This window comes from Acipenser ruthenus, chromosome 5, assembly GCF_902713425.1.
Source record: "Acipenser ruthenus chromosome 5, fAciRut3.2 maternal haplotype, whole genome shotgun sequence".
Taxonomy (NCBI): Eukaryota; Metazoa; Chordata; class Actinopteri; order Acipenseriformes; family Acipenseridae; genus Acipenser; species Acipenser ruthenus.
Genome location: NC_081193.1, coordinates 60,597,954 through 60,670,042, shown reverse-complemented (window position 1 = coordinate 60,670,042; position 72,089 = coordinate 60,597,954). Strand labels below are relative to the sequence as shown.

Sequence of the window (72,089 nt, the reverse complement as noted above, 5' to 3'; positions counted from 1 at the left end):
GCAATTGTCTGGGTCGTTAAAATATATTTTTTAATTTGAAAGTAAAAATAAATGAAAGCATGACAATCTTTATGTACAAAAATCTTCACTAATATACAATTGAACTGTTGAGTATTTATTTTTGTTTCATACAGTATTAAATGTCAGTGTTTATATCTGATAGTGAAAAATAAATAAATAAATAAATATCAAGATAAAGAAATAAATGTCTATGTATTGATTTATGTATTCATTTATTTCAATATTTATTAATGTATTTATTTATTTAGGTTTTACTTTTACCAAATATATACTCTATCCTTCTGCATAGCTAATTCTCAGAATTAACGTTCCTTTTTGTCCAGTGGGGACCACAAATAGCGGTACTCTCATCAACCAATGTCGAGAGGAAAACATACTTCCTTGCACCAATAGGGACCACGATAAGTGTTACACTGACAGGAAACCAACCTTTTTCAGAGATCAAGATCAGAATTTCAGAATGATGCGATGACTCGAAAAAATCAGAAATGTAAAAAAATAACAAAGGGGCAGTTTACAATCAAAAACTGAAAAGTGTGACAACAGATCTCTTGCGCTTTTTTGGTCATGACAGTTCTGCTTCCACGTTTACATGAGAGTTTATTTTAGAGAGAGAATTTAGTCGTCCAAATGCAAACAACCTTAAATAATAAAATAATGGGAGGGTTTATTTAAATATCACCAAACGCGCTGAAAAGAGATGCTGCGCGATAAAGGATATCATTCAAATAATGCATAGGGGTTACATGAGGCTTTACGCGCTAGGCAGAGATGAAGAGAAGGTTACTCCCATCTGTCTAGAATGCAAAGGGCTTGCAGTTAAAATGGTTCATTCTGCCAAGAAGAAAATAATAGTTATTACTATTATTGTTTAGAATTAGTTGTTCTAGAAATGGTAGAAGTAGCATGTGTACAAAAACCGACAGCACTCACCAATTCCCATTACTGCTTTTCTTATGCTTCTTAGGCTACTGATGTCCTTTCACACACCCATATATATTAGTCTTAGCCAACTGCGTAACTGTTAATGTGCTAAACAAAATGATTATGCGTTCAATAATCACAAATATGCGTTAATGTGGAACAAATATATTAAAAACAACTCATGATGTGTTGGTTTCAAACACAGGTACTTTGTTGAAATATTAAAATTAATTATGCAGAAAATGTGGAAACTTACACAAATGCTGTTAATATAATAGATACATAATTTGTGTGTATTTGCTAATTAGTTATAAGGGTATATAAAATCATAGGTCTACTTACAACGTAGTTGCGACAAAAATGGATGGACGCAGACAAACACTGACTAGATTAAGTCTTGTATGGGAAGAACTCCTTCAGGCCCATGCAATGGGTTTGCAGGAAAGGAATCATGCATCTATTGCTTTTTTATTTAGAGGTTTCTTTCCAGCAGACACCCTCATCCACTTCGTCCCTATGTACAGACCTTTATTTGTGCGTTGGCAGGAAAGACGAATGCGGGCGCATCATTGTCCCTCTGTTTGGTGGGAGAAGGTTGTGCTTCACGAGTCTTTCTCTGACGAACACTGGATTGAAATATTTTGGGTCATCCGACCTACCTTTGACCAACTGGTGGAACGTGTACTGGTGGACATGGAGCCGTTACCAATACATGTCTGTACACCTGTGCCGCATTGCTCTGTACAAACTTCTCGGACTGCTGATTCGGCAGGACTGCGCACAGCAGAACGGGTGCTCACCTCAACGGAAGCTGGGGTAGGCACTTGCAGTTCTCTTGTTATTGTGCGCAGAAATTCGGCGTGCAACGCAACCACCTCTTGGTGCTGTTGATCAGCGTGGTCCAGCCTTTCCAAGAGGTGACTGTATTGCCGATCCTGCCTGGCAGCGGTGCATGCAATCAGACGGTACATCCTTCTGTATTCCAGGCGCATCAGACAATGCTCCTGGACCAGCAGCTACAGCAGCTACAGTGTTCAAACCATCTTTATTTTAAAGAAATACTGTTTTGAATTGCTTCACAGCTTTTGTTTTACATGTGAATCTTAAGAATAATATGTGAAAAACAAAACATATCGCATATGCGCACACACAGCCTGACATGCGTAAAATGGCTTGATATCCCTAACCATTTGTTTTTTCACAAATTATTATTAGGATTCACATGTAAAACAGAAGCTGTGAAACAATTCACAACTGGTCTTCTTTAAATTAAAGTTGTTTTGAAAATGCTAGCTGCTGTGGTTCGGGATATCAAGCACTTTTAATTGACGCTGGGACGATGGTGTGTATATGCGATATGTTATTGTATTCACAATTATTCTTAGGCTTCACAGGTAAAATAGACTGTGAAACAATTAAATTAAAGTTGGTTTGGGCGCTGTAGCTGTTGTAGTTGAGGAGATAAAGCCATTTTACGTGTCAGTTAGGCTGTGTGCATATATGCGGTATGTTATTGTTTTTCACAATTTAGTTGTTTGATTCACATGTAAAGGAGGGCTTGTGAAACAATTCACAATTGGTCTTCTTCACATTAAAGTTGGTTTGGACGCTCTAGCTACTGTGGTTGGGGAGATAAAGCCCTTTTACCCGTGGCTGAGGCTAAGTGTGCGTATGTGCGGTATGTTATTATTTTCCAGAAATTATTCTTAGGATTCACATGTAAAACAGAGACTGTGAAACAATTCACAATTGGACAATTCACAGTTGGTCTAATTTAAATTAAAGTTGGTTTGAGCACTCTAGCTTCTGTGGTTGGCGAGATACAGCCATTTTCATTCATGTCGGGTTAGCTTGAGTCGAATATCAAACGAATATCAAACGTCAAGCTATCTTTACCGCGGTAGCATATTTGAGTTTAGAAAAGTAAATGATGACTGGCGCAATTACCATATTGTATTGTTGGGGCTGGTATTTCACAGGACGTCTGGGAGGATGAGGATTCCAGCAAATGGTCTGATGCCACTGCCACTGGCCGGTCACCCATTAACCAGTGCATTTCCTCCCAGAACCGAAATTGGGACCTCGAGCTTTGACCGGAGGACTGCAGGCGTTTTCTCTCCTGCAGGTACAGATATTTCAGTTTCTTGAATTTATCTTGTATCTGCAGGAGCGTTCTATTTATACCAAGTTCAGCCAGAGCACCAGTAATACTGGTGAAAATGGTGGCATTTCTTTGGTGAGGTCGATCCAGTTCATCCATAACCCCCAGGTCCACAATAATTTGGAGGAGGGAACGAGTTTTCTCATCCGTCCAGCGGACCTGGTGTTGCGTGCTGTCAGAAGGGTTGGAAGCTTGAAACATCCTGCGGGAAAAAAGCTACCTTATTCGTAGTATTATTATTATGATAATAATGCTGGTCATAACGATCTAGTAGTTCTCATGCATCGTTCATAATACACTGAAATGAATAAATAATGGTATAAATCAACATCTCTATATACAATTTATATATAATTTAGCCGCGACCCTCATCAGGAGAAGCGGATTGATAATAATGGATGGATGGATGGATATTAACTGATTTGTATTAGTAAGACTGGGATAAGGAAAATCTTACTTACGCTACAGAGGACGACAGAAAGACCGTATCTCAGAGAACAGCGTTCTTTTACATAGTGGAAGTGGAGGAGGTATCGTGTTATTTCACGAAAGTCTATCATTAAGTATTTTGCACGACTGTCGAGTTTGTTGCTAGGCCACTTAGCGAGCACTTTACCATGCTTTACCAAAGCGTAATGACACTTAAGTCACACACTTTTTTGCCGTGCACTTTTGGAATGAGCACAATCATGCATCATTTGCGCGTGACACGTCATGAATCCACTATAGTAGCGCGATTAAAACTTGCATGTAAACACCGCCAAAGTCCCCAGAATTCTCAGCTGGCTGACTTCAACTTTCAAAATACTGCTTGTTTTCTAAACTAATCGTGTAGCACTGACAGTATAACACAACACGCTTGCAAACTGCATGTTATAGTTTCATCAAATCCCACGCATGCTTGACCTTTTTTTATATTTATATTATATAAAAATATATATTTCAATTTTAAAACAGAAATAAATCATTTAATATAAATGATATAGACGTGTTCCCTAGTATATTTCCATGTTGACAAAACAAGTTAATTGTCATTAAACTTGGATGTCCTGTAATATATGTAAGTGTGGATAAAAGTGCCTGGGGTCTGCAAAAATCTTCAAAAAAAAAAAAAAAAAAATTGGGAGAAAAAGAAGATTTTTTATCTTACTTTGGCGACTTATTTCTCTTACTGTATGACAGGTATTGACTTTTTTTCTACATTTCACCTAAGAGTGTTGGGAACTACAAATTAAAAGTGAAATGGTGCTTTTGGCTGATTTACTTTTGTCACGCCAATACCCTGAAAACACGTAAACTATCCTTGCTCTATAGAGAGTCTCTTGCAGTTCTTGCTGATAACTTGCCGCGAGGAACTACTGTTCCTCTCAATTGCTCTAAACAGTGATGGATCTAAATGCTGTTGAATGAATCATTAGCATAGGAAATGAAAATACTATTTAGCAACCAGGTTTTCCAAAGAACATAAAAAAACTTAGGACATTTTCTTTCCTTTTTACAAATATTGTAGATATTTAGGTGAATTCACTAGTGTATTTAATATTATGTTTTCCATTTATTATTATTATTATTATTATTATTATTATTATTATTATTATTATTATTATTATTATTATTATTTATGTACAAGCTTGTAAATAACATATATTATTACAGTTAAAAGACAATAGATTAAATTGTGACACATGCATAGCACTTTACTGTGTCCTCAGTTACTGTACTTCAAACAATTAAAGATAAATACAGCATAGGAATTTAACTGCAATGACCTACATGCTTTCAACCAGCCTTCAACCCTTAAATAGACACACAGTGCACGAAAAAATTGAGCAGCAGCTGTATAAGCATCTTTCACTAAAGTAGGTTTTTTTTTTGCATTCTAAGATTTCAATTTGTTTTATCTCTTAAGCTCCACACCCCCCAACTATTCCTCCCAAGAGCCTTAACCTTGGGGTTAATATTCAGGAAGGATATTATTTATAGGATTTTTTTCCCCAGAGATTTTTTTTAGCAGTTTCCCAACTTCTAATTGCTTCTAAACTAACATGGTTGTTCCTGGAGCTCTGACCTGAAGAAACCTACAGATATATATTCCATTATCAAAAATATATGTTAAGGAACCATATCATAAACGTGCAGAGTTTTCCCGAATATTAATTATTTTTGTCAGTGGGATAGCATGACAAAAAACACATTTTGAATTTTACAGAGAGAAAAAGATATACATATTAAATGCTACGTACTTTTAATTACAATGGTGTCTTAAATAGCTTATTGACTTAAATGTATACATACATTTAATGATGCAAAACGTATAAGCGGAATGGGTGCAGCTCAGCAGTTCTATTGTGAGGTTCCTTTAACAGCCCGGTCAACATTGTAACTACATCACAGAACACATCAGTAAGCTGAATACATCTTCCTTTGCTTGTAAACTACTGACATTCATGCAGTGGCTTTCCCTTTCTAGGTAAATCCATTGAAATCTTCTGAAAAGGCAGAAAAGGCAATGTGGAGGGTCTCCTGGAAGACTGTTGACTGCCCTCTCTACCCATGATATTAGTCAAGACTCCTTTCCAGCTTAAAGCAGCCCTTTGAGATAGTGGGATCATAAGAAAATAATTTAGCAAAAGGAAGTAGTGGTTTGTGAGTCAGCATACATGAGTAATTTTGTTCCAGTGAGCATCAACTGTTGTTCTTACTCATTTGGACATCTGTTACTACATCACAGAACACGTCAGTTAAGATTTTTCTGTGTGTGGGGAACAGCTAGTTGTTTTAGCCACCATGAAGTGAAACTAGGTGATGTGTATACACATTGTCTCTCCCCCCCCCGCCCCCCTCCCCCTTTTTTATGTAGGTTTGAATTCAGAAGTGAAGAGAAGGAAAGTCTGTTTTCTGGTAAGCATTATTTAAACATCTATTATCTCTCATCTAATGTCTGAATTATTTTTCCTTTTTTTGTAGAAATAGCTTTTTGAGAATTTTGATGGTACAATATTTGAGTTTAGTTTGTGCAGATACAGACAATTGCGTTCAAATGACTTCTGATTCTAGATGGCTGAAATTCCGCAGCGCTTTGAAATATTTTGTAATTGGCTGCAACATCGATAGTATCTGGAAGGGATGTCCACATTGTCTAGGTCTTACTGGCACTGTATCAGGGGGACACTTGTGACACATTCCTGACACGTAATCTAAGAAATAGTGTAAAATGTTTGGTCAGCAGATGCAGTGTATAGAGGCAGAAAAATAAATGTATGTACTGTACCCTAATATAAAGCTCTTAGAATCGTTTTGTTTTGTTAAATAGTGCTTAAATTAATATATAATATTTTATGGAGACAAACATTTATAACTAGCTGATAAACAACTACATATTATTAATCATTAAGTTTTCTAAAATTACTTTTTTGCCCTTTTATTTGGAATATAAATTCAACCTTTTTTGTTCAAGCTATATATAAGATTTTAAGTTATTACATAGCTTTTTTTGCAGTAGCAAGGCATCTATGAATGTTTAAACAGCTGTGATTTAATTACAAGCTTTAAAAAGTTTCTATATGTCTTCAGGAATCACTTCCTTTTTAAGGGTGTTCATCTTTAAAGAATACATTTCAAATATGTATATGGATTTTTTTTTTTTTCAGCAGTAATCTATGAACCTATGCCTATATCCCAGTAGCAACATTTGAGAAATCAATATAAAGTCGATATTACAACTTATAAGTCAAGATTTGGCCATTTACTCTAGGCAGGCATATTAATTGATCGCTCCTAATGTTGGGAGTCTCAGTAAAACTACATTTCACTCTCAGTTGAACAGAGTTACTGGTTTGGCAAGTGCCTTTGTGGTCTGCTTCATTGTATACCATAAATGTAATTCTTAAAATGTTATACAATAACATTTTAAGCCATTGAGTCATTAATTATAAGACAAGGCCTTAGAAAGATGATGAAAGGAGTCGTATTAATACAGAATCACTTTCATAAAAATGCCAGAGCAAGTGTAAAAGTATGGTTAACCCAGTTACAGTAAATGTTGACAGTTTTAGAAGGGCTACTTTACACTGCAAAACATTTTAGTAGTATTTTTCTGTGGAAATTAAGCGTGGTTTAGCCCGTCCTAAAGCTGCTACATCTTCTCGGTGCAGTCAGTAAAGGTTTGCGTGTGTGGGCCACTTTGATTAAAATGAGTCAGCACAGTCTACACATGTCCTGTTACTAGGCAGAAAAAAAATCTGCTATCAGTTTGGGCTCATCATTGCTACCCTCTTGTCAAAAAGAAAAAAAAAAAAACTTTCAACATGTGTTTTTAGATTTGAGAGGAAGTCTGCTAATCTGTTAGAAAAGAGATAGTAGGCTGGTATAATTTGCAATATAATTTTACAGCAGTCTTTAGATATTAGAAATAATTATACTGTGCATGTTATTGCCAGTTTTTTCAGTTAGTTCTTAATTTATTTACAATAGCTTTGGCAGACTAGTTTACTGTAAATGTTAGAAGAAACGTGTTTTACAGTAAATCTTAGTATTCTCAACCTAGTGTTTTTTTCAGTAGATACAGACGTGAACAAATATGAAAATCCCAGTATTGATATGATTATGGACTGATGGATGGAGAAAACATGGAGGTAAAAAAAAATGTTTGAAAGGTGATACTTTTTCTTTAAGAAGTTGGATTTTTTTTGTTTACTGTATGTTATCTGTGGATTGCTCCTGGATAAATGTGGCTAAAATTTAAAAATGTTGTAAGCTGTCATTTCAGTGATTTATTTTAGTTGCTGTGGGGTTTAGATTTATACCAACTCTTATACCAAAATATATTTTCTTCTTTGCATTATCAGAGCTGATGTCTTATAAGAAAGCTTTCCTACTGCTGAAACTAAATGGTGATGATTACTGTATACCTGAGGTTAACAACAAATATGAACTCAGAACTTTCTATGTGCAAGAAAACATTTAAATTGGACTGTAATATTCATTTAATGTAGTATTTAAAATGTAATTTTCCAAATGAAGTTCCATGGCTTCCATGGAATGGCATCTGCTCATTGAGATTTGGTACATTTTGATTATAATTAGGCCCATTGCGACGATAGTCTATAGGTACATTTACTTGCACACAACAATTTTGGTTTCTGAAAATGAATTCTGAATTCGTAACACATCGGGATATGATATAGGGATTTATATGAAAACAACACCTGTTTTGTCATGTAAACAGACTTTGCAATGCAAATAACTACAGATGTCTGGTTGTATAAATCCCACTGCCACAGGAGAAGATTATATTCACATGAAGCATTTATCAAAACTGACCAAATTCATTAGAAAGATAACAATCGTTAGGAGTTAACCACAGTCAAGTGTTGCCACTTTATAAATCCAGATTTTCTTTACATTTAAGGCTACAGTAGAATAATTTACTAACATTTGCCATTACTAACTACTGCCATTAAACTTTATGAATAGGGCCCATAATGCTCTGACGTTATTTTTAAAGCATTCTAAGTAGTGTTTAAAAAATGACTTAGTTCAAATCTTTATGCAATTGTGGTTTGCAATGAAACATTTTACAACATACAAAATAACAAATAAAATGTTCAATAGTCATTGTGGGAGGTCAATAATTGTAATCCTAACCAGTTAATTCATAAACTAAGAGATTCAGAATACATAAATTATAACATTATCTGAAAAAGCATGCCATTACCTTTTATGAAATGAGAGAATCACATTTTGATCAGCACAGTTGGTCTGGGCATTTAGGTGTTCATGTGCGGCTAGTTGGAGCCTGTGTGCGTGATGTGTGCGCTTATCTGTGTCATCATTCATGACAATGAGGAGGATTACTGGTAGTGGGAAGGGGTTGTTTTCTGTTGTTGAATGAAGATATAGTACCGAAAGATATGGTACAGCATTGTTATTATTATTATTATTATAAATGTAACCCATCCTTGCTTACCAAAGGGAGTATACAGCAGTGGAGCTGCAAGCACATACCTGCATGTCCCTGAACGTCCTATTTTTGTATTATCCTGGGAACCGCAACTCCACCTGTGTTGAAATTTGATATGGGCATTTCTTAGCACAAGTTATTGTTGGTATCAATGTCAGGATGATGAAGATCACCCTCTGATTTGTTAAGGTAATGAAGGCCATAACCACTCAGCCTAATTAATTACATTGTTCATGAACATTTATAACAAGATGCTGTTACGACAGCATGTAGTTCAAGTTGATCAACCAGGGCCGGCGACAGGTTTTTGTGGGCCCCAGGCAGTGGACCTCCACTAATAAATACAGTAGTAAAATGAAATGAATACCTGTAGCACACTTTTTCTTTTTACTTTAGCCTACCGGTAACACAAAATATATCATGCTGCTGCGTTTTGCACATTACTGTACAATGTGAAAATAGTAAAAAATTATTTTTAACTGTATCAGTACTTGCATCATCTTGTACTTGCACTTAACTGCTCCACACTTTACTGTATTCTACTACTGCTTATACTTGCTGTATCTTGTACTTGATTTAACTCTTACAGGTAACCGTATTGAAATCGTTCTTATCCATTTATTGTACTTACTACTTGCTCTTAATGGAATTTACTCTTATAACTAAATACTTAAGTTGAACTGCTATTAGTTGTAGTCACTCTCAAACGTAATATGTATTTTCTCTCATTTGAAATTTCTCACTTACTACTGATTTTATTGTATCTATAACTGCTATTATCTGTAATGTGATATTTTGCAACACCTTTAAGTTGCCCTGGATAAGGATGTCTGCTAGAAAATAAATAATAAATAATAATTAAATCTAAATGATTTTAGCACATTTTTCTTTTACTGTAGCCTACTTGGTACACAATTAACAGAAAATAGAACACACACTTTACAGAAATAATAATTTTTAAATGTACATATAGTGCTTATTGCAGGTTTTTTTATTTTCTTTTTTGTGGTCTTTTCCTTTCCGATTTTGAGATCCAGATTTGTGTGTCTTTTTATTTGGAGGTTCGGCAGGTTTCATTTTTGATGGTTTAAAATTGTACAATTATAAAAGGTGTTTAGGCGTTATGATAATAGCAGACGTTGATAGTGAGGCTCTCGACAAAACGCTTGTCAAACAAAGGTCTTGATTGTTGGAAAGTAAATCTGTCAATTATAGAATGTCTTTAATTGGCACATTTGTATAATTGTATGTCGAGATCAGCCAATAACTTTAGAAATTATGAAGATCTGGGGGAGGACGGATGGGGAGTGACAAGAAGTGGGACTAAGGGAAAAGGATGCAAGCAAGAAAAGAGAAAAGAAAAAAGGGGAGATCTGAAAATTTTCACTGTACTGCACAGAGTTTAGTGAAAACTAAATGTTTCTAGCCCTAAAGGCTGCTTGAGTAGGACAGCTGACACGGAAACAGTACAATTACTCATATTTGCCAATTTATTTCTGTATGTGTGTGGGCCCCCCTCTGGCGTCGTGGCCCGGGGTTGCCATATTGAAAGTGAATGCAGAGTATGTTATTGTCTTTGCAATTTCATTTCTACACAAGTACAGTTATTATACAGTAGCAATTCAATATCAAATTCTGAGATTCTATTTTATTGCTGATTACTACTGCAAATCTAGTCCCTTTTCTGCCTAAGAAACTGCATCTTCTCTCTTTGATTTCCACTTTCCATCTTCCATTTCTATCTCTATGCTATTCTCCAATGTCCAGTCTGCAAACCAGGCCCTTCCTGTATGAAAACATTACATATCACAATATTTATATTTATTAAGTGGTTACTTCATAGAATCAATTTTTTCAAAACATTTTGGGCCTCATTCACTAAACAGTGGTAACGTGTTTTGCATGCAGTAATCCCCTTTACTTCATGCTTCGTACACCTGCTGTATTCACTAATCAGTGGCAGGCAACCTAGCTTGTGGAAAATAGCATGTGGAAAAAGTACCGTGTCCGAGTCATTTAAATATAATGAATAATGTTAATCTTTGGAAATGTATGCAAATCACGTCACAAAATACCACAAGGGAGGCATCTGATATGCAAACCATATTCACTTAAGGGCGCTAACTTTACTAGGTGTCTCAGTGTGTGTTAAAAGTACCGCTTATTGAAAACAGGCAGTGTCACAGAACCAGCAGAAGAGCTGCACAGGAGAGAGAGAGAAGAAGAGTCAGGGAGAGAGTATTTCGGACCAGGCAGACGTTACTAGGGCTGTATGAGGAGGAGGTAATAACTAGATACAGACTGAGCACAGATCATACTAGCCTGATAAGTAGGGCCCCCGAAAATTCACTATATCATGAATCACAGAAATCGTGTATTTGACTGCCTACCGTGAAAAACATGCATTTTATTTTCCTTTCAGTATTTTACATTACTCTCCACCTCCCCTGTTCACTTCAGCAGCGCTGTAGTAGCTGTACACAGTCCGGTGTCAATGCCTTGCATTTGGTTACTAAGGCAATGGGGTCAAACAAATACCGGCTTCATGATTGGTGAATTCCTCATACTGTACAATAACATTCGAGACAGAGGCGGGAAGCTTAAAATGGTTGTTTAGATATTGTTGGTTTATTAGCTTGCAGTGTATGATTAACATTAAAAATGCAGACAGCTGACAAATCAAACAAGGCTAAATTCATTTCAACAGATCGTGTTCAGAGCTATGAAAAGGGGACGTTGCATGCAGATGGTGGGATTCTGTTTTGCTCAACTTGTAATGTGTCTTTGGATCATTTAAGAAAAGGTACTATTGACAAGCATCTTGACAGCGCAGTACACAAAAACAAGAAAACCAAACTTGCAGTTCAGGCTAAACAATTACCGAACAAGCAGGTCACAAATCACAGGATTGTTTAAAAAGAGCACAGAAAGTGGAGCTACATGTAATGTCAACACATTTGAATTAGTGGAAGCCTTTAGTGCAGACAGCATACCGATACAATGGCTGGTCAATGAAATATTAATAATTTTTTTAAATGAAAAAAATCCTGAATTGTGGAGCCGTGCCTAACAGTGACACACTCAGATTGTGTGCAGCACACAAAGAATATTTAAATGTAAAAATGAACGATTCTGAGTCTGCTTGCGTTGTATGCGACACGGACACTGATGAGTTTAATATTTTGGGATTAAAAGCAACAAGATAGTCTCTGGGAATTACACAGTCATTGTAATTAATGTGTCAACATACATTTTAAAGGTTTACAAAACTCGGAAATGTTGATGAATATGCCCAATTTTTCGATATGTTGTACATATCTTTCTCAAGGGAGCATGTGTTTGAATCAAAACATTGGAGGTATTTACAGGTTTTTGATGGCATGACAACTACTTGTTACTGTTTATATTCCATATCCATGATTTATTCTTAAATGATGTAATGGTGTTCTATATATTGTGGCATCATTTTTACTTCTCTCTTTAAATCTGTATTAATTTTAATTAACATTATTTTATATAAACTTATATTTATATTATCATGCAATTCTGGCTCTGAGGATCAGCCTTGATTTGGCCTCCCCAGCGCATCAGCATGCACAACTTTTGAATGAATTTTGTTTATTTATTTATTTATTTATTTATTTAAATGTTATATATTTATTGGAGTTAATTAGTTCATTATTTTCTGTTGAGTCCCGCTGGTATAATCATGTTCAGTCTATTTATCCATTTACTTTATTTTATTCTTCTTTATGTTGCATTGTCTAATTTTAGCTGTTCTAATACTACAAACTTTACATCATTTATGTCATGTCCTTGACTGGTGAAGTGCTGTACTATTGGTTCATTGTTATTTTTTATTTTTTTTATAATTAATGAAAGGTGGTTCTGAATTATTTTATATAAAGTTGTTCCAGTCTCTCCAACATATTTTATTTCATCACATTTTTCACAGGATATTCCATAAACAACATTGCTATTTTTACAGTATGTATTAGTTTTTTTGTGGATACGTGTTGTTCTTATGTTTAATTATATTTTTACTTTAGTCCATGTATTTACACACTTTACATTTTCTGGTCTCCTATCTTTCTGATTTTAATTATCTGTCCTATTCATGTTTAATTCTCTATTTTGCATTTATTATTTACTTTAAACTGGTTTGTTTTTACTGTTTTAGATTTATTATGATTATCTTTCTTAATTATGCCACAGTATTCAGATTTTCTTTCAGATTTATTGTCTTTAAATACAATAACTGAGAAATGGTTGTTGAATAAAAGATTAATTGGATCGTTCTTATTTTTAATAGTTTCTATACAGTGCTCCTTCGCTATAAGGCTCTCGATTATAACGCACCTCGAATATAACTCTCCTACCCTATACTAGTGATTCATGCAATATTCATGCAATACTAAAGAAAAGCTGCGCTGGCTTTTTATAACACAGACATATTATTCAGCATTCGTTTTAACTAAATAAATATTAGGCCTATTACATGGTTATCTTACCTAATGCATTTACTTTTTTGCTGCGAGAGGAACTGCGGCTTTCTCCGCGAGTCAAGACGCTTCGCTTCTATGGCAAGCCATTGGGGCCACAAATGTATTGACACAACGCTTAAGAAAGTTTGGCAACGCGTTGTGAAAGTGCCAATGAAAGTATAGCATTCTTATTACATGACTGTTTCACAACGCGTACTTTAAAACGCAACGCGTAGTGGATTTCTTACTAACGTATACATGTTATGCCAAGAAGGCCAAAACGCTTTGATTCAACGCGTTGGCACATAGCCAATCAGTGTATAGTTTTTAAATCAAGTGGTACTTTGTAACCCTGCCCACAATGCATTGTGGAATTTCAGCCACAGCCAATCCTGACTGCCCTTAGTGGGCTGCATAATAAATGCTCAAAACACTGACCTGCTCAGAGAGTAAGAAGATTGACTTTATAAGCAGAAAATATATAATGTGCGGATGCGTGTATGTAGATACATCTTAACCGTTCGTATTTATAATTCTCATTAAAACAAGACAGGTTAAGATTTTTTTTAATGTATTTTTTATGATACAATGAAAATGTTTACATTACGGTGTCTTGCATGGTGTTTTATTTATTTTTAATAGCATTGAATATATTCTTGTATGAAATGTAATTATTAATGTAGCGGGGTTGCTCACGTCACTTTAAATAGGCACGTCTGACTACATTCTTGTATTATATTCACTTTTTATTGAATGATTTGTTTTTTTGATCACTTAAGCACGTTTATTTTGGCACATTATTTTCTGTTAGTTAATGCTTTCCTGTTCGCAGCTCCCATGCGTGTAAATTGATTGATTTTGGAGAAGCTGAGCAGTATAAATGTTCTTGATTTCATGATTCCTATTTGTAAAGTATAGTTACTACCTGTATTTAATAAAACGATGTTCACTGCCCGACATAATATTGTGGTCTAATTTCTCTTCTGGTGTGCTGCCTGCCTGATCCCACCCCGATCAAAAAGAATCAATGCCCCTCACGGGTGCTAGAACTTCAAATTTTTTATTACAACTGTTTCAGGTAACTATTCTTTCTTGTACGACATCTTATTGTATAAGTTAACACTATACGTTGCCAAGCAGAGTAATCTTTCGAATCAGGATTATTTAAAAATATGGAATAGATAATTAAGTCAATTTACAAAAGTTACAATTGTTCAGCACTGCCATTTGAACATTAAAATATTAAATTTGGAATTTACGCTAATGAGCTATTAAAAAATAAACATTATTTAGGTTGCAATATCATGAATTAATTTGTATATTAGGCTTATTTTATGCATGAGACGAGTTCATGACCTTATCTACCTACAAAGTAAAAAAAGCCTTGATTGGCTGTTGTGTGACTCATTACGCCCCCTAAAAGATACTATCCCCCCATTAGCTCTTTATGCTATGTGTAGCATAAATTTCATTACGCATTGGGTTTTAACATTATGGCCCTTTTGGCATTTACCATTGTTTTTAGGACTCGTAATCTAATCACAGTCTTCTTTACGTGTTGATAAATACCTGTTCTCATTGGTCACTTTCTTATGCATTGTGTCAATACGTTTATGGCCCAGATGGCTTGCCATACGCTTCAGCCGCGCTCCGGCAGCCGGACCTGGGGTGAGCCCACTCCCTCTTCCCCTCACCTGACCTATGGAGCGCCATTTGTGCCAAAACTATCCAGCCGTTAGTTTGTCAATTTGTTTGTCAATTCGTTTGCCAATTCGTGAATTGGTCAATTTGTCCAGCAATTCGTCCATAAATTTGTCAATTCATACAGTAATTCATAAACGTATTTGTTAATTCATCTAATAATTCATTAATTAATTTGTCAATTCATTAATACGAAAGGCTGTACGGACCTGCAAATTTCCAATCAACCAGACAAACTTCCCAACAAACAGACAAACTTCCAACTGTCAATCTTGCACTGTGCCGAAAACACTGCAACCTTTCTAGCCAATGGGAGCACACACTAATATTTTAATCAATGAAAATCCAGCCTCACTCAAAACTACTTCAGCCAATAATATTTAGAAGGGCGTTTCAAAAGACGATCTATTTAACAAGATACTCGATTCATGGGAAGTTACATTGTTGCTTCACTGTATGTGCATTATGTTGTTATGTGTCCGGCGGTGCCCCCCATCCCGTCCCTTATTTACAACGCTCATATTGTGTGTCCCATGAGACCCACGTTAAAGCGAGGGAGCACTGTATATATATATATATATATATATATATATATATATATATATATATATATATATTGATGTCTTGCTTACGCACTGCATCGCCCCTCCCAAGCATGGCATAGCGTTGTATGGATGCCCACGACTTATACTGTAAAAACCTCTTAAGTAAAAACAACCTACTATAGACTGAGGCTCACAGCAAACTTAGACTGCCACACACCACGCTCTACAGGGGAAACAGTAAAAAAAGTTATGAATATATCATAAATAATCACTGGCTGTCTAAGAATTCTTATACAGCATAATGCTTGTTTTTCGTCAGATGCTGTAGCATACCACTAATATGCTTATAAAAAGTCAATTGGTAATCCCCCCTTCAAAAAAAATCCTGATTTTGTATTTTTAAAAGTTGGCAGGTATGACTGTTTCCACTGTCTGGTGCTCCCAGCTACGACTGCCCATGGCAACAAAACAGGATGTTTCCAGTGCTTGTCCAAGTGGCTGAGCATGGCTATCTGGGCAAGTTTTGTATTTCATACTTGATGTAGTCAAACTGGCTTTATGATAAACACAACGACAAAGCCTGACAGTTGGTTTGGTTTGGTTTGGTTTAACCAGATTCCTTGTTATGTGTAATGAGTCCATGGTTACATTATTTTTTTACCGCCGATTTCTTTAAAATAAAACACAATATGATCCAACAATCCCCCAGTGACCTTTAACGCATGGCAAGAAATTCTGAGGTGGTTTGTAAAAAAACTTTTGATTTTGCCACCTAGCAGTAGGCAACCAAAGCCTGTAGCGCCAGTCAGTGGAAACGCGGCATTATACTGCCTCAAGCTAATTACATATTAACCTAATGTGTAAGCCAGATTGCAGGAATTGTGTGAAAAAGGGAAAGTTTATATACCAGCCACAAGAGTATAAGCACAAATGCCAAGGTTAAGATAAATGACAAACTATTAATAATACAACTACTGTATTATTATTATTATTATTATTATTATTATTATTATTATTATTATTATTATGTGGGGTAAGTATACAAAATCTAGTTTGCCTGTGCTGATGACCGCAGTTTTTTTTTTTTTTTTTTCTTGCACCTATTAATTTAGTAGATATAGGTGTTCCTAACTTCTTTGTATCAACAACTTATTTGTGTGTCTAATTATAAAGAACAATGGAAATGAAGGGGTTCTGTTGATATACCCCAGTTACTCAAGCCCTGCATCAGCCCTGCTAATTAAACATGTGTCATTGATGACGGTAAATGAAAGCAGTAAAAAGTAAATACATATTCAGTCCTTATCATTAAGAAGATCCAAAACTGGTAAAGAGGTAAGCTGAGGTTGCTGTGACACAGATTGTTTGCTTGCCAATACAGTGGGTGTGCCATGTACAGTAACTGAGCCACTCAGAGCAGCTCAGTGAAAGAACCCACTTAAATGCATGCTCAGTTCCTCTGCTATATGACGTTAGGTTCCCTGAAATAGAAATAGTATCCATTACCCTCACTCCAACACAGCTAACTTGAATAGAAAATTGGCACTGATCCTTTATGCATGCAGCAAGCATTTTATCCAGGGTTATGATATGTAACTTAACGTTTTATTTTACAATTTTGAAAGCATGTTTCTTTGGTGAGTTCCTGGTTGTGTAAACATAAATCTCATTTTCATGAAATGCTAAATTAGTATCTACCTCTCAAAATACAGTAGTAGTTGCAAAATAGTTTCTGCTGTCTAGACCTATAATGTTTTCTGCTAAAGATATGGACTGAGTTTTTTAACTCTTCACCGCCGCCATACCTACTACTGGTAGTAAGTATCTCATATACCATATAGGCTGGCAACTTCAAATTTTTGGTGTTGTGGAAACAGTGGGCAAAATCTAATGGCACCCTTCACTTTCACCTGTGACCTAGGATAGCCACTATTGAGATGTTGCCTTCATACATGGTACACATGTGTATTCTATGGTTCCCAAGGTGAGCTTGTAAAAGAAAATGAACCCTTTTCTGGCAGTTTTTTTGTAGAGCTACAGCCACCACAGTGTCAGAGCATTGTATCTCAGAAACCATTACTTCATATGACTTCATATTTTCAGATTTGTATAAACTATTCATGGCAAATGTGTTGCTGACCATGAAATGTACTTCTAAACTAATATGGCTGTGTGACAGAGAGCGAATGAATGGCTTTGTGACAGAGAGCGAATGAATCCGAGTCAACAATCTCCCTCCCAACCTGTGAGGGCACGGTATAACAGGAACAGTGTGCCCCCTACTGGATGGTTTGACAGTTCATTCCAGGGTCATTTGGAAGTCAGCCATCCAGGAAGGGGGCGGAGCCACAATATCAGAAGTCATCACCCTAATGTAGTAGGCGAGGTGTCAGTCATGGATTGGAGGATACGTGATTTCACTCGCTACCAAAGGGGCAGGACTGAAGGTATATCGGGATGTGGCCAAGCAATCTGGTCCTCTGTTATGGTTATGAAATGACCTGGAGGAGTTATGAGAAACCATGAGTGTTTAGTGTTGTATTATCTGTCCATTTAACTGTTCTTGTTTGTCACTGTACTCTAGATGGCTAAATATCCGAGAGCTTTCGCTGTTAAGCCAGCATCAAACTCAGACTGCACTGCACCACTGTTAAGCACTTGTTTCGTATTCACACCACTTGCATCCGGAGCACTCACTGTTGAACTGGTGATTGTGTAGGTGTTTTAAAGTGTGTGTTTATTATTATTATCATTTTGGGACTGAACCCTGTGGTTTTACTGACTTTACAAATCATTGTATATTGTCAGTGTTATTATTTAAAAAACATAAATAAAGCTTTGTTATTTACCATTGGACTGTTGTTTCTGAGCACTGCATCACCTCTACTCCTGTGCTCTACAAACTACTTTGCCACAGGCTGCCATTTTGAGGTTGTGTGACTTTTGAAGTTACAGCTGCAGAGAGACAGTTATGAGACAGTTGTTGTCTTAATGTTTGGTACATAGATGTATTATTTGATTTTCCATTTTGGCCATATCAATGATACAGACCACATGCTTTGACATAGGGTTGTTATAGTTAGCACACAGTGGTATTCTATGATTATGTTCCAGGAAAGGTTGTATCTTGTGAATATTAACTGTTTCACTGCCATATTGTTTTTAACCTCTTGATATGATTTTTTCATATTTCCATTTTACTTCATGTTTACAAATAATTCGATCTGATATGACATGCCTCTTAGATTATGCTACTAGGGATGCTTTGTTTTTGTTCACAAAAACACGCATTTGTAGTTTAAGGAGATGGGGTACTGAACTGCTATTAATATTATGATTTTTGAATAGATACTTTAATTCCTGTGTCATGCAAAATTGATTTTGTAAGAAGACATTTAACATCAAATATCTTGGGAAAGAGAACAAACCGTAACTGTAGTGAAAATAATTTGTATCTGAATCGCAACCCTATAATTATCTCAGGAGTATTTCTTTTTTTGCTTATTTTGGATGAGCTAGCGTTCTGCTTATTTATGGCCAGCAATTGTTATAATAGTATGAGACAGTTATCAATATTAGGAACAGACTGCACAATCATATGGTTGCAATTTACATACCATAAACCTAAGTACATGTAAATGAAAGTTGTTTTAAAAAGATAATGTGTAAAGGGAAAGGGAGTGGAGATTGCGGCGAAAAGAGAGAAGGGGTAGACGGGAGAGGGGGTAGAAGAAGTGAAAAGGAGAAGAAGAAGTGGTCCGAGAAGTAGAGGGGGGTGATAGTAGGGGAAGGAGGAGAGAAGTTTCTGGAAAAAAATCAGGTAATTTGTTTTAACACTTTTCTACAATAGTCAAATATTGAGGATGTGGTTGTAAAATGCAAAATACGTACTGTTGTGTTTCCACATATAGCTTCTAATTACAATAGCTCACAGCATGTCCAGACATGTTTAATGCAATTTCAGACTTTGCAGTATTGAGGTTGATGAATGCCGTTTCTTTCTTCCTATGGCTATTTATGTGCTGAGACAGTTTATTGCTTGTTTCTTTTTTAGCATGAAAGATTTAATTATAGATCATGATTTGCTTTTTACAATATACGTGGATATCTAGCAGAAACATAAGTCATAAGAAAATATTACAGTGAAGTAAATTACGGAAATGTCATTACTGTATCTCAGTGTGAAAAACATGTTTTTTTCAGGTTCATAAGAAACCTTATTTGTGGAGTTACCTCTGCTTTGTTCATAGCTAATACACATGGTTTCATTTAGCGTGTTTGCTCATTATATTCTTAGATAGCAGTTTCAGTGCCCTTTCAGAAAGGTATAATTTTTGTGGTTTTTGTTATTTATTTATTTTATTTTATTTCAGTGACTGTAATCTGTTATCTAAATACGGTAATACTAAGTGTGTCTGTCATACTGGTTTTCAATGCAGTTTTTGCACCATGCAGAGCTTTTCTCATTTGAATATCAGTTGTTCAATAACCACCCATAAGTAAGGCTGAACAGTAAAGCTGAACATTATAAATGGATCTTTTTTATTTCTTATTTACCATTCATATGTTTAAGTTATTGAAATAGGGCCCACTCTATTGTATGTTTTTGAGCTATATCTATTTTATTGATGTAAATGGTGTCACTGTTTTAATCAAATGAACTGCACATTATACATAAAAAAATTGTAGGGGTAATATTGATTAAGCCACTTATTTGGCCATTTCTTCAATTGTGTCATTTAGTCAGACTTTTAAATGCTTTATTACCAGTTACAGAGATCACTACAGTTATTATTATTATTAGTATTATTATTATTATTATTATTATTATTATTATTAGGGGGCTGTGAACAGGCTGGCTGTAGGGGTAAGGCCAGGAAATGAAACCAAAACAGCAACTGCGTGTGTTTTATTAACAAAATAAGCAGTTTAAACAAAACACAAAAGAAAAGGGCACGTTGGCCAAACGAACAGACAGCAGACAGACACTAACAAATACAGTGAGACAGAGAAACAAGTACATTGCTGGTGCTTCCAGTGTTATGTTTATTATTAATATTTATTCTACCTCCCAACTCTCGTTCTCTCCTCACCGAACACTCAACCCTGAGTGAGTGAAACACTGCCTCTTTTATGCAGCTGTACCGAGACTCGATTGCCAATCAATCATTCAGTTGGAAACTCAGTACATCTGCTCGCAAACTAATTGTGCTCCCACTGCTTCCATACTAACCCCCTTTAATCTGCACGTGGAGTGATTGTGCTCCCACTGCTTCCATACTAACCCCCTTTGATCTGCACGTGGAGTGATTGTGCTCCCACTGCTTCCATACTAACCCACTTTAATCTGCACATGGAGTGATTGTGCTCCCACTGCTTCCATACTAACCCACTTTAATCTGCACGTGGAGTGATTGTGCTCCCACTGCTTCTTCCCAATTTGAAACAACCAATTATTTTGATTTCAACCCAGCCCACCGCTGCCACCCCCGCGCTTACTCGGGAGATACGAAGATGGACACACGCATCCTCCGAAACGTGCGCCGTCAGCCGTCCGCTTCTTTTCATTCTGCAGGCCACCATGCAGCCACCTCAGAACTACAGCATCGATGGACCACGCAACTCTGGGCAACTTACAGGCAGGCCCGCAGGCACGCGGCCAGTCCACAGGGGTCGCTGGTGCGCGGTGAGCTTTACCAGATGCACCACTCGGGAGCCCCCATATATATATCTTAAGTTTACCAGTAGTGAGTGCTGTCTTGAAAAGGAACTGGTTGGAGTAGTACAAGAAAATAACTACCTAGTAATTTAATCTATACTGCTTCTAGGTTCTGTTTATGATTTCTGTACCCTGTGCACCCCGACTAAAAAGGGATTCCACACCTCTTCAGACATCTGCATTCTGTTTTGTACTTTGTATATTAGTCTTTCATAGGATGCTGTCTCAGCTAAGGTATTGTACCATTCCTCATATGGGATTGGGGTTTGATCTTTCCAGTGACGCAGAATAACTCTTTTAACTGTTGCAACTGCACAATCCAATTAAATGTGTTTCCCTCCACCCTTCCTTCAAAATTATCTTTGTGTAAAAGACACAGTGCCGGGTCAGTGTTAACCTTTATCCCAATCACAGAGCTGATAGTCTCGATACATTTATGATGGAGTCCAGTACAACCTATGGGTTTATTCATATTAGCAAGGAGATTTTCCCAGTCGTCCTTACTCCGTGTAATACCCAGGTACCGCTCCCATGCTATTTTGACTCGAATCGGTAAGTCTTTAATATAATGTATACCCCTTTTTTGCCATCTTCCTCAATTCACACTTTTATCTACAATCTTAATTTTAGGGCTTTTCCATATAGGAGAGTATTGATGCATTCCAGTGGACTCTTTGAACAATACTCAAAGAAGCTATTTCAGTAAAAGAGACGGCAAAATGATAATAAACCCCCTTTATTAACTGGACCTTGTAATTTAGTGAGGGCTAGCCGTGGTTCCATAAAGCCCCTTTATCAAAGTGGAGATAACCCCATTCAACCCAGTCAAACATCTTTTCTGCATCCAAGGACATTACTGCTACTGGGACATCTAGGTCCCTTACTTCCCATATCAGATGTGCTAACCTTCGCAGATTGTGAGGCATTTCTCCCTGTGACAAAGCCTAGCGATAAATGTTAAAATGTTATAATCTACACTCAGTAGAGAAATCGTCCTGTAGCTTCCGCATTCCGTTATGTCTCTTCCGAGTTCTAGTATAAGTTATTATTGCACTATTTATGCTAGTGGGTAATGTAACAGGACTGGAGTAAGAATGTCTCGGAACCGCTTGTAAAATTCACTAGGCAGACTGTCTTCCCCTGGCACTGTCCCTGTTGACATTGATTGCCTCTGTAATCCCCCATTCTGTTATTTTCTATTAAAAAAAATCTCTGTTCTGTATCTGAGTTTTGGTAATTCAATCTGGGAAAAGAAGTTATTATCTATAGTTCCTGATTTTGATTCGGATTGATATAATTTATGGAGTATTCTTTACTATTACTATTAATAGACTTAGAGGCCTATGTACTAAGAGTTGTGCATGCGCAAATATCAAGTTGTGCGTGCGCAAATTCGTAAGGGCAACTTTGCGCCTCCGCAGCAAGATGCTGCAGAGAATATGCAGATAGATCATTAGCATCTCATTGACCTCTGAGATACTCCTGATTACATATGCAGACCAGAAGCGCCTGTGCATAATGATATGTACTAAAATGAGCATCTAATCTCTGCATTACTTGCACATGCTTACAGTGCCTTGCATAAGTAGTCATCCCCCTTGGACTTTTCCACATTTTGTAGTGTTACAACCTGGAATTAAAATTGATTTAATTGGGATTTTTACCTTTTGATTTACACAACATACTTAACACTTTGAAGGGGCAAAATATTTTTTATTGTGACACAAAAGTTAATTAAACAAAAAAAAAGACATTTGTTGGTTGCATAAGTATTCACCCCCCTGAGTCAATACTTGGTAGAAGCACCTTTGGCAGCAATTACAGCTGTGAGTCTTTTTGGGTAAGTCTCTACCAGCTTTGCACATCTGGATCCTGCAATTTTTGCCCATTCTTCTTGGCAAAATTGCTCAAGCTCTGTCAAGTTGGATGGGGACCGTTGGTGAACAGCAATTTTCAAGTCTTGCCACAGATTCTCAATCGGATTGAGGTCTGGGCTTTGACTGGGCCATTCTAAGACTTTCAGGTTCTTGTTTTTAAACCACTCCAGTGTAGCTTTGGCTGTGTGTTTAGGGTCATTGTCCTGCTGGAAGGTGAACCTCCGCCCCAGTCCCAGGTCTCTTGCAGACTGAAACAGGTTTTCCTCTAGAATTTCCCTGTACTTGGCTCCATCCATCTTGCCCTCAATCCTGACCAGTTTCCTAGCCCCTGCCGATGAAAAGCATCCCCATAACATGATGCTGCTACCACCATGCTTCACCGTGGGGATGGTGTTCTCAGGGTGATGAGCAGTGTTGGCTTTGCGCCACACATAGCGTTTTGCGCTATGGCCAAAAAGTTCAATTTTGGTCTCATCAGACCAGAGAACCTTTTTCCACATGTTTACTGTGTCTCCCACATGACTTTTGGAAAAATCCAAACGGGATTTGATATGGGTTTTTTTTAGCAATGGCTTTCTTCTCACCACTCTTCCATAAAGCCCAGCTTTGTGGAGCGTCCGGGTTATAGTTGTCCCATGGACAGGTTCTCCCATCTCAGCTGTGGATCTCTCCAGCTCCTTCAGAATTACCATTGGGCTCTTGGTTGCTTCTTTGACTAATGCCCGCCTTACCTGGTCACTGAGTTTTGGTGGACGGCCTTCTCTAGGCAGAGTCGCGGTTGTGCCATATTCTTTCCATTTTTTAATAATGGATTTAACGGTGCTCCAGGGGATGTTCAAAGTTTGGGATATTTTTTTTATAACTCAACCCTGATTGGTGCTTCTCCAGAACTTTATCCCGGACTTGTTTTGATAGCTCCTTGGTCTTCATGATGCTGTTTGTTTAGATATACTCTCTAACAAACTCTGGGGCCTTCCAGAAACAGGTGTATTTAATCTGAGATCATGTGACACTTTAATTGCACACAGGTGGACTCCATTCAACTAATTATGTGACTTCTAAATCCATTTTAATTCCAGGTTGTAACACTACAAAATGTGGAAAAGTCCAAGGGGGGTGAATACTTATGCAAGGCACTGTAACTTTGTGCCACTTAGGACTTGACGTAAATGATGTGACTGGGTTATAAAAAGGTGTGCATGTGTGAGTGTGTTCTCCAGACAGAGAAGTCATGAAAAGCCATGACATACGGTATTTCTGTCATGGGCAGATGTGGCAATAACATAAAAATACTGTATGTCATGGCCTTTATGTTATCGTAATGTTCTCTTAATGTTATTTTTTTGTGATGTTTCTCTTTTTGAATTCTCCAAAGGGAGCACTCATGTGTTTCTGTGACGTGCAGTTGCAGTGCCATCTCCAGCCTGTCCCTTAGTTGCCCCGTTCTTTACATATTCTTTGGCTTCCTCTGCATCTCTTTTTCTGTTGTTATCTTTTAATATTGCTGGGTACAGTGTAGCATATGTCCTTTCTCTGCAAAGCCTCCGTGCTTCATCAAACTTTCTCCTTTTTTCTGCAAGCTCCCACGATAGACCCTGAAAGATCATAATTTTGTGTCCTCGCTACTGCAAGTTTCCCTTCTCTCTGGACATCCATATTATTATCCACATTCCTTTATCAGGAAACCTCAAATCTTGCAGTCAGAGGTTGTGGTCTTTGTCCTGCTTGTGGTCTTGATGCTAGTGAGCGATGTGCTCTCTCTATTTCCATATCAGGTTCCCCCTGCATGTTGAAAATGTCTTTACATTTTCACTATGAAGGCCGATGAGTTCTTATTTCCCTCCTCTGCTCTCTCAGGTACACCAATAATCCTTATATTTTGATGGCGACTGCGATTTTCTAAGTCCTGCAACTTGTCCCATAGCTTTTTCTGCTGTTTCTCTGTCATTGTGACCGTATTTTCTATGGCCTCCATTTTGTCTTCAATACTTGCTATGCAGCCCTCTGTCATTACCACTCTTGAACACAAGTCATACATTTTTATTTTGTACAGTTTCTACGCTAGTCTTTATGTCAGCGACGTCTTCAGCCACCACCTGTATCATAGCCTGTACCTTATATAACTCCTCCCCTTCCCCAGCCTTGGCTATCCTCTGCACTCTGCTTTCGGAAATAGCTTTTGGAAGCAGCTAGTTGTAGCTCAGATTCTGAGTCCAATGCAGTTTCCTCATACAATAGTGGCTTAAGGGAGGATCTGTTAAGTGAAACATTTATCTATGAAGGAAGTGCCATTGAGCCATATCAGTTTGAATCATGTCTGAGTGATGGTCGAGGCTCCATGGATAGTGGCAGTGACACCGACCTGACCGACGAAGACATTAGTCCTCGTCTAGGAAATACAGACTAGTAAGATATCAGGCATGTTTAGTTATGTAAGTATATAAATTCTGAGTTATAACAAATTAGTGAAGGCATCTAGGTGAAGACAATGTGGGGAAGCTATATGAAGTGGAGACCGTTAGAACTGAAGATAGTAGGTGTTCACACTTTTATCTGTTCAATATACTCGTACAGTTTGTTTCCCTATAGAATATACCAGTACAAAACAACTTGTTCTATCCTCACTTCATTTTGAAAAATTATTGTTGAACAGGTGTTCCTGTAGTAATTGCCAGAACATGGAGACCCAGATATTCGAAGCGATGTGCAATCCCCTCGCAAAATATGTGCCTGGCAAAAATTTGTGCTTTTGCACAAAAATTGATATTTTCCAACATGGCACAAAACAGTTGTGCGAAGTTGGAAAATAGCAGTTTTTTGCTCAATTCGCAAATGTGTTTGTGCCTCGCAAAACCACCTGCGCATTCATTACCAATATAGCAGAAATGCATAAGAGCTATGTGTGAATGCGCAGAATTGGAATACTACATGACAATGGACTGTTAACAATACCCTGCCAAGCAGCTATCATAGGTGTACAGTACATATTCTTCAGACAATTCTACACTCAAATGTAACCTGCACATGGAATGCAGAATCAAAGATCAACACACATCAGTAGCACTAGCACCCCCGGAGTTGCATGCCCACCTGCACAAATATATAAATAAACTACTAAATGGAGAAATGAAACAATAGACCACAGGATAGTGTAGGCTATTCAACATATAACTTAAATAAAAATATATTGTAGCGACTTGCTAACTGGATAAATGTCAACATGAAGGAGACGGACAAAATATCTCTGTAGCATTAAACTCAACTCTATTTTACAGAAACACATCTGTCAGCCGGTGTTCTGAGTAGCTCTGACCCGTGCTCCTTACACTATACATAAACATATTTACAGAAGTGTGGACTGTAAAACAAACCCACAATGCTGAAAACACTACTCTGTTCAGAAGCCCCGAAGACGGGAATCTCAGCATGGAGCCGGCCAAGAACGCTGCCTGTGGATGCAGCCTGCACATGTGTATCCCTTACTCATACTCCTGCTGAAAGCCCCTTCTAACTGCCCCCCCACTCACCACGCCCCCTGCTCCTACCACACCTGTATGGCATAGTCAATAGCATGGAATGCAGATCGTGGGTGTCAAAGTATGCTTCTGATATCAATGAGAAATAAATAACAATACAGTACTTAAAAAAAAAAAAAAAAAACTGTGTCTTTATACCTGAGTGTGGAATTACCGGGTGAGTGGCATGAAAAGGAAAGGGAGCCTGCAAAGAATGCAACTACAGGGATATTTTAGGGATTGAGCTCTTGGGCACTGCGGCCCTTTGCCAGTGTTGCTGAGGATAGGGCACTTAGCTAAAGGCATGCATGTAATGGAAACATTCTGCGCAGTGCAAGCCTGTCACGCTTATAGCATAACTTAGCCATTTTCATTCAAATTTGGCCTTCGGAGCAATTCAAATAATTTTGTGCTTAAGCATATGAAATTTGCGCACATGCATACATTTGTGTCTAATGTTTATCATTATCACAAGCATTAGCATGTCTAATGAGCTAAATATTTAAAGGGCCATCACAGATTCTACAGAATTCAAAAAGATGTATCTATGCTGTGCTGTTTGCTGGGAATTGAGTTTATGATTTCTCTACTTCTGTCTCCATAATTTTGACAGGTGTCACACAAATATGTGTATGTTACCTATTCTAATTCATTTACATTTTTTGACTTTCTTGTTTTCTGTTACAGTACCATCCATTTTTTTTCCTATTTCAGTATTAGCCGTGATCCCACTTATCAAGCCGCTATTGCTCTGTGTCTGATCTTACTGATCTGATTTTTGTAATGTGTTTTTTTGTAATAACTGTAAGTCGCCCTGGATAAGGGCGTCTGTTATAAGAAAATACATACATGCATTGCAGTGCATTTCACTTCAGTGAAGAGTGAGTGAGTGCTGGAGTGATGTGCGTGGAGTTAAGGCTTGCTTTTTAAAAGTGTTATTTTGTGCCTCGCAAAACTGGTTTTGTGCTTGGCACACACTTTCGAACATGGCAGGATCTCGCAAATTGTCGGCCACTCCCGCCAAATTGCGCTATGCATACATTATATTTGTGCACAGCACAAAACGGATTGTGGCACACAAAAAGAAGTTTTGAATATGGCACATTTTGCGCATTCCTGCATAACAGCCATTTGCGACGCGTATAACCCTCTATGTGGTGCACAAACCTTTCAAATATCTGGTCCGGAGTCTGCCAGGGAAAGTGTGTGTTGCCAGGAACTGGAGAAAGTAAAAGGAAAATCTGAAGAACAACCTCCAAGTAGTTGTATAACACAGCATGGAGATTTCTCAGCCATGTGTCTGAATCGGGGGTGTTGGACACAGCTTACTACCAGTACATGAGTCCAATAAAAGAGAAGAGTAAATAGTATTAAAGTGAATGCAGGGATTACTAGTAGTTTAACAATGTGCTTGATGTAACTTAAAACGTGAGTATCGATGTTTCTTAAGAAACTGCACAGACGCCATTTCTTAATCAGTGTTAAGTTTATTTCATACATGCGGGGAAACCAGTCCAAGTATAGAACCGATTACCAGTTGTTACATCTTTTACATGACATTAAATACCCTTCTGCATAGGTGTCTCTCTCCTCCTCTTTCTCTGACACTTAACCAATAGAAAAGGTACAACACATTATTCTGTTACCATATATTTAATTTTGTGTGTGTGTGTGTGTGTGTGTGTGTGTGTCTGTGTGTGTAATCTAGTGTGACAACCTCTGAACTCAGTGCATTCTTCAGACCCCTGGTGGTGCCCCAAAAAGGTCCATACATCTGGTTTTTGTCATCTTCCTTGTTCCTATCTCTCCGTTTTGCCTGAGACCCTTTGAGTCCAGTGGCATTATCTCTTATTCTCCCTGTGAACCTTTGGGTCCAACGGCAGTCCCTGGGAGCCTTTTAGCTCCTTTATGCTTTGTATTCCCAAAAGTCTTAGAGCCTGGCCCCTTCTGGTCCACAGCATTGTTATCTTGTTAGCTTGCAGTCAATGTTGGACAAGAAGCTTGTAGACGCAAGGTCTCTTATCAATTGTTAGCAGTAAATGCAATTTGAACCAAACAGTCTGCTATCTGCAATATTAGTCTCTTTTCAGAAAAGAACACCAGTATAGCTCTGCCAGTCCACATGCGTAGCAAACTGCTAATCAATTCTCGATCCATGTTTTCCAACAGTGCTTAATGATTACTGGCATAGACGCTGATTAAATTAAACAGCAGCAACACAATTTTAGTATTTTTTTTTCATTTTACATAAAGAATATAATAATAAAATAGCAGCAGCAGTATTTATGTTCGTGATTTCATTTGACAGTAGTGGCTTTGGGAGGACGGGTTTGAGGATGAATAAGGAAATAAAATTAACCAAAATAATAATAATATTATTAATAATATTAATAATAATTATGACAGACTGAATGGTTTTGACAGATAAAAAGTGAATGACGATCAGCGGCAGGAGTTCCCTTTGTGATGTCACAGGTCTGAGGTGAGGGAAAGGCGGCGAAGCGGCTAAAAGTGGTTTTGTTTTGCAAAATAATGGATTTTAGAAATAAAATTAGACTGTAAAATATATTGTAGCTATTTTCAGTGATATCAAAAAATAGTTTGTCACAAAGTGAGGTATAAGGACTGGGGTTCCCCTTTAAGGTATGTTCCATCTTGGTGCAGACCCACAAGATGATAGTTCTAGCGTACCCACCTTTACCCTTTCACACAGCCGCTCCCTGGTTTTATCGACCCCCAAATGTCCTCCTAACACGTGGCAATGGGCCAAATCTAAGACTGTTCTTTTAAATGATTGAGGCACTAACAATTTTTCGAACACATCCAGCCCCCTTTTATCTATCAGATACAAATCATTCTTTATTTCAAAGTATGGGTATGTTAAGGGTATATGTGGATTTACCGAGGTCGCGTTTATTTTCTTCACCCGTCCCCAAACTGAGGCTAAATTGGGCCTTACTAAAATTATCCTGATTTATTTGAAAATCTAACATGTCAGTAGCACCCTCTACACTCTCTGTACCTGTTGGGGTTGGTGTGTCTGATGCTGTTTCGTCCCTGATCATAACAACTACGGATTATTCCTTAAACAAATCAGAGTCAGTTAAAGGAAATATGGTAGCTAGCTCTGTATGAGTTGGTCCAATATCGACTACGGCATTTTCAGCGGCCGTGGCCAATGTGCCATATTTGCGTGTGTGTCTCCATGTATGCAGGTAGACTTCTTGAGACGGTTCCAATTTGGTTGGTTTCACTAAATGAGCAGAAACCAAAGTCACCATGCTACCCGAATCTAACATAGCACCTTCCTTAGTTCCTTCTACTTATATTTTACACAAGTATTAATAATTGACCTGTGACACAAAGCAAACCGAAACCACTGTGTAAGGTTCCAAGGCATTTGGTTTATTTTGGTATCCCATATCACATTGCATTTGCTCGGGTTCAGATTCCCCGGTACAGTTAGCGGCTATATGGCCCTCTTTGTGACATTTAAAACATATAATGTTTTTTCCAAAGCACCCCTTATTTTCCTGGCTAAGATGATCTGTCCCATATTGCCAGAACTTCCTCTCTATTTCTCTAGAATTCCCATCCCTTTGCAGCTTCTTGCTGCTTTTCAGCTGCCTCTGACCCAAGAACAGTCTTATCGGTTTTCCCCACAGGCCAGTTCTTCAGGTACCGATTTCGCTCCTGAGCTGGGGTATGTAGCAATTCTCCGGTAGCATGATACCGTTCCACTAGGGTGATCAGTTGGTTGGCGTTAGAGGGGTCCCCTTGTCCAACCCACCAGCGTAAGCCCTTAGGTAGCCCTCTTAGGAATCGATCCATGACAACCATTTCGATGACCTCGCTAGCTGTCTGACTTTCTGGCTGGAGCTATTTCCACACCAAGTAGACAAGGTCAAACATCTGGGAACGTGCTGTTTTCTCGGGGGGTTGAAAATCCAGTTGTGAAACCGCTGTGCCTTTGTAGGCACCTACAATGTCCAAGAAACTAGTTTTAGAAAGAAAGACAGAGAAAAAGACCAGAAAACAGATAAAGTGCTGTATGTAGCCATACATACGCCACCACTGTCAGTGGTAGTTGGTAAACCAAGCTAAGTCATAAAATATTGGAATCGCTGCAATACTTTAAATGTCCCACCTTGAAGCATGACATGTTGCATTTATATATTCCAATTACTGCTCATAGCATTTTTCTAAAATTCAAAGATTTTGCAAAGTTGTTTATTATTTAAGTTGAAAAAATATAGTGACAATAAAGTTTCTCACTTAGTGATTTTTCCGAAATTAAATTAAATAATAAAAATAATTAATAGTACATTCATATGTGTTGCACTGTGTTTTTGTTGCATTGTCACATTTAAGTGGAAAAAGTCTCAAATCTTCAGCTAAATGGATCCGATTAGCCAGTGACAGTTTCTTCAAGTCAGACATAAACCTAAGTTCAGCTGACTCTGACAGCTGTGGCCAAAAGTTTTGTAACCCTATAGAATTAACAAATGATGCTTTATAGTCAAATAAAACCTGCTGAATAATGTTACATTAACATATTGAATTACATACCGCTTTGTAGTGGTCCATATACTTAACAAAAAACTGACACATTTTAAAATGTGACATTTCAAAATCTCATACTAAAATACTGTACTACTGTTATAGCTTCTGGTAGACTTTTGAGATATGATTTAGTAGTTTCTTTGATTACATGATAAATAAAAGGTCTACGTTATGTTCATATATATATATATTTTTTAATTGTCTCAATCCTAAAATTCTAGGTGATGCAAAATGTCTGGCCATAGCTGTACAGTGCAGCAAAGAACTAAACAACTAAGAAAGTGTATAACGTATACTATATATTTATAACATATACCTATTTTTATTTTTATTTTTTTCTGCAAAAGTACTGCTGTTACAGTACGTAATACTGAAATATATACAAATATAATTATCTACTTTAAAGAAATGTTGTGTTCAGTGACAGCGCTTCAGATTGATTGACGCCTTTTGCTGTGAAAACAACTTGACGCGGTCAAAATATGCTAGACGTTGATGCTTTAAAGCAACGTGCTTGGTGTGTAATTTACAAAGATATTATTATTTTATTATGATCGTTATTACTGTTTTTTTTTTTTTAATGGCATTGTTCTGCAATTTAGATATGCACATTTATTTATGGTATTAGTTCCTGATTTACCAAATTGTAATGTTTTCTTTCCTGTCCTGAAAACAATAATGGCTGTATTCCTAAAGAGTGTTTACCCAGGCACTTAACTTTAGACGTGGCTGAGAGTTACTTGTGTGCAAATCAGAGTTAAGCGCGTCTGGCTAAAAGGGCTTTCAACACAACTTCAACCAGTATTCCAAAAACTATTGAAACACCCTTTTAGCCGAACTTGTCTAAATCTGATATAGTCACTGTTAAGCAATGTTCTTCCAGATACAAGTGGGTAGGCTTGCAGTCAAGTGTTATCAATTGCAGCTGTAAACTGGTGGATGAGCCAATGACATGTAAAAGCATGTAACTATTTAATGGAACTTTAAAAAGGAATGTGGGAATTTAAAAAGGCTATGCTGTTCCACAAAAAGCATATTTTTCCAATACTGTTTTGAAGTAGGTAATAACAGAATACTGTAAAGAACATGTGTCTCAAATACAGCGCTATAGATACATTTTGCTGCACAATTTCATGTTTGTGTCACATCTCTCCCTGATCTCCTGCACCTCTCAGGTATACAGAAACTGCACACCCTGCAACTCACGAAAGACTGAACAAATTATAAAATCATATTTTTGAATATTGTACTGTAGCAGGTAATAAGCAGGATACTGTAAAGAATGCAGTTATGAAGAAAGAGTTGATGCCAGGGACTTCAAAGGGTTTTGAGTGGGTGCGTTTACACCTCATTGTTGCTGAAGAAAGATTCATATATTATTAAATTGCAAGAAATAAATAAATAATGAAAGTCATGACATTTTTTTTGTAATAGTAAAAGTGATTGTTTAAATTAGTAGTAATTTACAATATTTTACAGTATTTGTTTTAGATCTACATACATTTGACTGAAAGAGCTTTAAACAAGACTTAAACAAGCCCTCGCCTTGTAAAACAAATGATATTAGATTTTGGTTAGCCGCGTGTATGTAGAATACACTTGCAGAGATAAACATGCTTTATGAATAAGCGACTAAAAATAACCACAGGATTTAAGCATAGCTTCATTTTACACACGTCGAAGAGATGCTTTATGAATATGCCCCTAACTTTCTTATTGTAGTGGAGTAGTCATGTTAAATATTGGTTCAGGATGTGTAATTACTGCAGCTGCTTCTTAAGCCGCGTCATCTGAGCATAAAATAACAGCTTTCATGTCAAAACAGTACAGTACATTCATATATCTAGAGTTATGAAAGTGTTTCCAGTCAAGTCAGAATAAAGAAAGTGGTGAAAAACTACTATGACTACAGATCAGAATTAACTAATGAGAAATCTTGAGTATTGCCGCTGTTACTCCAATTGTTGGAATTCTATTCATCTTATTTTTCTGTACAAATCTGGACACTTTAAACATCACATGCAAAAAGCATTTTACTATCTGTACAGTAATTTTTAAATTACCTCCATGGTCTTACAACCATGTCTGATCCTACTGTAATATGACCTTTATATTGTATTTATATAGTCGATATGGCTCCCAAATTATCAGGTTCACTTGGCTCATGGTTATCCCTATTATACTACAAGTTGTAAAATAATATCTTTCCCCAGCGAAGACCAGCAGCTTGATCAAAAACTACATTGAAATACTTACAAGAAAATATATTTTTAGTGGATGAGGAATGGGGAGAAAACATAAATCAGTTTATGAATACTCAAAAGAAAACAAATGTTTCGAAGTATACAAAAAGCAAAAATAGCAGAAGTGGGTCAGATGAGGCAGAGGATGCATAGCGCTGCAAATACTGCTGCATTGAGGTACATGTTCATGCTGACAATAAAAGAACATACTGAAAAAATAAGAACTAAAACAAGAAAGTGAAGTGAGAGACAAGCAATCAATGTATGCGGCTTTTACAAGTGTTTTAATAAAAGAGAGCGCATTATGACTGTTAATGAGTTTGTCAGAGTGCTGTGCTGTGCTGGACAGCCACTGTTTGTTGCAGAGGTATGTATTGGTGACTTTGTGCGACAGTATTGTCCATCAGCTAGTGATGCTTTAGTTGCAACGCTTATGGAACTTAGTAGAACACCTTACTGGAAATGGCCAGTGTGATTTTTGATGCGTCTCCCGATGGTGTGGACTGTACAGTTCTGTCAATTTTCTTTTCTTTGTATGATTTCAAGGCGAATAAACCTGGCATGTTTTGTGCTGATGTCATGTTCGTACCTTCTGTAGATACTATTTCCGTCAGCACAGTGATTGCCCAAATGTTCGCAAAGTACCAGCTAACTTGGGAAAATGTGGCTTTTACTTGCACAAATTTTGCTTCATCATACATGCCAGGGAGCAGGGACATTAAACTGGCATCATATTCCACATGTAAAGTGTGTTGTATACTGAGATTTTTCCCCCCAATTTTTACCGACGTTTCAATTAAAAACAATTATTTTTACCGATTTTATCCCAATTTTAATATATGTAAAATAAACTCCAAAAAATTCCAGATAAATATTTTCAAAAATAAAAACCGAAAATGTGAAACACTAAGTATAATTTATGGTAAGAGATGACTAATTAGCTCATGTGGCTTTAAATACAAATATACTGTACATAGCTACATTTGCTCTTACATATTTCACTTTCATAAGCAAATTCAGTTTCAAAGCTTTAAAGACCAATCTGGGATTGACATTTTGAGAAACAGAACTCATGTAAAAATCCCTAACACCAGCTGTATTAATATTTTCTTAAAGGGCAATGGATTTGATCTGCCACTATTTAGATCATTAAACTAGACCCCTGATGTGTATCCAACAGGTCATTCAATATATAGACCTATTTGAACCTGTATCATCAACACAGGGAGTGTGCTTCAGGAGATACTGCATTAACAAATACAGCATATTATTTAGGATTGATCTTCTTTCCCTAGAAGAGATGATATCCTCTACTGCATAATATTAGAAGCCTGACATTTAAGAAGTGTGGTTTTAGGTAAAAGAAACCCATTGGGCATATCTGATCATTGAGGGGATCCCATACCCCTTTCTTCCTTTACAGTTGCAAGTTTTTTTTTTTAAACTTGCAATTTTTGTTTGCAGAACTTTTTAACTGAAGCTGGTGTGTAGGTGGGGATTTACCTCCCAGTCTCAGCTCTGAGTCCCAGACAGCATCCCCACCAACGCACCGTCCTTCCACAAACCAGCTGGAGTGCAGATCTGACTATTCATCTGAACAAGGAGCCAAAACTAGAGCAACTGTGAACTCCTTTTGTGACATATGATGCTGCTTTACATACCCCAGAATAACACTACAGTTACTGGAAGGATTAACATATATACACATTCTGAAAATTGGTTGAGAAGTTACTATCATTGTCATTGGTGTATCAATCTATCTATCTATCTATCTATCTATCTATCTATCTATCTATATATATATATATATATATATATATATATATATATATATCTGTTTCTTTGGTGATGTCTAAAATTCCCTGTGGTTGCCTTCCATACAATAGTTCAAAGAGGGAAAACACTGTGGACGCCTGCAGTACTTCACGTATGGTGAACATTAAATATGGAAGAAACTGGTCACAGTTTTTCCCATCTTAGTTTATGACCTTCCAGAGTATGTGCTTTAAAGTCCGGTTGAATCCACAAGCCTGTCCATTTGAGGATGGTACACAAACGTTCTTATTGGTTTAATTCTTAGTAGATCACACAGATCTTTCAGCAGCCGGTACACAAAGGGGGTACCTTGATCGGTCAGGATCTCCTTCGGTATTCCCACTCGTGTGAAAACCTGAACCAGCTCTTTAGCGATACTTCTAGAAACTGTGTTCTGAAGGGGGATCGCTTCTGGGTAGCGGGTGGGATAATCTAATATCACAACCACATATTCATGGCCCCTGGCAGACCGTGCTATCGGCCCTACCAGATCCATAGCAATTTGTTCAAACAGGACTTCGATAATGGGCAGGGGAAATAATAGAGTTATAAAAAATGAGTATGGGGACTGGTTTTCTGACAGTGCAGACAAGAAAGGCAGTGGTGCTCTACACCCTTATAAATGCTTAGCCAATAAAACCTTTTTTAAAACCTTTGTGTGGTTTTATTTACCCCTAAATGTGCTCCAAACAAGTGACTGTGGGTGAGTCGCATAACTGTGCACCTGTAAGAGGGAGGCACCAATAACTGCTCAGTTTCTGTACCATTCAGACAAGTAACCCAATACAATAAATCACCCTTCACAATGTGACACTTTCTAGTTCCTTTATTTCTCCCTTCCACGGGACGGCCATTTTCTTATGTTTCTGATTTTCTTATGTTACACAGAGTGGGATCGTTTGCTTGCTCTCTGCTAAACCCTGTATTACCATTAGCCCATTGCTCCCACAGCTCACCAGTTTCATTAAAACTATGCTGTTGCTCACCAGTTTCATCAACAATTTCCTGTTCTATGAACTTTGTACCTACCGCTTTACTGGATCAGCTCTCAATTACATTCACACACCTCTCTGTATATTTGATATCACCCCTCTGTTTGTCAGCCCGTTGTTCCCTACGGGATTTTCTTTTCTTCGCTGAACCATTGAGCTTGGGCCAGTTTTCTTGCGTTGCCACCCGCTCGTACGCCAATAGATACGACTCCACATCGCAGTGGCGGTCATCTTTTGGCGGAGATGACTGGGCCTCATTGCACTCATGACTGGTCTTGCATTCTCGACCGCGGTAACCCGGTTTATCAGCTCCTGCCGTTCTTGCTGACTCTGGCTCAACTGTGCCAATAGCAAGCGATTGTTCTCTTGCTGAATGGCTGTCTGCTCTCTCTGGATGCGATTGGTTTCTTGTTGCTCAGCGGTTGCTTGCAACAAGGCTTTCAACACTTCCATTTTTTCTTACACTGTACTTTTATTCTTCCTTACCACTAGGAGGCACTAACACCCCATAGAACATTTAATACAAGGGTACACAGCTGTTCCTCATTTGTAGGTTGTGACCTAGAGGCATGTGGGAAATGTCGTTTTTTTTTTTTTTCCAAAAGGATTTTCAGCTGCCTGAGGGTTAAGAAAGAACATCAGGGTATTTAATACATGTATTTAGGAAAAGTCATAAACGGACAATCGCATAACTTCAGACACGCAGAGTAATTTAAATTTGAAAACCTCAAACCATCAAAGTGACTGCCATGGCGGTTCTAGTGACCGACTTCCTTCTAACCCTGGGAATGAATTGTCTGGCCAGGGCACTCTGTTCCCTTTACACAGCGCCCTCACAGGTCGGGAGAGAGATTTATCATCAAGAATCATTCTGTCTCTGTAACAATGTCCAAAAAGCAATCTATTTCTTCATAATTTCAGACATAATCATATTCTGTAAGATAGGATCTTACTTTCAGTCATCCCTCTTTATCACAAATATCGATATTGGTGCCCACCCCTAGTTGTAACCTTACTCCCCCCACTGTACTTTGATTGGCTGGGCACATGATTCGCTATTTGATGTGAGTTAACCCACGCATGAGACCTGACTTCTAAATCACGTTTTTGTGCGCTATCGCAGCAGTTCGCTAACGCTGTGCACATATTTGCTAAATAGAGCTGACAACTTTTAACACTTATAACTTTAAAGTCTTTTTAAAAGTGCTTTTCAAAATGTCCACTCTAGTGCACTGATAGTGTAAGGATTATTGCCCACATTGTCAGACAGGTAGCACAGCAATAACGATCTAGGATTAGGGTGGGCAAACGTTTTTTTTTTAGATTTCAACAAACAAAATCCCAAATAGGTTATTATTAGTAGTTTTTACTTAACTTAAACATAGCTGAAATTAAAATTAAAAATAAAAACGTTTTTAAAAGTTTACTTTTTTTTTTAATGCACCAAATTCAACTACAATTCCTATCCGGTGGCCATCTTGGATTTAAGTTTTGTAGTGAAAAAATTAAGCTGAAAAATGGTTTTTGATTCAAAAACACTTCATATACAAGAAAGGTATACAATCATATAAGCACAAGATTTAAACTGACTTTGGACAAGGCCTCAGTAGAGCTCTGTGCATATGTTTGTATTAGAAAGCACGGATATCCATGGAGTCAATTCGAAAGGACTGACAAAACTTCACAATGTTTGATATTTATACATTTGTTACAATCGAGGTAGTCGTTCTCTGATCACACACGGTGAGCCTACCACATACTTCCTCTGTGGGAAAGGGGGCGGTGCTCTCTGACGTTATTGTCCGCCACGTGCTACATTTGAGCAGGACGCATCCATTTTGTCTTTTAATGCACCTTCCCCCTGTCTCAGGGGCAGCCACTTGTATGACATGGTGCATCCATTTTGTCTTGTCCATTTTGGGTTTTGTTTATAATACACAGAAACATAACGTATTATAGCACGTTTTAAAGGGCATTTATTTGTCTATTACAAAATTACAATTATACCCATGATGCAATATTTTAGTAGTATTTCTTAGGAGTCAAAAAGTCATAATAACAACGTTCCCTTTCAATTCAAAGACGACCACCAACATACTAATGGGATATGCCTGCCATAGGTAGGTATTCACTGAGCATTTTATATCAGAGTTGCCAATAGGCCCCTGTCGGGTGACGTCCTTGGTCCCGCCTACCGAGGCACTAAACAGTCAACCTGTGGAGACCATTTTCTCATTTGCCTCTCACCTACGGTAAGGTACACTGCTGTATTACTAAACCGAGTGTGTTTTTGAAAGAGCTTTACCGAGTTGACTGCAGTTCCCCTGCATTCATGCTGAAAGCTGGCTTGCCACTTTTGTGGAATCAGCAGCTCTAACTCTTAGCTTCTTTCTGCTCCTTTCCTCACAGCCTGCATCGCTTGCGCTGCAGGCTGTCTGTATACACTGTCTGTTGGGTGTGAGCGACTGCCTGTGCAGTACTGATTAAGGAGTGTGTGTTGACCCTGTCGCACAACCTTGCTTTGCCTGTGTTTGTGTTGTGAATTTTGGCTGCGTGCAGTTAAAAAAAAAACAAAAAAAACAACAACAGCCAGTCAGCTGTGTAATTCCTCCTCCTGTCGAGTAGACCTTGGTGTGCCCGGTGCACTCGGTGTGCACGGTGCTCGGTGTGCATGGTACTCAGTGCACTTAGTGGATATGATACTTGGTGTACATGGTGCTTAGTATGTGCGGTGTCTAGTACCCATGTCCATAGCGCCCTCAGTGCTCAGTACACCAGTTGCATGCGGCATACGGTGTGCTCGGTAATCTGTGCACTCGGTAAACTTGGTGTGCATAACATCCACAGTACTCGGTGCGCATAGCGCCCGCAGTGCTCGGTGCACACGGTGCGCATGGCGCCTGGTGCATTTGGCGCATGGTGTTTGATTGGTGTACGCGGTACTTAGTGCCTCGGTGCACGCATAGCCTGGTGCACACAGTGTCCTCTGTGTTTAGGTACCTCGGTGGTGCTTAAGCGCTGCCGTGGCTTGCACTCCATGCAGGCGCGTTATGCGGTGTCTGAAGCTTAAATTCCCATGTCGTGGTTCCATGATTGCACGTCCTGCAGGGCGAACATGCCCCAGAAGGATGGGTTCTGTGTGTGCGGTGCTTGGCCCTCGGGGATGAGACCTTTTGCGATATCTGCGTGGCTTTTCAGCCCCAGATGCTCCGCAATAGGCTGTCTAGGGCCAAGGGGCTCCGTCCCCTGTGGCCGAGCTGTCAGCGTCCCCGGTCCCCCCGCTCCTCCAATTGTCCCAGAGCCCCTCACAAGATATTCCCTGAGCACAGGCTCAGTTGTCAACCCCTCGTAGCCGCTCCCCATCTCCGCGAGCAAAGCAGATTTTTTTATTTTTTTTTTTATTTAGCAGACGCCTTTATCCAAGGCGACTTACAGAGACTAGGGTGTGTGAACTATGCATTAGCTGCAGAGTCACTTACAATTACGTCTCACCCGAAAGACGGAGCACAAGGAGGTTAAGTGACTTGCTCAGAGTCACACAATGAGTCAGTGGCTGAGGTGGGATTTGAACCGGGGACCTCCTGGTTATAAGCCCTTTTCTTTAACCACTGGACCACACAGCCTCCCTAAGTGCTCGAGGCAGGCAAGGGACATAAGGACTTAAGGCCGACTCCGACATTGCCTGCCCTAGTACCAGCTCCTGTCTCCCCCAGGGGATCTCAGGGTGAGCGGTAATCACCTACACTGATGGCAGAGGAGGACACAATTTCGATAGTGGCCTCCTGTGGTGAGGGCTGTTTCCCCACCGAGATGGAGGAAGGAGAGGAGCCTGCGCTGTCTGCTGGGGCAGAGCCTAGTTTCGAGGTTGCCTCGGAAGCTAGTGTGCCCCCGCATTCGAGCTCCATGTCGGCACTGATGGGATGCGCTGCAACCTTTTTGCAGGTCCCTTGGACGACAGCGACTGAGCCACTCCGGTCCGTGTTCCGGATGCAGGCTTTGGCTCCCCGCCTTCATCCCTTCCCAGCGTTCCCTGATTTCATGGAGGAGGTGCGTTCCTCCTGGGATCGTCCAACCTCTGCTCGTCCAACCCCGCTTGCTTCCCTGGAAGGGGCAGAGAAGCTGGGCCTGGCGGGTTTTCCCCCAGTAGATGCCACCATTGCGGCCTTGGTCAAGGCTCCACCGGTGGGGGGCTTACCTAAGGACCCTGTGTGAATGAACCCTCAGTGCAGGGTCACGGAGACGCACCTGAAGCAGGCTTATGCAGCGGAGGCACAGGTATATGGATATATGGATGGAATATTACAGGAAGCCCAGCTCCCTGAGCCGATGGCTTCCGAGTTATGCCTCCTTTTAGGCACACTGCTCCAGATCTCCGGCCTTCAAGGGCAAGCCCTAGGATGGAGCCTGTCAAATTTTGCACAAAAAGGAATGCTGCTTCCCGCTATCATTGTTTGGCGCCTTCTAACACTCACAGCAGCAGCCCTTGTTGTCATTGTCTCAGAGGGAGGGAACTTCGACTGGACGCCTGTAAAAACCTGAAGCACGTCACTTAATCCAACCCAAATATCTTACAAAACCACACCTGATATGGTAATAATTCAAAGAGGTTTTTGAATAATGTGAAACCTGAGATTCAGAAAGATTAAAATCTATGAAGTTTATTTTAATGCTATTTGTGTGTGTGTGTAGTATAATGAAATTGGTGTGTTTTTTTATTTTTTTATTAAGTAACCTGGAAACAGACATGGCGCCGCGGCTAACTGCTAAATGTAATCTAGGTGAATTGTACAATCATAAGAATTATATTTTGTGAGCTTTATATAATATTTTCAGAAAGTATTATTACGATTAATAAGACTTTCATTGTCTCTTGCGATATGTAGTGGCTTTAGAGCCCTGTAAACTGTAAAGACCACTCGAACATTCTTAAATATTTTAAGACAGACGTGTAGTGGACAAAAAGTTATATTAATATATGTATATGTTTTTCAATTGATGATTACTGAGAGAATTTTATATCGATTTCAAAACTACTGCAGCACACACAGTCCTTCCCATAGGGGATGAACACGATAACACTGTGTTCACCCTCCCTACCATGATGTGGTACGGAACAGAATCGCTGTTTTTGAGGACAGATCTCAAACCCCAGTGCACTAGAGCGGCCCTTTAGAAAAGAGCTTTGATACAGACTTTAATGTTATAAGTTTAAAAGTTGTCAAGATGTTAACAATGAAAATAAAAATTACAGGTACTTTATTTAAACAGTTGTAGCAACACGTGGAGATGTATAAGGCTACATTTTTTTGGAACCTCGCTACTTTTTCTTTAAGCATATATTTATTCTGATGAAATATACTTTCAAGAAAGTCTTTTACATTTAGACATACTATATTGTTTGATGATAGCGTTTGTCTTAAATGTATTTTACCAGTACTTGTTTCATTGAAGGTAGAAAATCCTACAGCATAAAATATGTTTTTCAGGCCTGAAAACAAGAATTGCTTACTTGCTTATCTGACTGTCATTTCTTTCTTTTTTAGCTCAATATTGACTAGCAGTGGTTTCAAGTACATGCCTGTAGGTGGAGTTATTGGTATAGGAATAAAGCAGGCTTGTTATTTATATCTGTTGCTGAATTTGTTTGATCTACACAGAAAAAAAACAGCTGTAACACAGAAACAAGACTTTATATTCTCAGTTTGAGATTAAACAACAAAGTAGAATGTTGATATGTACAGCTATGGACAAAAGTTTTGCATCACCTAGAATTTTAGGATTGAGTCATTATTAAAACAAAAAAGTAGATATTTTATTTAACATCATGTAATCAATGAAACAACAAAATGATATCGCAAAAGTCTACTGGAAGCAATACTAGTAGTACAGTATTTCATGTTAGATTTCGAAATGTCAATTTTTTACAATTTTTGACAGTTCTTCGTTAAGTATATGGAAAACTACAAAGCGGTATGTAATTCAATATGTTAACGTAGGATTGAGCAGGTTTCATTCAACTTTATGTAGCAAAATTAGTTCATTCTATAGGTTGATGCTAAACTTTTGTCCATAGCTGTATTACAATATATTTTTTTATTTTTATTTATTTATACCTTTACAGTACCGGTAACAACAGTTTATACAATTATGCCTTCCATCTGTTGTCTAGTTTGAACAAATCTCGATCCAAACTAGTTCTACATTCCCTATTTATGCGAACCAGTTTACAATACATAGATTTACCTAGAAAGACTGTATTAAATTGTGGTAGATATAAACTAGGTTATCATATTGTAGCCTAAGTTCTATATATTTACTTTTAATCAAGTTAATTTGTTAATTGTGTGGATCCAATATCAGATTGCCCATGTACAGTATAAGGCTGCAAAAGTTTAAACTGTAAATACATTTTAAAAAAAATCTAAATGGTATAGTATGTTGCTAAACATTTAAATAAAATGGTGCTATTTTATGATCTTACATGTTACATGCTTTCAGTAAGCGGCATCCTTTATATTATCTTGATACATAGTGTGCCTTTAATATTAAATATGAAAAATAATGTACAATTTGGAATACAATTACATAAAAAATACAAAGTAAGGTCTAATTTTGTGTTGAAAACATATGTAATTTTTCAGTGGGTAGTGTATAAATGTGTAATCTATTCAATATAGATTTACATCCTTAGGGCCTGATTTTCAAAATAGTGGCGCTAGCACAAAGGTCGTTTGGGCTCGATTTTTTGGAAAGCCGGTGCGGTGTTTGCGTTTGCATGCCCTTGGTCTTATATAAAAACATTCACATACATTTCCTTTAAAATGCTTTCATACTGAATACATATTTATGAATTATACTGTGCAAATAAAAAGTTAGTCAGTATACATTTTCAGCAGTCTACTGTCATTTGCAGAATTTGGAATTATTATATTAATTTGAAAATAATTACAGTCATCCGTTGTTTATCTGCCCGACACATATCCGCCATGATCAAGTTCTTCAGCACAGTGTGTGTGTTTGTGAGTGAGTGAGTGAGTGAGTGAGACAGAACCAGAACCACGGTTGGATACCGAAGAGTGAGTAAGCAATTTCAAAACGCAGACAACTGAGTGAGTAGCCAGAGTTTGTTTATTATTGAACAGAGACGATTAGTTCAGAGATTGTAGATCCCACCAAAGTTTTCGTACACTGTGTTGTATGTACTCCGTGCGCTACCATTGCTGGTCGTGTTAAGTGAGCTGTTCAGTATGTTGATATGTAAATAAATCCTGTTCTCCTGCAGGGCGTATCAACTTCAACCTCCTTCTCGATCTCCTGCCTGTCATTCAGCAGCGAATGCACACACCCGCACGGCAAACAACTACTCTGTCACAAGCATTAATACCCTGTGTCTTTCTAAACAAGGGATTTAGGGGAGCTCCCTAATAAAAGCTGAATCTCAAAACAATACTTGTGTGACTATAGTAATTGTTACAGCTGTGTATAATGTTATTTAAAACATTATTCTATATCGGTTAATGTTCTGCTTATTATTATTATTATTATTTATTTATTAGCAGATGCCCTTATCCAGGGCAACTTACAATTGTTACAAGATATCACATTATTTTTACATACAATTACATTATTTTTTACACATTATTTTGACATACATTACCCATTTATACAGTTAGGTTTTTACTGGAGCAATCTAGGCAAAGTACCTTGCTCAAGGGTACAGCAGCAATGTCCCCCACCTGGGATTGAACCCACGACTCTCCGGTCAAGAGTCCAGAGCCCTAACCACTACTCCACACTGCTGCCCATCATAGCCCATTGTAGTGGCTATGATTTTAAATATTGCAAATAACAAAATGAAGCCCTGATGGCAGCATTCATAGATCAGAAATTCCGTAGGATGGTGTAATCTGCCATCATTGAATGAATCACTGGTGGACCACAGTTCCACTGGCTGTGGTTTATAAAATACAGATCCTTTTTCACTTATTTCAGTATTAGTCACGGGAATAAAAGAATGGTTATCAGACTGCGGAGAGAGGCACAAGAAAATCCTTACTGGGTTCATGTTTTAGCAGCGTGTGATTGTGATAAAATCCAGCATCTTGATATTAAGTGGATCCAAACCTGTGAAATGTATAGGTAAATATGAAAAGCATAATTCTACTTAAAGATATCACTTCTTATTTTGCATGGATTCAGGTGAATCTTTTAAAATCTTTTATGTTGGGACAGTAAGCTTCTTATTTTATAGTTTTGTCAGAAACTGTATGACACTTTTTTTTTTCTAGAATGAAGATTGGCTATGTAATTTGTAGTAATCAGCCTATATGTTTGAAATTCCTGTTGCATTTGTTAAATCTAAAACTGGTTGTAGTTGGTAGCTGATAACTAACTGCACAGAAACTAGCAAGCAGAACCTTTGGAATGCTTTTTGTTAAGACCTAAGCTATAAAAGATAAGTTATTCTTAATTATTTAGCATTCTTGTATTCAGATCTGGATATCTAAAATATCCCAGGTCCCCTTTGGTTGTGTGAATATATTCTAAAGGCTTAATGCAGGGATGAAATCATTGTTTATTTGTAAGGTTTTTTTGTGTTAATATTGTAGAACAATATGTGATTGTAATGAAAGATTGTAATGAAAGATTTTGGAACTTAATCTTAATTGATTACAAACAGCAATTAAGAGTTATTATTATACTGTAGGTCGGTATGACTGAAGTTGTTTCACTGTATTTCTGATGCAAGTAAGAAAGTACCATATTTAAAAATAAATCTAAATACCATTGCAAAACTAGCTAGTCCAGTTTACCTTTTTTGGGGGGGGGTGGTTGAGGGGAATTTCAGGATCCTGAAATTTGTAACTTATTTTTTTCTGGGATTTTTTTTTTTTTTTTTTTTTTTAACCTCAACCCATTAGTTCATTTTCATGTTTTAATATTTGAGTACAGAGATATTGCAAGTCATTTTACTAATTTGTTTTAATCTTTGGTTTATTTCTAAGCTTCTGAAAAAGCAGCTTACAATTCAGCAGCAGTCCAAAAATATGAACAAAGGTTATCAACTTGTTTCTTGTTTAGGGTTTGTGGTTTGCAGGTTATTGCGCGGACCAGTTGAAATGCAACTTGCTAAACGTTGTGACATTTACATCTTATCTTGATTTTTAAAATAATGTGGCGCATTGGGGACACTGAAAGATAATCCAACAGCATCATCAGAACATGGTTAACATATTTAATATTGGTTAAACATCAAGAACATTTATATCACCCTCCAAAAGTACCCCGTGTTCTGGGATAAAATTGCATTAGTTTGAACCCATATGAGTCTATTTGTGATCATATGCAATGATACAATTTTGAAGACATTGAGAAAGTCTCATATTGAAAACATTAACATGATACATTTTGAGTGCTGTAAGGAATAGTTAATATCGGATACCAGCTGCTAGTGTATATTATGGATTATACAATCCTGTAGGATTACTATATGTGCAGTACCATCATTGCTTTAGAAGTATTGGTTGTATTAAACTTAGATAAATGAAAAACAGACATCAATAAAGAGTTACTGAACAACTGTAAGGTTTAAAACACAACACATTACTTTTTTCAACATAATCTGAATTGTTTTGATATTTTTATTAACATAGCCCTGGTCATAAATCCGTTTATTTTCATGTTACATCAAGTGTTCTTGTTAAAATTATCTTCTGAATTCAAAACTTTCCCTAGTTGAATTCAACCTGCAATCAGAAACATTTAGGGGGTAGATGTACTGAAGTGTTGCGTCTGTCACAATCGTTGCAAACGAGGAAGTGTAGCGTGAAATGTACAAAACAAACGCAACGCTGTTAGCATCATTTTAACGAATGCTTTGCAGCCGCAGTTCTTATTTGCGTTTTCGCCTTAAATGAATATGTAATTCTGGGAGTTCCTGCTGAAATTCACAAAAACAGGATGGAGATCGTGAAAATGAGGGATCAAAAATATTGTAATGAGATGTACTAAAGCTGTGGGCAATTGCGACATTTACAATTGCATCAATTTGTTAAGAACTTTTGAAACAGTCGCAATTGTTGCTGGCATTTCCCAGTCCGCTTTTTGTCGTGTGTTGCCAGTTGTGCTCAGTGTATTTGAGACGAACACCCAAGAACCTAATTTTCACTAAAGTCAGGGTGTACTAACATGCCTTGAAAACAAATTTCTACGACATTTCTGGTTTTCCCACCATGTTGGGCGCAATAGACTGCACACATGTGCCATCTGTATAGGACCATGATCTATTGTGTGTTAATTGTCAAGGCTATTAAGTAGACCAAGGCTGGGACCAAATCAAAACTTTGACAACCCACTGATCGCACTTAACAAAACTGTATTTAATAGTCATCTTATTTCTTCTACTCATAAAAAGAAAACGCTATTAAATACAGTTTTGTTAAGTGCGATTAGCGGGTTGTCAAAGTTTTGATTTGGTCCCAGCCCAAGTTAAAAATAATAATAAAAAAAAAAAAAAAAAAAAAAAAATCATTTAGTTTCAATTTAAAATAATATTTTATCTGTATTGTACACCAATGTGTACAATGCAGCAGCATGATTTATTTTGTGTTACCAGTAGGCTAAAGTAAAAAACAAGTGCGCTAGGTATGCATTTGATTTTACTACTGTACTGTATACTGTATAGGCCTACTGTACAGATTTATATTTTTACATAATGTAATGTGTAGCATACCCAAAACACATTAGTGTTATTTCAGAGCAATGATTTATATTTGAAATACATCGAGAACTGTAAATATATGTGTGTGATTTTATTGTATTGTTTTTAAACCCGACACCTCCTTATGTCGGATAAACATGTCCGGTTTAGCAAAGGGCTACTGTATGATTATGAAAAGATTTTTGGGGGTGAAGGTTGGGGCCCCACTTTAGAATCTGATGGGATTAAACTGCCTTTCATGTTTTACATATATAACAGTATTAAAATAGGTAAAATGAAGACAGAACAGAATGCGTTGTGCAGATGACATCTACATTTAACAAAAACAATGTTGTTTTGATTCTTGTACCCTTGCATGTATAGACGTTATCCTTCGGGCACTCTCTGCTGCAGCAAACCACAACTCAACTGCCGCTATTTTATTTGAAAAAATGTCGCACAACTCTCACTAGAGATCTCGCTAAGATGACACAAATAATATTTAAATTAGTATATTGCGGCTCTCTTCATTAACATATTTTTTCTTAGTACATACGACAAAATGTGCACTTTGCAAATTGTCGTAACTAAAATGCAAATTGCAGTATGTTTGTACTGCGACTGACCTATCTTAGTACAACTACCCCTTAATTGGTTCCTGGCTCCTCTGACAAAGTTCAGCATTTTCATTGGTTCATCTGTCCGTCATCTTTGCCAGGATCCTACCTGCTCGGTATGGCAAAGGTTGAGAAGGGGCAGAAACAGGTTTATGAATATGCGTGACAAGCATCATATAATGCCAAAAATAAATCAATTATTTTGTGGGTTAATGTGGAATAAGAATCAGTAATAAAACGGTAAGTGTGAACTCTACACACTAAGCAAAACAACAGCATTTAGACGGACAGCAGACATCACTGCCTAGGTTAGAGTGGCATGTGTGACAATGTCTTATTAGCATTAATATTCATGTGGTTGGAGGTATGTCCCTTGGACATTTTGCATCTTGTCTCTAATCGGGCAGGTGTCTGTAAAGTGGATGTTGTGATTATATGGGGCTTGTCATTCATATTCCTAAACCTCTTCCCGCCCCTCTGAACCTGTGCCGGAGTTAGCAGGTACAGTACGATCGTGGCAGAGATGACAGACGGATGAATCAATCAAAATGCTGAACTTTGTGAGAGGAGTCAGGAGCCAGTGAAATGTTTCTGATTTAACAGGTTGAATTAAAGCTGCTGATTTTTTTGAATTCAGAAGACATTTTGACAGGAAGATCCAAATGCTTAACTGATGTAACACGAAAATAACTACTCAAAACTCAATGGTGATTGTGTTGAAAAAGATATTGCAGGAATACGTAGAACAAAGCAGGAAGCTAGGGAAAGTAACACGGTGGGTTTTAAGCCTTACTGCCTGTTAGAAACACATGAACAGGTCTTACTGAACTGTGGAAAACAAAAAGCCTTCATTTGGTTAAAATAGTTATTGTTCTGGTATTGTTCCCTCACAGCACCGACCCCCATCAATTTGCAAATGTCCTGTCTTTGTTTTTTTTGTTATAAAGATATTAAAAAAGGGAGACTGCCTATACTTATTCAACTGCCACATGATTTACTGTGCAGGGTATAGTTAATCTTAAAAGTCAATATTCAGTATGTGTACAGCTCAGTTTCTGTTGTGTGAGGACCCTGATCACTTTAAATATAAGGACGAGCAAACTAACCCTAATAGTTTACAGAAACGCACATGGTTAATTTTCGTCAAATAAATAAAGGATGACATTGTGATCAGCATTTAATTATTTCCAGTTGCTGAGTCTGAATGTCATGTTGAAGTGTAAGGGTGTTTTGAATATTTAATACGTTTTCTGTAATCAGACATTGTTTAAGTCAAGACTTCTTTTGACATTCTCTGATTTGTTTAGTTTTCAATATGGAATAAAAATAATTGACATTTTTAGATGCATACCATGTTTTGCAAAAGGCACATACAGTATGGTATACAGTATCATTGTAAAGCATAGCGAAAGCATGGGAGAAGAAACTTCAACTGGTCTATGTATAACTTATAAGGTTGATTCCATATAATATATGCTTTAGAATTGAATATAAAAACCCTTACCATTCTTAAAAACAATAAACTGTTTTTCCATTTTGGAAATAATGTGTGCAAATTCTTAGTATATCAAGTCTCACTAAATTGTTTCATTTTGCCATTATTTGTCAGTTGTGCAAGAAACAAGTTAGGTGCAAGTCCCTGAGCAGGTGGTTAAATATCATGCTTGCACTTGCACTTTTTTTACAGCCATAATGTGTTTCATTGGAGCTTTCTGTAGCTTAATATCCTCAAGTGCACAGGTTGTGGTCTTCAGTTTTCAGGATTTTTCATATCCACCTACTTTTGTTTTTTGTATTTCTTGGTGTTTGTTATTTTTTAAACAAGCCACTTTCAAAGGTTCCTGTCTTGTATTTAAATTGTGTATCAGTAGGCTTGGAGTCCATTATAAGCTGGTAGAAAATAAAAAGGGGTTTTGGATGAGAAAAAAAAAACAGCTGTTTTTCTCTTTTCTGCTGTCTGAGTATAATGCAGCAGTTTTTAAGTGTTTTTTTTTTTTTTTTTTTAGATATTTAATAAAGGTGGCACTTACCTGGAGATTTTTGCCTATTTGAAAGCAAGTTACAGGTTCATGTAGTTTGACACTCAATTAAGGGGGTGTACAATATTCTAGAATAGTAGCATTATATATTTGGAATGAACATGATATATTTAAAACACTATAAGGAATAAATAACATAGGATATCAGCTGCCAGGATATATTATGAATTGTATAATAAAGTACATTTTGTAAAGTATATTCTCTCTTATATGGTCAGCATTGCAATACAATACACATTTTCACAGGAACGGATCACTAAGATTATAGTTAGAAAATTATTTGTGGGTCGTGGTAGGTATCCACAATATACAATTCATCTTTTATGACTAAGCCGCTCATACTAACTACTAAAAGTTTCAGTTTGTTTAGCTACAAATGTTGAAAGTGCCCACAATAGTACAGATTTGAAGCACTGATGCACTATGCCACTAACCGGGATACGTGTGGGCTTGATTTGAACGGTAAACACAGCTGATACAAACGAACCTCATAGGATGTTTAAATGTCAGGCAGAAAAGCAATTCCTCTCCAAAATATTGCAAAGGCCTGGTGTAAAGAAATATACATATATATATGTAAATGTTTTTCTGTGAAAACCACAGGCTCTTCTCAGTTTTGTTTTCAGCTGTCTTCTGATGAAGAGATACCCGAACAAATATCAAATATTTCAACAGTTCATACTTACAGACTTTATATTATTTTAACGTATAAACCACAAGTTTACCAATTCTAATTGTTATTGAAAATCACATGATGTAGTTATATAAATATATTTCTTCATTATACTATGTGTGCATGCTAAATAGTAGTTTTGAAAGTATACAAAATGCATACAAGTAGATTCATTGTTTTTGCTAGCACTATGCTGCAAGTAGAAGACCCTGGTAAACAAGAGGCCTGTTTTCTTTTTTCTTTTTCTTTTTTTTCAATTCACAGTTACTTTCCTTGTAGGTCATACAATAAAGACAAATGCTTGAAAGAAAAGAAAGTCCAGGCATTAATGTACAGGGCTTTATTTGCAATGTTTATTTGTTTTTTGTTCATGATCTGTTCACTATTGAGTGTTAGCTGCATTCCAATTAGCCCTTATTATATATAACCCTTAACAACACTTTCCTTTGAACAGTTTAGTTTGTTTTTTTAAAGTAACTATATAATATATTATCTTTTTTAAAACTATTAATGTTGCATTGCCTGTGGATGGCTAAGATTTTAACATCTTGAAAAACACAAAATGTGTGGTTAATTTAAGAACACTGCTTTTCAATTAGACTTGTATCAAAAGATCTGAAACTGCAGTTAAATACAAAACAAGAGACAGTTCCCTGAAACGTGTGTGAACAATAAAAGAGAGATGTGGGGATAATAATAATAACAAACAGCACCTTCTCTAATGTGGTTTAATTTCTGTATGGGTATGACAGACATGTTAAAAAAATAAGAGATGGTTTGGGAGCTTCTGTTTTTGGACACCCACTTGTGGTTACAAATTCTTGCAAAATAGACGCAGACAGTTTTGTGATGAGCAAAAAATGTTGATATACAGAGCGTGAATATTTTTAAAGATAAACAGCTGTCTGCTAATGTTTATTATATATAAAAAAACTTTTTTTTATTTTACCCTTAGTAACCATCTTTAATTAGTAGCCAATAACATTTTAGTATGTCCAAGTGATTACTTAAATTTTGACCACGTGTTTTATTTTAATAAATACATCAGTATTCATCAATGTGGCTTTTTAGTACTCCTACATATGGAACACAGTCTTATTGTACAGTCTTATTATATATTTCTTATTTCTATTATGTTAGTATGGCCTCGTTTTAATTACATTTTAAAATAAGCCTTATGTATAGCTTTACAATGTTTTACAATGCCACAAATGGTATTTCAAAATAACATGGCTTAATACATATATATATATATATATATATATATATATATATATATATATATATATATATATATAGTGAGATGCTACAATTAGCTGTGGCTTAATTAACTATTTTAAATCTGAATACACTGTAAACCAAAATGTTTAAAGCAACTTTCTTCTAATTAAGAAATTCCAAGGTCAGTATATGTGTGTGAAACTCCTGCATCACGTATGATAACTGTATTTGTTAGTTTCATATTGTATCACAGGGTGAAACTTAAAATAATTTTGTTGACCTAATTAAATCAATATTTTGTCTGGGCATAAAGACTATTTAAATTGTGAAAGAATGTTTAAGATAAAAATCAGAGGTGGAAAATTTTACCAAACAGAATTGTACAACAATATATACAGAAAGGTACTGCCTGAGGACTCATACAGACTCTCGTTTAAGATCAACACGTGTGTAAATATGTGACTTTATGGGACCCGAGAATTTTGAGGAATGAGTTAAACTTTATTTGGTCTAGGGTGCCTGTATTTGTTAGTTTCATAATGTGTCACTGAAGACTAATTAACATTTCAATGAGTGGAAAACAGATATTAAGGTCTCAAGATACCTTTCTTATTTTTTCCTTATAGTCATGCTTTTAAAAACAGTTTTTAGAGCAAAATCATTGTCTTAAATACCTCGACTTAAATTATCTTAGATAGGTTGTTCATTGCTTTACTGGGTTAAAGCAATACCATTTTAAATGTGTACCTGTCAACAATAAAATTAAAAGACTACAGAAAATACAGGAACAATCTATCTTGTATTTACTGTTGTCATGTACAAGTGGACTTACAGTAATACCCATTATGTGAAAATGCAAGAATGTCAAATGTAATTGGTTATTTTTAAAATGAAATGCATGTCGATAAAATGGTGGTTTCAAAATGAAAGGTGCAGTTTTATGAGGACATATTGATATTATAATATATTGATTGTATCTCAAAGCAGTAGGCTTAAAACATTTTGAGTAGCAGGTTATTGTATTATTAGAAACTAGAATTATAAGGAACCTGAGAAAAAAATGCGTGGTATCCTTATTAGATTTTGTTGATTTCAATTTTGATAGCTGAGGTTCAAACTATGTAGGAGTCATTGTGGCTCACCGTTATTTAGGTGACAAATTAAAATAACGGTTTAAACTGTCTGTTCTTTCATGTATATTTTGTTTACTGAAGAATTATTTATATGTAACTCTTGTGATGCAGGTTATCCTCTTATCAGAACTGTTTTATAGGAACAATAGAGGTCATTCGGCATCATGTTGAAATGAGATATAAATGGTCTCATAGAGTATTTGTACAAAGTTGCTGCTGTTTTATAGTATGAATAGACTGATTTAGCAGGTAGCTTTATTGTTGTAACAGTTGACAGTAGATGTAGATATAGACTAGTGTGTAATTCTTGTTTTGCACAATGAGTGTCGTGCATAAACCTTCTGTTTAAGTACTGGTGTTTTGACTGAATGTGAAAAGCCAGTTTAGGAACAGAAAAGTTGATCTACAAAGCATGAGACTTGTAACCACATTGCTTAGTGCTCATCAAAGGGTTGGTTAAACAGAAGATGAATGCTGTAAAACATAGAAATTATTTGTGTGTTTTGACCATTTAGGTTTTTGTGTTTTTTGTCAAGCACACAGTTTTCCTGTTTTTAGTGATGCATTTAATAAAAAAAAAACATTGCTGCTATTACAAACTTAATTATAAATAACACTAGTATTAAAATATAAAAATGTAGGTGTTATTTTAAACAAATGTTATGTTTTTGGAAGTTATTGAAATATTGTACCATATCAAATTAAAAATATACATACTACTATAGTGCTGTTCATAATGATGTACTTCAAAAAGGTAAACCTGGTCACCCCCTTTGAAAATCAGCTGGCTTAGTGTTGAAATAAGGATACGGTTAATGTTGTGCTCTACTTATCTAATCGTTGTTTTTTTAATATAAATAAATATAAATAAGTCATTCTGAAACTTGATGGCTTTGGTGATAATAAAATAGCAGCCGAGGGGAAATTTTCTTCATTAAAATGTTCTTTCACAACCCACACTCAGTTTCGATAGGAAAATTATTTAACCTTTTCAGCAACCTAATGCCTATGAAAACCAACCAGACCAAAAAATGTTCTTGTTTTTTTTTTCAGTTTAGCACAGATACACCATTATTTTTCTTTCTGGTGGCGATAAATAAACACATATGGAAATTACCAACATGCTGTGGTCATTATAATTACAATATGAGAACAATTGTTGACAACAATATACAATTTTAAATAATAATTTAAAATCTTCAATTTGGTGTATACATTTTGACATAATGTAATGTGTAACACCCCTATCTGGCTTGCACATTTCTGCAGTAGTTACATTTTGCAATGCAAATGATGTGCTATTTCTTTTGCATGGTTATGTCGTCTTAGTTAAGGCATACACTTTGCTGTGTTATTGTAGAATTTCTATTAGTTGCAGTCTAGAATGGATTGCCTTTGTTAACTTTTTCCCTAAGCGAGACACAACCAAATTTCTGTATCAGTTCCCATACAGACTCAGTCAACGTGGAAAATATCATTCAAATGTGTGGGCACAAGTTTTAGGGTTATGTTGAATCTTGGGTATTTGTATTTGTAAGTGGACTTAGGGAATATTCAGAACATTTTTTTTGATCTTATTATATCTTATCATATATGTGTGTGTGTGTGTGTGTGTGTGTGTGTGTGTGTGTGTGAGTGTGTGTGTGTGTGATAAAAGATCAAATTAAGCCAGTAAATTAAATAAGTTTCAGGTGTATTTATTATAGCTGTCATATTGCCAGGGTCAAAAAAGTTAATACATAATTTAATAAATTACAAATATAAAAATTGAACAAGATGAATATTCTTTACAGAAAGTACTAATTTTGCTTAGCTTGAGAGTATAGTTCAAAAACTGCTCATTCACAGTGCTTTCATGAGTGTCATTTTCACATCAATTTTCTCAACAAAACTGTCAATCATCCAAAAAAAAAGAAAACTTTTTATTTGCTGTATTTCTGTTTTTCGAAAGAATTACAAGAACATGTATTTAGATATTCACAGCTCACTTCCTGTTTGATCTGTTTTGTTTGCCATCTAAGGTGCTATTTTTAAACATATTTTGCTAATAACTCATTTGAATTTCAGGGTAAGATTTTTTTTTCATCATACTTAGATAAAGAGATAAACATGCACGTAATCATTTTATTTATTCATGAAGTCCGACCTATTTTTTTTTTTAATAATTAAAATACTGTAGCTGCTTGTTTCCTTTCATTTCTGTTTAACATACTATAAACAGTACATTAAAGTTATGGTTTCAAATAGTTTTTTTATGGTAAATATCAGACAATGGGGGAAATATCTTTTTAAACCAGTACACAGACCTGTGATGTTCATAATCTCTACCTGCCGCAGGCAAAGCAGGAGTTGCCCTGTTTTGTGATGGGGTGTAGGTAGATTTGCATCTGTGCACCTTACTGCTATATGAGAATGTAAGCAAACGTGACAGTTAGCATTTGTAGATGTAGCTGATCTAATTCTTCACGGTAGCTCATATTTTGATTATCTTTTTTCAAAAATAAGTGGTATCCTAATGAGCTACCCTTTCACCTCAGGAGGCCTGAAATTAAATCAACCTTAGGTCATTAGTTTAGTGAAATTAGTTTAGTGGCTTTCTGACCAAGTTCACATCACCAAACATCACACAATTCAGGACAATTGGGGCAAAAAAAGAGCCAATCATTAGATAGACTGATGGGCAATATGGATAAGCTCACATTCCCATGGCTTGTGTATAACAGTGTTATGCTATCCATCTATCAGCTTCACAGACACCTTAATGTGGAGGAGAAAACCAAACATACATTTCAGGATTTTGACCAACAAAGTGGTGCAGTACCATAGATATCCTTTAATACCTTCTATCCATTTTTTTTATTTGTTCCTGTATATCCTTAAGCACAAAGCATGGTGGTCAGTCATTTGTTCTGTGTTTTTGTTTCAGAATTTCTGATACCTGAAACAGGAAGCAGCATGGTACAGTTTGACTGGAAATGGCGTTGTGTGAAGTCATGACTACCACTTATTTACCAAACCTTGGTGAGTGATGCGTACAGTGCTGGAAACCTCTCAAATGCAAATAGAGGCCTTTTTTCGATGTGACTCAAGCTGTATATTAAAAGAGGATGAATAACATTGGTCTGAAGCATTATTTTGATTAAGAGGTTAAGCCCCTCATCCGCTTTCTTAACCACTCTGGGTAGAAATAAGAAATTAAGAACAATTTAGGAACAAAAAAGAAAACTGATTGGCCCATCAAGACTCAATTGTATTTATTATATAGATTTACTTTCCAAAAATGTGGTTGACTGATAGGTAAATTTGTAGGTTAGGTTGAGGAGGACTAAGACAGCTTTTAGAAATCCAGAATCCAAAATCTAAAATCCAGTCGCTTATTCACCAGTCACAAATTGCAAGTGGGTGGATTGATCCCCACCAGTGGCGACACCTCCCCTAAAATTTCCACTAAAAACTACATCTCCCAGGATACAATGTCTTCATTTACTAGGTAACCATACACAAGAAAAATCCATCCAACAAAACATTATCCAATCGCTGGTTAGCCCTGTTACCTTTACAGCCAATTAGAGTAAGAACATTTCAAAGCTTCTCAGAGTCATTGTAAGTAGTATCGCCTGCTAGTACAAAAATTATTTAAGTTGCCTATAATAGCAAACAAAACTGTTTTATAAGTTATGGATTTTTTTTTTATTAATGCATTCCCTTATTTTATTTTCCAGTGTTGTGAGCTTGTATTCCATGCTGTTATATTTACAGAGAATTTCATGTGAAAATACAGGCCCCAAGTAGCGTAATTATTTGCAAAGTAGGTGTCATGCCTCAATGAAAAAAATGTGCAGCCGAGCAGATAAAGAACCTTGTAGAACATGCAGTTATAAAAGACCTATAGTTTGTCCATTCTTGAACATGTGGAATGGCCCATGATTGTAAGTTTAAAAGAAAGGCATGGATGGATAATGTTCCAATTGAGCCTGCTGTACATTTTGAGAAGTTTTGGTTGCCTGTTATCTGTAAGGTGAACTATTTTAAAAGTTTACCTTATTGCACTAATATTAGATTTTATTGTACACATTACAGTAAGTAATAGAGCTATGTATTAGAAATATTTTTTTTGTCAAGTCAACATCCAGGCTAGTGTTCTTTTTTTTCTACCTGTTTCTTTCATGATATTGTGTGTGTGCTGTGTATCTCTTGAACATAATGTATTGGCAGAGAGTATATAATATTATATTACAGGTCACCTTGGTCATTTTCAGTTTACTAAAAACAAAAATTAATGAAAACCATTCTGCAGCAAAAATACTCCTACAGTCCTTTCCTAGAGCTTCTTAATTAATCTTAAACCTCCGCCCACCGAACTCATCTGTCTGCCACCCCTTCGTCTCCCCTCCTGGAGTCGTCACTGAACGGCACTGTATGCTTTTAAAGAAATATATATTGAAAACCCTGACTTATTCATCACGTGTTTCTGACAATTTCCAGGCAGGCTACAAGCTGTCCCATCATTTCTCTAGTTACCGCTTGCAGTATATTCACAATTGACCATTTAGATGTTGGGAACCAACGAAGTGCAAGAATCTTGGTGAACTGTGTTGCAAAATTGCTATGCATATTCGTTACACATTAAATTGAAATATAATACTGTGGGAGGGTGTGGGAAGTTCACTAAGGTTGGAGTTTGAAACACCGCTTGGGTGCACTGATTTATTTTCACCATAGGGTGGCATGGTTGCACAGTTAAACCCAATGCCAACAGTGGTAAAGGGTTGCAGTCACTCTGGAGATGCCTAGTGAGTGCTTTGTTGTTATGCAGGGCCTTTTAAACCCGTTTGACTGTGGAAAAAAATACTTTTAAACAGCGCGTCTAAAATTAACTGCACGTGTGAAAATAAATGGGACCTAACGTGCCTGACACGCACTTAATAAATGGACTGCAAAGGGTTAAAAGGCCCTGCATATCAGCAAAGCACTCACTATGCATCTCCAGCGCCGCCCCACCCTTTAGTTCGCTGTAGCTTTCACCTATGTAAGAAATAAATAATAATAATAATAATAATAGTCGTACATACCGATCGATCATCTCCTGATCACTCGTTTTATCACCAAACTCCTCAATAATGCAATCCGAGTCATTATTTTATTACTATAACATCTCAAAAAAAGCTCTGCAAATGTCCGTGATAGTCTCTGTGCGCTGATACAGTAACAACCAGCTTGTTTCCTTATGACCGCCCATATGGGATGCCAGGGGCAGGTATGACTATTCATGAGATACACCCTTTTTTTTTGTTTGTTTTTTATCAGCTTGTATCAGCTCCTGTCGCTCCCACTCGGCCATTGAATGGTTTTCTCGGCTTTTTCCGGAGAAAAAACGACTAGAAACCCGTTTTTTGCGTTTTTTTGATGATGTTGGACAGGATCCGACAATGGACCGGATAGGAATAATTGCAATGTCGGACCAAGTCCGACAATGGACCACAAAGGGTTAAATCAAATACAGTGGCTGCCTTCTGTAGCGCGGCTTGCCTGCCCTTTTCCCGTTCCAGACACTGTCGATCTGTGTTTAGGTTGTGTACCCCAGGTTTTCGTAACCAGCTCCTATGGTCGTATTTCCTAGAAGGGCAAGTGCGATGGGATGGCAAAGCATTATTTTTATAGGTCGAGCAACCCCCCAAGGCCCTCCTCCCGACCACTCAGAGAGAGAGAGAGAGAGAGAGAGAGACAACTCACCCTCACCCAACCTCTCTGTGTCATTGCCATGGTTGACAGGCGGATCCTACGGGGCTTCTGAGCTCCTCCTGCAGGATCATGCATGTGTCAGATAGCCAGCACAGACCTGACACATACGTGATTAATTATTTTTCAATTCGTAAAACACTTTGCACAGCTTATCTGGAGTGCTGAATATTGCACTATTCAATAATTCATGTTTAGGCCATGTTTTAATGTAAAAAGACACCTCACTAATAAACTGTTTTCAATATTTTAATGTGTAAGTCTAGCAAAATAGAGAGAGCACTTTATAGTTAAATACAAGTAATTAAACAGTATAGTTCATATTAACGTGATGTAATTGTGTTTGATACAAACTATATGATATAAGCTGATACATATAGAATATTGTATAGGGTGCTGTACCTTACAAGCTGATATCCACTCCATGGGTAGCTTGCTGTGCGCTTTGACCTTAGGTGGGGGAAAATCAGCCTGTATCATACACAGTACCTGATAGAGTAGCCCTCGCTAATACAGACATCGTTATGCTGTACATTCGGATATGCCAACACAACGTATGCGCCCCAATAATATCCCATTAAGTGTGACACTAGGTAATTTTAATTGCTTTTGCAAAGGAAGTCTGACTCATACCATGAGAAAACAATAGTAGCAGGTAGGCTATGTGTTTTATTTACAGCCATGCATACACTATAAAGTTTTCAATTTACATTTAAAAATTATTTATTTTTGTAAAGTGTGTGCAGTATATGTACGGTACTGTATAGTATCATAACATGATCATGAGCGGCACCATGGTCTATTTTGTGTTAATTGTGTACTAAGTAGGCTACAGTAAAAAAGAAAATGCACTAAAATAATTTTGTTTAATTTAAAATAATATGTATTATTTTCACATTGTAATGTGTACAATGCAGTAGCATGACTTATTTTGTGTAACCGGTAGCATATAGGCTAAATAAAAAGAAAGTGCTCTAAGTATTCAGTAGGCTACTGTACACTGTAGTGGTATAGATTTTTTTTAAATTGGACAACTCATTATTTCGGACAACCTGTCTGTCTCCCGACCTGTCCGGTTTAGCAAGGAACTATTGTACTATATAACATATAGTTAAATAAGAATAATTAAACCATATAGACACATTTAATGTGATGATTTCCATCTGATACAATCTATCTGATATAAGCCATATTGCTCAAATGATCTGATACAAAGACATTCAGATGGTTGTATCAAATGTACAGTATATAGTATTTATATACCCAAATGACATGTGTCTTTTGACTGTCTACAGCCTCCTACTCAAAAGACATAAGAAGCAGGTGCTTTAACACTGGGTTTTTATCCGCAGCCTAACTTTCAGATTCCAATATACAAACTGCAAGAGACTAGATCCAACATTACTGTAGAGGGCCGAGCTGGCATCCCAGCTCCTTAACTTGGACATTTAGTTAATCTGTGATATAATAGTCTTGCCAAGATAGGTCTCTCCAGACTTTTACATGTACATCATTCAGAAAAATGCTTGTAAACAGTGGGCATGCAGTTTCAAGTATATCACCACATTTTCTTTTTAAGAATGGACAGATAAGAAGAATCTTCATAATGATTTTTATCTGAGAAATCTTTTTGTATGAATTTGCCTTGCCACAATTTGTCTTAATGCTTATAAATATGGCCGTCAGAGTCAAATATTCCAAATACTGACTGTGTTAGACAAGCAAACTGTAGAACTATATCTTCATATTTGTTGTAGGGGCTGCCTCTTACTGCTTTAAAAGTGCTGTATTGTGTGTTCTTTATAGATTAGTGTGACAGAAATATAATGAGTTCTGGTTGTAAATCTCTGTGGCAAAGTGGTTGCTGATTATGTAGAGGTGCAGAGGTGATGCAGTGCAGGAATAAACAGACAAGAGATTTGTAATCCGTTATGAAAAATAGTTGTTTTATTTATAATCCAGGTCTGGTGACCAAATAGTAAGCCAAAACAAAACACTCACGAATATTTCTTTTAACACACAAGTCTCTGTGTCTCTCATGGTCCTTCCAGTCTCTCAATAAAAACCAAGCAAAGGAAAAGATTTACAATTCTCCGGCCCCTTTTATGCAATTATGCATGACCCCTTGGAAAACGATTACAGCTGACTCTATTGCCTGCAGCTGCTACCTCGTTTATCTTCCAGGTCAATATGTTCCCGCACCAGAGTCTCGTCTTTTTCCAGGCTGACTGACCTCCCGACCCAGGGAATAAACTGTCAGGCCAACCTGTCCAAAGCCTTTCCCTTTTGCTACTTAGTGCCCTCACAGGTCGAGAGGGCGATTTACAACCAGAACTCATTATATTTCCGTCACAATCTCCCTCCCAACCTGTGAGGGCGCTAAGTAGCTAAAGTGAAAGGCTTTGGATGGGTTGGCCTGAGAGTTCATTTCCTGGGTCGGAAAGTCAGTCAGCCTGGAAGAAGGCAAGACTCTGTTGCAGGAACGTATTGACCCGGAAGGTAAACGAGGTAGCAGCTGCAGGCAATAGAGTCAGCTGCAATCGTTTACCAAGGGGTCATGCATCATGACATAAAGGGGCTGGAGAATTGTAAATCTTTTCCTTCGCTTGGTTTTTATTGAGAGACTGGAAGGACCATGTGAGACGCAAAGAAAGCGTACGGGAAAATATTTGTGAGTTTTATTTGTTCGTGTCTGTTTAGTAACTGTCTGTGTTTTTGTTTTATAGCACTAGACGGCTAAACATGAATCCGGAGCTGTCACCAAGGGCCAGCACAAAACCGGATAAACACTGCACTACAGTAACAATTAACATTGTTATCAGCACTTGTTCACAAGTATAGCACGTATTATACTGTACTTCACCACAAGCGCTGAGAGCACTCACTTTGGACTTGTGATCGTGTGTGTGTGTCTAATTGTGCGTGTTAGTACTGTGCTTATTGTTTATGGGACTGCAACCCTTTTGACTACTGTGCAATAGACATTGTTGTTCATTGCCAGTTCATTATTATTTGCTGACTGGTCATCAGACCATTGGATTAATAATCATTAAATCAACCATTTCACCCTTACTTTGTTGTCTGTTTGTTCTTGGGATTACTGCATCCCCACCACACCTGATATACACCTGTTACTAATTACCACTTTGCCACAGTAAGGCTCTAATTAAATAATTAAAGAAAACAACTGTCAATAGAATCATCTGGAAAATGTACAACGGTTTTCATTCAGTGTTAGCTTTTTTTTTTACATTTTTTTAAACACAGTTAAGTTAGAGCTCTCATGTGTGCAAGGTTCCTGCACGTTAAGGATGTGGAAAAATAATGACTTTTAATGACTTTTCACAGTCATAATTACTGACTTTTTAATGACCTGGATCAAAGTGTTATATCATTATAATAGGTGCATTGCCGAAGTCTACATATGCACAAGTCCAAGATGATTATTCATTGGATTTCAAAGTTTTTATTTCAAGTATAATAATAAAAACAAACTAAAGACAACAAGTTCATAACTGAATGTCATTGTTATTCCTGAGATTCTTTCACTTGACTGATGGATGTAACATCACACTGTACAACAACCCAACAAACAGTGCTGTCTTATTGTTACCAGTTTTATGCATTGGCACAACTTGTCAAGTCTCCTGTAGCAGTGGGCTCCCGAGTGGCGCATCCAGTAAAGGCGCTCCTCGCAGGATGTGCCCTATAGCCTGGAGATCGCTGGTTCGAATCCAGGCTATGTCACAGCTGACCGTGACCGAGAGTTCCTAGGGGGCGGCGCACAATTGGCTGAGCGCTGCCCGGGTAGGGAGGGCTTAGGTCGGCAGGGGAATCCACGGCTCACCGCGCATCAGCGACCCCTGTGGCCGATAGGGCGCCTGTGGCTCTGCAGCGGAGCCGCCAGATCTGTGTTGTCCTCCGGCACTATAGGTCTGGTAGCATTGCTGTGGATCTGCAGTGCGAAAAATGACGGCTTGGAAGGAGCACGTTTCGGAGGACGCGTGTTTCAGCCTCCGTTTCCTGAGTCGGCGGGGGGGTTGCGAGCGGTGAGCCGGGGATACAGATAATAATTGGGCATGCTAAATTGGGGTGAAAACCGGGGTAAAAATAATTGGCGACGACTAAATTTAAAAAAAAAAAAAAAAGTCTCCTGTAGCATCATGACATCTACTAGCAATATTAAATAGTACTTGAAATTTTAAAACGTCAACAAAATAAGTGATGTCTTATATTGTCTATTGAAGTGTTCAAGTCAAGATCCATGTAGGAGCACATACAAGTTTCAATAGAATAAGTTTTGTAGGATATTGTGCCAAGCTTCATGCATAGCATCACATGATTTAACAGTATATAAAAATTGAACTTTAACATTGCAACAGAACCAGTTTAACTGTTATCTTTGGCACCATAAATAATGTCAAATGCTAGTACTTGAGCATTGTTAGTGGAATTTTAGTGGCATTTCTTCAGATCATTTTCTCTCTCCTCCAGCTCCACTTGAACAGTTTGCAGTTCTGCCGTCTTCTCTTCTCTCTTGGACCTGAGGGCATTTGCTTGAGCTAGTTTCTGGGCCATGTTTTCATTTATTGATTTCTCAGCTTCCTCTGATATCCTGTCTACACTTTCCTTAAGGTTTTCAATGACGTTCTTGAAAGTTTTTGCTTTTTAAGGCTTTCTATGTCCTCAATTCTCTTCCTTTTTCTTTTTTCTTCATCAGTTTTCTGCTTCCTCTTCTGTTTTTCTAGATAATCGCATTACCTGCTCCTCGAACTGTTTGCTGACTTGAGGAGCTCTTGAGTGACTGGTACCTGGAGGACACCACCACAACTGCTCACTTCGTCATACACAATCCTCTGGGCAATGAGTGTGTCTGTGTGCTGGCTGTCTTGCACCACCTCTTTGTTCACAGAGAAACCTCTACTGCAGCCTGGCCATGAGAAAGGAGCAGTAGATTCTTATAGACTTCTAGCAGATGCTCGTACTTGGTCATGTGCTCCATTAGGAATGTATCAAGCCTGGTCTTACTGGGGCTGAAATCTCTAAAATATTCTGCCCTTGCCTCTGTATGCACAAACTGCTGCATCTCCTGACAAACAAGTTCCCCAGCAACCAAGCCGGGTTTTTAGCATTGATGAGGTTGTGAGTTTCTTCATTTGACTCACATAAATCTCAGGCTTCTTTGACATCTTTCTTGGGTCTAAGCATGAGATGTTTTGAAAAAGAGAGTACTTCAGAGGATTCTTGTCTAGGGTCTTTTTACTCATAGCGGTCAATCCTTTCAGGCACTCCATTTGAAATTCCAGCAGTTTTCTGGGGCTGATTTTCTCCTCCCGGGACAGTACCTGCAAAGAGAGGGTAGAATATGTTTAAATAAGCTGTTGACCAGATTAAAGTCTTCTCTAAGCTAAGGAAACATTTGCAAGTAAAGCACCACATGCCTAAACACATAATTATTAATATATATGATTATATTTTGGTACTCACACACCTATGCTGCATGTATCATATTTGTAATATAAGTATCAAGAAATGCAACACACAACATGTGCACTAGTCATAATGAGAGAAGGAGTAGTGTCATATCAAGTGCTGGTGTCTTCATGTATATTAAAGTAAACTTTTCATACCGTCAGAGTTGCTTCAGCAGCAAAACCAACATCCACTTACATGCACCATCCATGTACATACACCTCCTTGTTCGTCACATCGATCTTTGCTAGCTTCTCTGGTGTTCCATGTGAATCAAGGTGGTCCTTCTTGATGAAGCGACAAAGCAAACTCTGAAATTAAAATAATCTATAATTGATAATTTGTATTTTGACTAATCTTAGTATGTACGAAAATTAATTAAAACTGGGAAACAGACATCCTATTTTACACTGTCATGTACAGTTATTGACTCCTACTACTTTCGGAGACTTTTCTATTTCATTTAATGTTATTTTGAAACCCATAATAATTGTGACATTATTGAATAATAGCTATCATAGAAATGCTATAATTGTTTAACACCAATCCTGATCATGGAAACTTACTTATTGAATTTTTGTTTAAATTTAACAACAAACTATGAATAATATCATGACATTGTGTAGAATCATACCATCAGTAAGTCTTGCAAGTCTGCAGCCATGTAGGGCAGTAGAGGTTCATCACCGTCACTGCCAGGAGAAACTGCATTTTTGCTTTTATAAGTTGGTCTTTGCTTGCTTTCGCCAGAACATCAAAGGATAGGTTGTGGGGGTGTGGCACTTTTTTCTCGGTCACTGCTCTGATGTATCTTCATGACCTTCTCCCACACATCTAGGCCCTGTGGCAATGTGCCCCGCCCCTGTGTGCATTTCTGTGTTGTATGTTGCGTGTGCTGTGTTAATGTTGGTGTATAGGCATTGGTACACGGGATATAAACGGGTCTGTGTTTCACGTGTGATTTAAAATGTATAATTGTATTTAGGCACAGGATTGCACATCACTTCACGTGCATTTAAAGTATATAATATGTGAGCACGAGGTTGCACATAATTAATTCACGTGCTGGGATTCAAGTGAATAAGTAATTAGTAATTGAATCCCGGCACAACAGTATATATAGATGCAAATTTTACTCACTCGGGGTTGTGTGTTCGGTGAGTGGAGAACGGGTGTGGAGAAGGAGGTAAACGATAACAAAAAGAATAAGAAGAAGAAGAAGAAGAAGTGGTGTTTGTACTCACCGTGTTTGTTCGTCCCTGTTTGTTAGTGTCTGTTTGTTTTGTTTGTCTGTTTATTTTGGCTAAAGTGCCGTGTCCTGTGTTTTGTTCAAACCTTTTTATTTATAATAAACCGGCGCAAGCAAGCGTCTTCATCATTTCACCTCATCTGTCCTGTCTGTGTTATTTATCTTCTGGTTCTGACGTCACGAGTCAGCCAGCCGTGTGACAGCCCTCACCACCATGGGCTGATTTTCAAGCCATCTATGCCCACAGAACTTTATTGGGAAGTCACAGTCCTCTTCGATTTGATTAACTGACATGTAGTCTTCGTGTCTAGCAGGGGCATCCTTGAAGAGTTTATAAAATGCTTGATAACACTTTCTCCAACTCCCATTTTGTGAAGCAAGCTGAAAGCATAAAATACTATATTATAATTAGGGCTTCTGATTTTCAGTTTTAACCGATAAAACCCGATAAAACACCCCCAATACAAAAAAAATAAATCTACAGATAGCCAATAAATACAGCAAAACACCGTAAAAACTCTGGAAATGGTTAATCTATTCACATTGACTTTACCCTTTTCACATTTAAAAAAAATTAAACCTACTACAAAAATAATAATAAATACATTTCCCACTGCTGCTGGGCAATGTCCCGTGTTCCTGACTTGTACCTATCAATGATTAGTTCTGAATACTTTAAACCCGCCCCAACTACTGAGTGACAGCATATTCCTACATTTCTATTGTGAGACTCCACTTGCGAGATTTAAAATGAGATTAAAATTATGATGGAGGCTTGTTAGCTGGATTTAAAGTTGTATTACAGTTAAGACATGGATGATTTAAAACAGAATTGTGGCGAAATGTACAAAAATGCCAACACACAAAAACCCCAGAAGAATGTGCCTGTGACCATAGGGATTTCGTTGTGGAAGACAGCAAAGGAAAGAAGGTACAACTTAAGTGTGCAAGTACTGTCGAGTTACTATACATATTTTGACACACACACACACAAAAAAAACACTCAATTATTTTGGAAAGTAACCGTAAACACTAATTTCATACAGTATATCAAAAACGAAAGCCCCGAAAAAAAAAAAAAACGATTTACATGAAACTCGAAAACAGCTAAAAATAAGCACCGAAAAATACAATTAATAACACCCAAAAAACAGAAGCAATAATTATAATATATATCTAATATTGCTGATCTATGATGCTTTCTCTCTAGTAAAACTCATCTTATATATAATAAACCATTTTAGAAACTTTTATCAATAAACTTTACACATGCATTCCTTCAAAATTACATACTCACAATACTCATAATCATTAAAAATGTATGGTATATTCACATCAAATAAATATCCAACTCTGCAATTGAACTGTTACCTTTGAATGCGTTGTGCAAGGTGTGAAGCCCACAACTGCCTGTCATTAGGAGCTGCTTCCCCCCAAACTGTTCTATCTGTTCGTCCTGCATGTGCTCAAGGAATTTTTGGACCATCCATAGAAATTGATATTAGATGTTTCAGGTTGAGCTGTGCAGTACACTTCTGAAATAAAATATATCATTTTCAAACAACACAAAGCATAACCGGTGGCTTAAAGTTCTAGTACATAAACCCTTACGTGGGCTACTGCACAGTGTACACAATCTAATACAACTATAAGCCTTCAGTCTGAGTCTGATCAAGCTGGATTGTTTTAGAAGTGTTTGACAATTTTTCAACATAATCTAGATTTAATATTAGAGATGTGCGGTTAACAAAATGTTCGGTTCAATTAAAAAGAAAACTAAACCGGTCTGGAGCAATAAAAGTGTCTCTTTTTTTTTTTGTTGTTCCTTGTTGAGCGTGTCCTGTGGACACGCAACACGTTTCTCAGTGCGTACGTGTGAATAATATCCGTAGGGAGTAATGGAGAAATAAAATTGTGATTCCTACATTATTGTCATTGGAAAATAGTAGTAACAAGAGTTTCTAACATACTGATAACATATATTTAGGAGACTTGTGGTAAAGTATTGCGTAAAGTGATTCATTATTTAAATATAGGTTAATAGACAAACCTATCTCACCATCTCCTATCTCAGGTAGCTACTCTAATCAGCTGTTTTACTTTTCAGACAAATGATCAGACTGAATAAACAGCTGATCAGCGTTTCTGATGTGATCGTTAGAGGCATTCAACCCTTTTTTTAATTCACTTGAGAAAAACAGTAACTTTAGCATATTAGTGTCTAAAAAATCCAGTTAGGCTTAAAAAGAAAAACTGAAAACTGAGTTTTTAAAAGTAAAACCAAACTGCAACCGAACCAAAGTAAAATTTCCAAAACCGCACATCTCTACTTCATATAGATCTAGATCCCCCCAAAATTAGCTAGTATCTGGATCTTAGTCTAGATCTAGTATAGTAAAATAAGATTTCAGCTACTCACTTTGAAATTTACGTTTTCTACAGCCTTTTTGTGAGTCTGGCTGGCCGCATGAGTTCTCAACTCAGTTTTCCCCATATTCCCGAGGCTGCAGGTTTTCTTGCAAAGGCAGCATCAGAAAGAATATTTATCTTGTACGCTCTCTATCCACAAGGCAAACTACTCAATGGTGAGCCACTGCTCATTGAATATGCATTTGCCCATTGCGACAAGGCTTTGAAGCCTTAAAGCTAACAATAGGCCCGTTTTGATTCAATTCCCCCCACAGTGATACTCATAATGTCAGCTGAGCAGCTTCGATCTAGGACCCACGATATGCTAACTTTGTTGTGATGATTTACTAGGGAGAGAGGCAGCTATGTCAGCAGGTGGTGTTACACTACTGTGCAGCAACCGCGCCATTGCATGGCATGGCAACCACCCTGCAGCTGCTCACAGATGTGTAACCAGCGCCAGCAACGACAACAAACTCACAGTTGCCGCAGAAATGGAGAGCATTACGAGTGCAATTCAATAGACATTACAATTCAACCGAGCTGATTTTGTCTCGAATTAATGACTTTTAATGACAACTAAATGAATTTTACTGACTTTTAATGGCCTTAAAAAAATACTTTCACATTTAATGACTCTTAATGATGCGAGGGAACCATGTGTTTGTTGTCTGCAACATTCCTTCATATATACACAGGGTGCACAAATGGAACTAAAGCCAGCACCCCTGTCAGTATGTGCCAGGCAGTCTCAGCTTGCACATAAAAGAGCACTATTATATACTGTAGAATGTAGCCATTTGACCATTTCTAACATCAAAGTTGTGCAACATTTGTTTTTCCTTTTAGAAACAACTAGAGCAAACTTAATACTGGTGCAAATGATTTGTAAATCTTGCCCTAGGTCTATTCCTGTGCATTATTTGTGTTGGTTAAAATTATTCAAATACAGTGCACTCTGTTTATAAGAATCACGGATATAAGAATCAACCACATATAGTGATCAAAACCACTAGGACCAAATCATTCCTATACTAACCATGCTAAAATAATCAGCTTGTAAGAATCAAGCAATCCGCTTATAAAAATCATTTCGGGGCAAACTGACTACATGTAATACGGTACTTGATCAAGTGCAATGACGTGTACAGCCAATAAAAGCTGTTTTTGAATTTGATCACATCTCGCGTGATTAGGCACGTACGCAGCATGGATAGTGCAATGATGCAGGAAACACTGCATTGTTTGTAATCAAACATGAGTGTGCCACTGCATTGTGCAGGTATGTTTTTTGTGTTTTCTGTTTGTGAAAATGTGTTTCAATAAAGTGAATACATGTTCATTGAATCCATACCGAGTACAGCAGTGTTATTGTGTGATACGCATGTTGACGGCGCGGCGCGGTGAGGAGGAGGATTGGGAGGGGATTGCAGCGCTTTGCATCTCCGTTTAATGAAAAACTGTGAGATTTGCATCGCAACAGAAAATAAATAAGCCATAGATGTTTAAATGCAGTGGTAGTCCTGACAGTAAAATACTGTACTGTAATGTCATTTTAATTCAAAGGGCATCACATGTAACACCGCACGGCAGTTAAACTAGGCACCCTCACGAGACGATCGCTTCTCAAGTATACTGTAGTAAAATAGGATTGTGCAGCCTTGAGTAAAAATAATCGTGGTCATATAACAAGCTGCTTACCCACGACGACTTGTTTTTATGTATTGTCCTCAGTGATTGAGCACCATTGACATCTGTATATAATGTATTTAAACTGCTGATGGCACGCTTTTGCTAATTGTAACGTGACAGAGTGGCCGAGGACAGTGTAAATTATCAGGCTGGAGTCTTGATTTACAGTTTCAAACTGGTGTTGGTTTTATTTTTCTTACACTGCGGTAGCGAAACAACCGCTAATAAAACAAACAAAATAAACCAAGCTCTCAGATGAAGCTCTAACTATACAGTACTTCATGTGGAACAAACACTAAGGGCCTGATTTTCCCTTTGTGCAAACTGTGGGCAAACTGCCCATCTAATTAATTTCCAATGGAGTGGGCAGTTTGCCCACAGGGGAAAATACAGCCCTAGATCTCTTCCTCGAGTTTTGGTTTATTTTTGTTAATTCTGCTTCCTTATGCCTCTATACCCCTATCACAAAGCTATCAGTTAAGCCATTTCTATCGAGGTGGCATTAACTTTAACAAGCTGTTAACCAACTGACTATTATCCGTAATTCGTTAAGGAAAGCAGCTGTGGATTTTTCGTGGGCGTGCATACATGCGGGAACTCGTGACATCTAGTGGTCAACCCATTACACTGCAGCCAGGGAACAAGCTTGTATCATTCTCATGCTGTTTGATTCTGCACCACAGTAATCATATCGGTCCGCTTTTAAAAATCATCTGCTTATAAGAATCAAAACACCAGGGACAGATGTGATTCTTATAAACGGACTGCACTGTATTATGGCATGCTGTACTATATGTCTTTTTTGTTTTAAATTTAACTGATTTCATTTGTTAAAATGTATTTGTTATTTACTGGCTGTCGCCACTTTTTTTAGGAACAATTTGGAAATAAAGTAGACACATCAGGAAGCAAGATGGTGAAAAGGAGCTGAACTGTGTGGCATGTCATGTGATTTAAGGCTTAAAGCTGTTTACTGCTTGTTAGTTGACTGTAAAACAGGTCAAACCAAAGACTGATTTGAGCTTGGAAGGGGCATTAGAGTCGATGTCATATTTGGCTGCATCATGTGCCTGTTAGAGTTGCCATGGTTAAGTACTTCTCTAATATCCGTCAGTACGTGATTGCCATGGCCTATACATAATATCAAATATTGTTATTGCAATTTTTTCAAAATGGTTCAACAGATATCCACAGAATGTTAATATAAAATCTAATCAAAATGTTTTAAATATTTAGTAACATGTTACATTAAGTGCCTCTTTAATTATGCTTTAATTGCGTATGTGGTTACATAGTAGTGTAATTGCAAAAGCCTTGTTGTGTGTGCATGCAGGAGTTGCACGGTGCATTGTGTGTGTGTGTGTGTAGGAGAATCATGTTGCAGGAATTGTCCGTTTTGGAGTGGCAAAGACATTGCACTGACTGTGGGACCAGTTTTACTGGGGTCACTTAGGTGCGACGTAGACCCATTGCCGGTGGTGCGACAGCTGCACAGCCCAAAAAAGACCACCAGGACAATCACGAGCACCTCTACAGAGCTACTAGGTGGGGCCCCAATGGAGCACATGGCTGTGGATGTCCTTGGGTCCTTCCAGAGATCCGAGCAAAGGAACTGGTTTGTGCTGGTGGCAAAGGACTATTTTACCAAATGGCCCGAGGCATACGTTCTACCAGATCAGAGCATGCCCACCATTGCCAGTGCCCTCCGGGGGGCATGTTCAGCCACTTTGGGATGCCTGAGGAGCTCCACAGTGATCAGGCCCGCAATTTCGAGTCCAGGGTCTTCGCAGAGGTGTGAAAGCAGATGGGGATACAGAAGACACACACCAACCCCCCGAGCAACGGGCTAGTTGAGCGGTTAACCATAACCATTGTGATTTATGTTTAATGTACCTGTTTTATGGCTACTGAAAGCACAGACTTTCTTGCATGAGACACAGGCAACGTATCCAGCCACAGTGTGTCCATTTTCATTGGCAAGTAATCAGAATGTTTTCCAAATTGATGACTTGCCTTTCTCATTTTCCTTTAAGCTGTATTCATCCATGATTAATTTCTTGTAAATGTAAAAGTGGTGCTCATGCTGTAAAAGTGGTGCTCGTGCTGTGCTGTGCAGTGGGGTAGTGATCTGGGGTAAGTGCTAGATCAGTGGTGGCAGCTCCCGATCTCCGCAGTCCTCTTCTACAACAAGACAAACACAAACAATAACAAACTAAACACGCACACGCTCTGGCTGTGAATCACGTCTCAGCGTAAGGGGCCGTACTGACGTAGCTGCTTCCCCTTTGTACCCCCAAACTCCTCCCTGCAATCAACCCGGTGCCATGGTTTCTCCAATCGATGTCTGTTCCGTAGCTGACTGCAATGTAGTCCTTCCGTGTACGTGCAGCTAGGCGGTCCCCTTAATATGGTCATCTTCTGGTTTCCGCCTACCATCAAGGCTGCCCATCTAGGAGGAAGCATACCACCAACCTTACACAGCGCCCTTTCTGGTCGGGAGGGAGATTTACAGCTCGAATTCCTTCGGTCTCTGTGACAGCTTGTTACCTAGACACTGTGGCTATCAAGCTCATAGTAAAACCAGAAATGGTGAAACTGCTATGCAATCGGAGTCTTATTTTAAT

The 72,089-nt window shown here is 37.5% G+C and overlaps 1 long non-coding RNA gene across 1 annotated transcript; it reads left to right on the top strand.

The window, feature by feature from the left end:
• Positions 1–19,506: 19,506 nt before the first annotated feature.
• Positions 19,507–61,645, top strand: LOC117403438 (uncharacterized). Its single transcript, XR_009328721.1, has 3 exons — positions 19,507–19,618; positions 55,831–55,925; positions 61,370–61,645. It is a non-coding gene; the product is annotated as an uncharacterized LOC117403438 (long non-coding RNA).
• The last annotated feature ends 10,444 nt before the right edge of the window (positions 61,646–72,089 follow it).